The 72,089-nt window shown below is 34.3% G+C and overlaps 1 long non-coding RNA gene across 3 annotated transcripts; it reads right to left on the reverse strand.

Annotated features, from left to right (window-relative positions):
• Nucleotides 1-28,335: 28,335 nt before the first annotated feature.
• LOC120223960 lies at nucleotides 28,336-43,312 on the reverse strand. 3 transcript variants are annotated; one of them, XR_005526425.1, is made up of 3 exons: nucleotides 43,235-43,312; nucleotides 30,442-30,536; nucleotides 28,336-28,500 (listed from the first exon to the last, which is right to left on the reverse strand). It is a non-coding gene; the product is annotated as an uncharacterized LOC120223960 (long non-coding RNA). The 3 variants fall into 3 exon arrangements; XR_005526424.1 differs by lacking the exon at nucleotides 43,235-43,312 and adding an exon at nucleotides 41,896-41,927; XR_005526426.1 differs by lacking the exon at nucleotides 43,235-43,312 and adding an exon at nucleotides 41,673-41,796.
• Between the last annotated feature and the right edge of the window lie 28,777 nt (nucleotides 43,313-72,089).

Here is a 72,089-nt window from a genome sequence, read left to right on the forward strand (position 1 = left end):
ATAATCTCTGAAAGAGGCCGGAGCCAAGACCCCAGAAGTTCTTAAGAATTATGCTAGTACGAGACTCTTGACTAGCAATGAGGGGCACTAACATTCCTCTCTGGCGCCTGCTGAAACAAATTTCAAGAATGGTAACAGGCTTGTTTTAGGGTTTTAAAACTATCAGTCTGGGATCAGCAGCCTGCTCTGAGAGGCTGTGGATGCCAAATTCCAGCTGTCACAACTTGCTTCTGTGAGAACCTTGTGCTCCGTCTGTCAGAGACTTGGAAGATGAACTTCATCAAGACCGTGCACCACAACCTTTTTTATAGACAGACCAAACCCAAACCACAAATCTCCCTCTTGAAAACCCCAGCCCTTCCTTCCTGGTTTGGAATACAGGGTCAACACAAGGTTATCTGTAGGTTGGGTGTGAGCACCCAAACAAAATATTTAGCCAACTGTATGACTAGTTTGTGGTTTCAGGTTTTTATTTCAAAATCTTTGCAGCCCATTAATCACTACCATGAAAGAGTCTTCATCAAGAGTTCATGCTCAGTTCACTCATTGGGCTACAGAATAAGTGTTTGTATTTTCATAGCATGAAGAGAAAAGTAGTAATTGACCAAATTGAGTTGCAGACATGCCTAGAATTTGGGAACTCTAAGCAAAGATTTTTCTCTGTACAAGATTTCCATTATCTGTATGTGACTATACAGTAGCTACTTGGGTGATATTAGTTTTCTTAGGGAGGGAAAGGTAAGCATGTGTGTTTTCTCAGGACCAGAACCATGACTAATAAACTGTTCATCAACAGAAAGAAGAGCTGATCTTCAAAAAGTTGGGTGTTTAGCTTGATAGCTGCAGTGAACCTTTCACATAAAATGTTTATTGGACCTGAGTGGTCTCTGATTACTCTTAATCAGAACTTTCTAAATTATTTTCAAAAGCAACAAAGTAATAATTAACAATAGTTGAATTCTTGACAGGTTTGGGGCACTATTCTGAGTCCTTTTTTTCTTTAATGCACTAAATCCTCATAATACTATGAGGTGGTTAGTTTTATTGATAAGAGAGAATAGCCCTGGAAAAGTTAAATAACTTGCCCAAGATATCATGGTTAGAAGGTGGAAGAAATGGGATTCAAACTTCTATTTCATTATAGAAAGCAGTGGATGGAAGGCTCCACTTATTATTGTGGAACTTAGTCTTTTGGCTTCCCTCTCAAAATCTGTAGGAGCTATTTATATACTAAGCATTTCTATGAAATAATAGTATGGTTAGATTTTTAGTAACATTGTTCTTTTCATTTGGTTTTGTTTGTTTATGAATAGTAATTTTCAGTAAGCCAACTGCAGTATTGCTACCTTTGGATGGTACACTAAGTTAAGAGTCAAACATCCTGAGTTTTTGATATTTTACTGCCACAGTCAAATTCTGTGTCTATAACAAGTCATTTTGAGTCTTTTTTCTCTCTCCATCTGATGGTAATATGGTTTGCCTTTCTCTGGCCAAATAACAAAACTGCTTTACACAACAAAGACAAGAAATATTTTAAAGTATTGTATCCATAAAAATATTATATGTATGTAAACTGTTATTAATTAATGTGATAAAATAAACATGAATCTTAAAGCCATCTAAGTGACTTAAACAAATACTAATAGCTATACTTATGAAGTTGGCAATTTTGTCAGATGTTATAGTTCTTAATTTTGGTAATGGACATATTACCTAATTTTAGTGCTTTTGGTGTTGTATCTAAAAACTTATGATCAATCACAAAGTTACCTAGATTATATCATATGTTTTCTTCTAGAAGATTTAGTGTTGGATTTTACATTTAGGTCTACAATGCAGTTTGAATTAACTTTTGTCAAAGGTGTAAAATCTGTATCTAGATTATGGTTGCTTTTTTGCATGTGGGTATTTGTTAGTGTGGTTTGTTGAAAAGACTATCCTTTTGTTCCTTTGTCAAAGATCAATATATTTGTGTAGGTCTGTTTCTGGGGCCTCCATCCTGTTTTATTAATCTACATGTCTATTCGTTAATCAGCCAGCCAGTCAATCAGTACTACAATGTCTTGATTACTGTAACTTTATGGTAAGTTTTAAGATGGGTGGTGAGCCCTCCAACTTTGTTCTTCTCCAGTATTGTGTTGGCTATTCTAGGTCTTTTACCTTTCCACATAAATTTTAGAATAGGTTGTTACTATCTGCAAAATAGCTGACCTTCTCATTGGGAATATATTGAATTTATACATCAAATTGCAAAGAATTAATATTTTTAAATGTTTAGTTTTGAGAGGCAGAGATGGAGACAATGTGTGGGAGAGGGGCAGAGAGAGAGGGAGACAAAGGATCTGAAGCAGGCTCCAATCTGACAGCAGAGAGTCTGATGCAGGGTTCAAACTCATGAACTGTGAGATCATGACCAGAGCTGAAATCAAGAGTCAAATAATTAAAACTGAGCCACCCAGGCACAATGCAAAGAATTAATATTTTATTAATCAATCAATCAATTAATTTTTAATAGTTTATTGTCAAGTTGGTTTCCATATAACACCCAGTGCTCATCCCCACAAGTGCCCTCCTCCATGCCCATCACCCCCCTTCTCCTCGCCCCTACCCCATCAGTCCTCAGTTTGTTCTCAGCATTCAAGAGTCTCTCATGGTTTGTCTCCCTCCCTCTCCCCAACTATTTTCCCCCCTTCTAAAGAATTAATATTTTAATATCAAGTATTTCAACTGAACACAGAATATGTCTTCATTTATTCAGATATTTCTTTCATCAATTTTATAGTTTTATGTACATAGATCCAGTATATATCTTGTCATATAACCTTTTTGTTTATAAAATGCTTGCTTTATTTGTTGGCAGCATTGTGTCATTTTTTAAATTCCAAATTTCAATATTTCATTGCCTATAATAGGAAAGCAATCAACTCTTACATATTTATCTTATATCTTGCAACCTTGCTATAACTTGATTATTACTTTTAAGAGACTTGTTATTTGTTTTTTATCAGTTCTTTTATATTTTCTACATATAAATTTATGTCATTGTATGTAGCTCTTTGTATACACTGGATTTGATTTGCTAATATTTTATTGAATAATTTTATATCTATATTCATGAAGAGATATTAGTTTGTAGTTTTCCTTTCTTATAATATTTTTAGTATAGTATTTTAGTGTAACAAAGAACTAGTTCCAATATAGATCCAGATGCTAACTCCAGAGGGAAAATTAATTTATGTGTGCAGTCAAGAGCATATTACAAACAGGTTTGTTTTTTTTACTTGCTGGTCCATATTAATGTTAACATTTACATAGCATCCTCAGCTCACTAGCCTACAACCTAAAGATAAGTAAGAAGGTCTTTGATGACCTACAATGAATATCCATTGATGAATATATATATAGGAAATCAGCATCACAGGTTATTTACTATTCCTGTTTGATATAAAATATTAACAATTTTGATAATATAGCCTCTAAATCCACAGACTAGAGAAAACAAATAATTTGATTAGGGTTGAAGGAGCACCTACAGAAATCTTATTTACAGAAGTGAGAAATTATAGTTGCCAGTTTTGGTGGACCGGTCACATGAACACCAGGCACAAGAACACAAAATAACTGTGGTATAGGTATAAGTTTAAAGGCTTCTCACATCTCATTAGACAACAGAAGTACTACTGTGTTATAACTACATAGATTCATTGCTTTCACAGTGATGTCAGTGAGCCCTCATTAAAAGATTAAACTGCATCTATAATATTTCCATTCTACATACCTATCCATTTTAGAAAAGACAAGTACTTGATGTGGCTTGAAACAAACAAAGAAAACCTCCATAAAAACAGTTAAGCCAATAAATTATTATGTAATATGATTAAGTTTCAGTTTTCCTTAAAATCTAATATAGAGCACCACATTCTCTAAAAATGACAGAACAATAAATTATAGTGCTTTATAGTTTTGCAAACATATATTTGTATAGACCATTTCTTAGCTTTTTCTTTCTTGGGAAGCAAATTTGAATCAGGGATAGAATGGGCACTGAAATCCCAGATAACATTACTTCGCTGCCTTCATTTACACAGAATTAAGTCAGATAAATCAAGTGTCTTGAGATCATATTTGGCACTTGGTGCCTTCACTTCCTCACTTCTATTTTTTTTTTAATGCTTCATTTATTTCTGAGAGAGCAGGGGAGGGTCAGAGAGAGAGAGAGAGAGAGAGATACAGAATATGAAACAGGCTCCAGGCTCTGAGCTAGCTGTCAGCACAGAGCCCAACGCAGCCTCGAACCCACGAACTGTGAGATCATGACCTGAGCAGAAGTCATATGCTTAACCGACTGAGCCACCCGGGCACCCTTCCTCACTTCTATTTTGATTAATCGGTAGTGATCTGGATTTTATCTCCTACTGTGTCAGTGAAATTACCCTCCCTGTTGATTTCAAATCGCACTTTTCCATCATTCTATTACTTGAAATTTGTGGTATTTTACACTACTGGCCACCTTCTTTCTTTAACCCCCTTTCTTTAACCTCTATTTTCTGTGGTTTCTTGGACATTAGGCTGTCCTGGTCAAATCATCTTGGTCATCTTCAAAATTTCTGATTTATCCACTAATATATACCGTTGTGCATAATAATATGTACATATACATACATATACATTTATGTGTATATAGGTATATATACCAAATAGGTATATATAAATACACACGCACACACACACATTTACATGTATAAAATCACTCTTCCCTAGAATTTTATCCTTGTTCCTCGGATCTTTTCAGTACACTCCACCAATGAGTTATTTCGTCCAAATATATGGTTTCAGTGATTTCCTCAGATGTACAACACAGGCATCGCTTTGGCTTTTTGATTTTCATATCCCACAATCATCTGTACAGCCTCACCTAGAAGATTCAAAGATACCTTGAACTCAACCTGGCTAAAATTAATCTCATCATCTTCTCCCTAACTTGCCCTTTTACATATACCTTCCTCCTACTGTACTAATTTTCTGTTGTTGTTGTAACAACTTGTGGTTTAATACAACACACATTTATTGTCTTACAGTTCTGGAGGTCAGAAGTCTAAAATGGGCTTAAATCAAGCTGTTGGCCAGGCTGTTGTCCTTCTCGGTGTTCTAGGAGATAATTTATTTTCTTTCCTTTTCTGACTTCTAGAGACTGACATCCATGGCACATGGCCACTTATTCCAACATTAGCATCTTCAAATACCTCTTTGATTTGTAACCCCTTTTCTGCCTTCCTCTTTCATGTTAAAGTCCTCTTGTGATTACATTGGACCTACCGGTATAATCTAGAATAATCTCCTTGTTTTAAGGTCTGTTTATTAGTAACCTTAATTCCATGGACAACTTTAAGTCCCCCTTGCCATGTTACATAACAGGTTCCAGGAATGAGGACAAAGACATGTTTAGGGGAGGCCAATATTTTTCCTACCACACCATCTTTTGTGAATGGAAAACCCGCAAGCCAAAAGCTATTCTTTGTAAGCTCTGAATACAAGATTTATTAACGCTATGCTCTACGTCATCCTCTCCTCCACACAATCTCCGATTCCTTCTCAAAGACAGAAGTTCATGTTTTCATCATTTCTAGCTCAAAGTATTATCTTCCTACCTGTTCTCTCTGTGGCCATCTTGCACCATCCTTGCTCTGATAATACTAACACCTTTGCGTATTTCAACATCTACCCTCTACAGACATACAGATAGATATAAATAGGTAAATATTTTAAGACAGCTCTTTACAGCATTACACTGTGATGGTAAAACATCTGAGACTGCCACTGAAAGCCTTCAGACCTGGCTCCTGTACACCTATTTACTCTCACCCACAACACATACTCTGCCATATGCCCTACGTTCTAGCCACAGCATATTCTACTCAGTGCCTGATTACATGATGCTGTTTCTTGCTGTATTTGTCTTTACACTGTCTATCTTCTATGTCAAATGCTTGTCCTCCTCTATCATCCTTTTTTCTAGCTATCTATGCTTATTCTTTAAGACTCCTCACAGATAAATCTTCCTTCAGAAGAATTCTTGCCCTATCTGAGTGGAGACTTAGCCTTTCTCTGTGCTCAAAGAGAACTGCATTTGTATCAGAATATCTAATCTAATGTGTATAATTCTGGTTTACTTGTTTCTCCCCTTCATAGCCTCCTTGAAAACAATAACTTTGGCTTCCATTTGGTACCATCAGGGCTATAGCATGATTGTTAAAAAGCAGATACACAGAAACTGCTTCATGAATGACTACTGGGAATATTAATCTACTTTAGGAACTAAAGGGATATTGCTTCTTCATCTTGCTGGAATTAATCTAGTCTTCTGGGCTTTCCCCAGGTAGAAGCAAAAGAAACTCTAATCCTTAACATCCTAATGAATGGACCAGAATTTAGATGCTTTCTTTAAGAGGGGTCAGAAAAACATTTCCTCTGTCTCCACTTTAGACCCATAGACCATGAGGCAGGTTTATTAACGGCAGCAAGATTGCCTGCACCAGATAAATTTTACAGGGGATGGAATGACATTTCCCTCTTGTCTCAATTCTTAATTGGCTGCTCATGGTCACTGGGGTGTTTATACAGCCTCAAGGCTGGCTCCATTTTGCTGCCATCTGTCTTAGTTATAAGTACACTACAGGTTCCATATGGCTTCTTAATTCCAATGACCCTAAAGCATTCTAATGTTTCACAGGGCCAGTTGAGACAAATGACTCACCTTACTTGTTTTGGGTGTGGAATAATTAAGAAGTGGAATTAATAGTATAACAAATCTCTCAAAATGCTTTTCCTTTAATAGAAGAGGCTACTATAGACAACCGACATCTATGTCACAACTTCTCATGTTTATCTAGTCTCTAAATAGAGAAGACATTTTGCTCTTAAAATAATAGAAAGGTTACATTTTTACTTGTAATCAATAAAAATAACATAATATCAACCGGATTCATGCTCAGTTTATTATTTCTGTCATAGTATAGACCATTATCTTTTTTATTTGCTGATGATGGTACACTCTTTTGCCATACCTGGGCACTCTGTGATTGTAAATGACATATGCATTTATTCAGTCAAAAGTTCTTATTCAGTGCAAAACTTACTCAGTTAATCATCTAAGCTCTTTCATGAAGATTTTGAATCTTCATTTCCATTGCTATTTTTTGTTGTTGTTTTATAACTGCCCTTGCAGCTTAATTCTTAATCTATGTAACCATCTGTCTTACCAATTATAACTAAACAGTGCTGGAGAACTTATGAAACCATTCAGCTTGGCCCCAGTACCCATTCACTGTTTCCCAGGTCTGGTAAGACCTCACTCTTTTATAAGTTTCTTTCCTATTCTTCAGAAGCTTCTATTCTATTGCCCTCAATAAAAATTCTAAAGTCTTACCATTCTCTTCACAATCCAAACACTTTCCTTCCTCTCCCACACCCCACCCAACTTCCTACCTCTTTCAGCGACAGACTGCTCAATGAGGCCACCTTATCTTTATCCTCTTTTTTCTATTCCAAGAGAGTTAATTATTCCATTGAAGATTAATCCATTGAAGTCCTCTCCAGTACACTTCTTGTCTTCTCAGAGGGTCTTGCATTATCAGTTGCCTGCTCTGTCTTGAATCATAATCTACTCCTTCTTTACTGGATCCTACCTTTGTCAAGAAAACATGCAGGTCAACATATGTTCCCCATGTAAAACATAACAAAGACTTTGCTACTAATACTACCTTTAGATTATACCAGTCTCTTACACACTTTTGTCGTCAAAAGCTCTTGAATCCATTCTCTGTACTTACTGTCTTCACTTCCTCCCTATTTCTGTCCCCTTACCTCCACCCCTAGTAACTATCTTAAAGGGTCTACTTTTATCTTCCATGGAACTTCATGCTTTCCTTACACCTCTATCATTTGTGTGAGCTTCTTTTTCTCTGTTATTTATATTATAAGTATTTCTCAGATGTAACAAACTGACCTAATTGATGAGTGGTAATTCATGATCCTATGTTTCATTTTTTGGTAGGTAATGATAAGCATTCCAAGAGTGTGAGGTGATAAAAGTTAGTTACTTCTGCAGACTTGCTATTAGAATATAATAAAAGAAAGATACACACCAGATTCTGCACACACATGTCAGGTATTTATTAAAGAAATGTTAACTAGCAAAAACAGGCATTAAATGGTTCTCTATGAAATTGATTTGGTCTTTAATTTTTATACTGAAACCCATCTTCTTTCGTTAGTTGCATTAAATACCCATGATATGAATGATTTTATTTGTGTATGTAGTGGGTGAGTAAATAGGTGTGTGTTGGAGTCCTTGTATGTTCATGTTGTCATGCCATGAAACAGGTGGTAAAATTCATTGACAAAATTCTCACATTCCCATATTTTCTGTGCTAACTGGAGAAGGAAAGAAGTAAAGAAGGAGGGAGTGGTGTGAGAGAGAGAGGGAGGTAGAAAGAAGAGAAATATATATTATTTTAAGTTCTGTTCATTTGAAACTACACTAGCATTCAGACCTATTTTGGAATAAGCTCCAAGAACATCTGATGATATTTATTTGAGAAAAATATTCTTGGGGCTCTAGAAATTAATTATGATACCTTTTTATTTCCTTTTTTAAAAAACTCTTTTAAGACAGATTATAATTATTTTTATTTGAATAAAGCTAGGTCTTATTTAACGTATTATACTTTTATAATGATTTGAAATCATTGAATGGGGGTGTAATAGATTTCTAAATCAGAAATATTTAGAATACATATAACATTCTGGCATAATTAATGGAAATGATTATATAATCACCCATAATAAAACTTACCAAGTAAAATGGTTTTCATTTTTATTTCTTTTAATACTTAATCACAACATATCATTTTTTACAGTTGTAATCACAATGTAGATAAAACTTCTTTTCTGATATTAAAAAAATTATTTTTCCATGTTCCTTCAAAAGCATGATAACTATTTCTAGTTGTAAAAAAATATGTGATATAGTAGGTAAACATCCTCCTTCTTACTCATATCCCTACTTCTTGGCATGTGCTTCTTCCCTTATTTATAATTAGAAATATGTTATATTAACATCTCCATAGATTATATTTTCTTTCCTGTTGGACTATTACTTAACATAAATTCCCAGAAGTGATATTACTGGATCAAAAAATATGAATCACATTTGTGATTTTTGCTGCATACTATACATGATTTCCCAGAAGTTTCAAAAATAATAGTTAATAATCATTTATTGATTATACAATAAATTCCAGGAAATACATTGCTACTGGACACATAGAAGTAAAAAAATGAAAAAGAGACTCCTTGTCCCGGAGGAACTAATTCTATAATCTATCCTTGGTAATCCACCTGTTGCCATAGGCAAGAAAACCATTTATGAAACTTTAGTGGCTTAAGAATTATATGGGGTATTCAATTAAAATAGAGGTTTTAGGGCCACTTGTTTATCTTTACTTTCAGGGTCAGATCCCAAAAATTGACACTGAACTGATGTCATGGCACTTACCATCTTTGTTTTTCTTCAAGATATTTTATGGTTTCAGGTCTTACATTTAAGTCTTTAATCCATTTTGACTTAATTCTATATATGATATAAGAAAGTGATACTTTCTTTCTTCTGCGTATGACTGTCCAATTTTCCCAACACTATTTATTCAAGAGACTTGTCCTTTCTCTATTATATATTCTTGGTTCTTTGTCATAAATTAATTGAGCATATAAACACAGGTTTATTTCTGGGCTCTCTGTCCTGTATTAATCTACATGTTTGTTTTTATGTCAAACTATACTGTTTTGTAATATAGTTTGAAATCAGAAAGTGTGATGCTTTGTGTGTGTGTGTGTGTGTGTGTGTGTGAGCGCGAGCGCATTCTTCTATAAAAGTTTTAGGATTGTTTGTTCTATCTATGTGAAAAATACCATTGGAATTTTGAATGGGGATTGCATTGAACAGATTGCTTTGGGTGGTTTGGAAATTTTAACAATATTAATTCTTCTAATCCATGAGCACAGAAAATCTTCACATTACTTGTGTTCAGTTTCTTTCAGCAATGTCTTAGTTTTCAGAGTATACATCTTTCAATTTCTTGATTAATTTATTCCTAGGTATTTTATTCTTTTTCATATAATTATAAATGGGATTTTTTTCTTTTAGTTTCTCTTTCTGATGGTTTATTAATGCCTAATTTTTTGTGGGCATGATTTACAAATAACAATTCTATGTGGACAAATGTATTAAGTTCTTAAAGTTTTCTCTAAAAAGCATAGGCAACCCCCAAAATATTTAGTTTTATATTCATGACTCTTCAGGTAACTTTTCAGTTTTAACTCTGTAAATTATCCATGAATAGGTTTCCATGTGACCCTATAGTACATTTTTTTGGGAAAACTGTGTGTATGTATTTAGTAAATATATGTGTGCATCTTTATGCATATATGCATTCACACATATGTAACAGAGAAAATTATTAAAATAAACATGACTAATCTGAAGATATTAGAATAAAAAGCTGTGCTTCTTTCCATATTTAATTTATAAATTAGAGCTGGAGGGACCAATTAAAATTTATTAGAAAGGTCCTATATGTGAATCCTCTGTACATGCCTGCATACTATTCTATCTTGCCACATTCATTTTGACCAGTAACCTTGTTGTTGTCAGAAAAGTTCTTATCTCTTTTTTTAAATGTTTATTTATGTTTGAGAGAGAGAGAGAGAGACAGAGAGACAGAATGTGAATAGGGGCGGGGCAGAGAGAGAGGGAGACACAGAATCCGAAGCAAGCTCCAAGCTCTGAGCTATCAGTACAGAGCCAGATGCAAGGCTTGAACCCACAAATCGTGAGATCACGACCTGAACTGAAGTTGGATGTTCAACCAACTGAGCCCCCCAGGTGTTCCAGAAAAGTTCTTATTTCTTACTTTACTTGACTTGTGTGTGTAATGGAAAATTTAATCCACTTGACATAGATTTACTCGAGTTTAGCCATCTTATCAAAAATTACATCTAGTCATCATCTTTTTAATGAACTCTTTCATTAAATTCTCTTTTCTCTTGGTTTCTAGAATATTAATCTCTTCTGTTTTTTTTATCTTTTATTTCCACTTTTTCTCAGCTAGAAGGGCATCTGTTCCTCCATTCATATCATAACAACTGGTGTTTTTGGGGGTGCCATCCTCAACCTCCATTTCACCCTGATCTTTCTGGGTTGATTTCACATACTTATATGGTAACAAATACTGGTTATAAATGTCATCATTCTACATCTCCTGTTACCCTATCCTGATTTATATATGTTTGTATGTATTTATTAAAAGTACACTATCATATATTTGCAAAGGTACACATAAAATGTTCCAATCATCCAATCATCGTCAGGCCCAAATAAAAGAAAACAAAACAGCAATATTTTCTTTTCCTACCTATCCACATATGCAATCAGACCATTAACTTGTTAAGTTAACACAAAGGATATATTTATAAAGAGTATAGTGAAAGTGTAAAGGATATATTAATGAAGAGTATAGTGAATGTACGTACCTTGAAGTTTCTTGGCTAGTACAAACCACAAAGTGAGAAAGCTACCAAGTAGAGAGGAAGAAGACTTGCTCCTTTTTTATTGCAGTCCTCTTTCTTTTTATGTCATTAGGTCAGTGGAGAAGTTCTTTCCTCACTCAAGGGTATACCTCTTCCTGCATAAGTGCTTCTCTATACCATTCTGATGGCGTCATCAGGTCTTTAGCAGCCTGGCTATAGCTTTTCAAACATGTGTTGCTATAAATGTCCTGATTCCAACTTACTTTTGCAGTAATCAGAGATATCTCATCCATCTCCCATTGCCACTTGCCCATCTTAGTTTCCTGAGCAACCAGTGCTCCAGGTCTCATTCTTACCTTTGCAGCTGATGCTGTAAAAAAAAAAAAAAAAAAAAAAAATCTAGACTACTTTATCTAGACTACATTCCTTTCATCTTTTCCTATATGGACTAATTCGTATGTGTTATATGTGCTCCTCAATCCTCACTTCTAGGCAGACTTTCTTCTCCTCTTGACTCTTGCTAGGTCCTGATTGAGTATTCTTTCTATGTGCTCACTTCATCATACCTTTTATTGTATTACAATCTAATTTTCCTCTGGCTGACTACACTATAAACTCTTTGAAGGCAAGGATAATGACTTTTTTAAAATCTGAATCTTCAATGCTAAACATAGTAATCTCTGAGGAAGTTATTTTAATATGGAATATTTTATGTATATCTTAAAATTGCTATGCAATGTAAGCTAAAAGGAGTTTATGACTCTTAAAATTTACTACCCCATTCAGGATATATTCCTTTCAAGCGCTCATTTCTGAGCTAAAGACTAAAGTGATTCTGTTTCAATGTTTATCACCAAAATTGAATTTGGTGAGAACCAACTCTAAGACCACTATTGACAATTACCACTTGCTGATCACAGATAGAATTTCCATGTTGAAAATTATCATAATAAAATTGGTCAAGACCTTCACAAAACACTCTTTATTTTAAAGTTTTCAGAAGACTTTTAATTTTGGTGGTGCAAATAGATAACAGAATTTACATTTGGAACTGTGGTCTTTTAGGAATATGGGCAGGGCAACAGCATTTGGGTTTCCATGAGCTGATTGCAGCTCCCTGGGGTATCAAATGTCAGGTCAACTGTAATTTCTGCATTTGATATCCACTTCTGCTTTCACATCCACTTAAATAATTATAAACAGAAATGTGAAAAAGAAGCTAAAGAGGAACTCATGACACTGAAGTTTTGGGGAAATGTTATGCTGCTGAGATATTAGCAGCCTGGCCTCATTTGGGATTTTAACTACTTGCTGCTGTGATTTCTCTGGTTATGCTGGTTTTACTCATGTTTTTTATATTCAGAAGTGTTTATACCTATCATTGATAGGTTTCCTTTGGTCTCGTAATACTCAAAATCAACAGTAAAGATGTCATCTTTATCTTGAGAAACACAACCAATTTAAATTTATTAATAGCCATGATGCTTTTTAGGCTGGCATTTTTTAACTTTATGGTTTTCTGCAATGATGGTCACATTCTTGCCTTCTTTCCAGGTAAAACAATGCCTCCTTTCCAGAGATATTTGATAAATTATTTATAAAACTCTCCATAGGCAAGAAAGCAACAAGAATAATGGGCTCCATTTTTCAGAGAAGCAAATAGTCAGGGTGATGTTTTATGACTTACTCATGGCACATGCCCCACAAATCAGTAATAACCAAGGAAGCAAACTGGCAGCCACAGACTATTTGCAGATTCCTGAACATGGCAAACCCAATGGCAAGTATGGTAATACATCACAGAGAGGTCAAAACATTTTTTTCTTTAAATGTTCCCAAATGGAATTATTCTAACATACAGAATATTTTTGAGAAGAAGAAATAGGTACGAAGAATAAAGTTTTATCTTAGACACTAGTTTTATTTATTTCTGTATATTTTTCATTGTATTCATATATTGATTCATTTAAGGAGATCACACAATTATATTATCACATAAATCATAAAGTATGAGATATGTGCAACGAAAATGCATCTTTATCCAATTCCTTGCCTTTCTCCCATTTCTCTCCAGAGTCCACCAGTTACTGATTTCTCAACTGGTGGTTAACACCTGTGTTTGTACTTTATACAGGTATTTTGCCGTAAAAGACTTAAATATTTTTTAGTTCAATTCAAATTTTTTGGAACTAAAAGAAGGCTACTATTAGAATGATATCTATCTTCTTTACAAAGAAGACCACAAGTTCAAAGCCATTATCAGTCCTAACAAGTTATCTTGCTTTAAAGAGAAATACATTTGTTTCAGTCAAACCTGGCTGTACTTGTGAGGAATGCATAAATATTTAAAGAAACAGCAAAAGCTGCAAAGTAAAAATAATGATATTGGCTGAACTTTTACAGTACATCTTATGTACAATATTAGATGCTTCTTTTAGAGTTACTCTGGAAAGGTTCTTATAAAGGTATATTTAAGAAGTAAATTTTGATACTTATTTTCGGAAATACTGAAAGTTTTTAAATGCATATTAAGGAGGAAGTTGTAAGAGTGATATAACATTATTGTCAAGATATAGTAGAATTTAAAGATCACTTTATTTTTTTAACTTCAGGAAGTCCTTAGTGATTTTCTTTTGTTTTCATATCTACTGTGAATCCACAAGTAAAAATACAGTATCTGGAGAAATCAAGAAGAGGGTGTCATGCTTGCTTTTATCATCTTCTAATTACTAATGTTTAGGACAAAAAAAATTTCTTAGGGGGCACATGGATGGCTCAGTTACTTAAGCATCCAACACTTCATTTCTGTTCAGGTCATGATCTCAAAATTCATGAGATGGAGCTGCACATTGGGTTCTACGCTGACAGCACAGAACCTGCTTAGGATTTTCTCTCTCTCTCTCTCTCTCACTCTCTCTCTTTCTCTCACTCTGCCCCTCTCTGGCGCTCTCTCTCTCTCTCTCTCTCAAAATAAATAAATAAACATTTAAAAAATTTACTTGGTGAATGACTTGCCTGGAAGTATAACTGCATTTTGGAAAATTTAGGGTTTAGAAAACTCTTGGAAAAGAACATCAAATTTCATTTAAAAATCTGCATTTCATCACAAGAATAAATGGATCTTAGTAAAATTTTAGTTCTGTGGTCAAGGTATTAGTCATGATGGTTCGTTAACACAGTATTCAGTGTATTAATTTGACATATGATATATCCACTTCATGAATGATCTCTGGGATTCACTGATATGTATGCATGATAAATTGACATATGATATACCTACTTCACGAATGTTCTCTGAGATTCCCTGATATGTATGAATGATAAAATGCAAAATTTTGATTAGTTGGCTTTATAACGAGTTATGGCAAAGAGATATCATAAGTTCTTTCTTGATAATTTCTTTGAAATCCATTAATATGACATGTATGTGTGTTAACATTATAGCATTTAAATATTTTGTGGTGGAGTTATATCTCATTGTTGCTTTGTCTTGAAATATTCTGAAATTTTGATCTGATAGACTTTTATATTCATAGTTCCAGATAAATTCTCATGGAGCACCCAGGTGACTCGGTTAAGTGTCTGACTCTTAATTTCAGCTCAGGTCATGATCTCAGTTTGTGGGATCAAGCCCACATTGGTCTCTGTGTTGATGGTACAGAGCCTGTTTGGGATTCTCTCTCCCTCCTTTTCTACCCCTCCCCTGTTTGTGCATGTTCTATCTCACTTAAAATAATAAATAAACATTAAAAATTAAAGATAATAAATTAATTTTGTTAAAATGAAGTTTTTGTATTATATTAGCTATATACATTCAGTTTAGAGGAATAAATAGCATGTATAATTTATCCATTGGGGAAAATGGTGGAAGTCACTCAGACAATTTTTTAAAAGTTATTGTTCTCTTCTAAGAAATTTTAGTAACTAGGAAAATGTTTAATATAATACCAAGTAAAAAGAAAAAAGTTACTGTTCTTTGTAATCATGTTACCTTCTAGGATTACTTAATTTTAATTAAATTTTATATTTAAAAGTTGTAGACTCCCTTATAGCTGTAAGAAATAACAGGATTCTATGTATTCTTCAGACAGTTTCCTCCAAGGATAGTATCTTACAAAATTGTAGCACAATATCACAACCCGGATATTGACATTGATGTAGTCAAGATACAGAATATTTCTATCACCATGAAGATTCCTCATGTTGCCGTTTTATAGCCACACCACTTCCCTCCCCAAACCACAACCTCCTTTACCCTTCATAAACACATCACTGTTCTGTTCTCTATTTCTGCAATTGTTAGATATTGTATAAATTGAGTCATACAGTATAGAACCTTTCAGAATTGGCTCTTTTTTCTTCTCAGTGTAATTCTGTGGAAATTCATCCAGAGTTGCATTTATCAATTGTTTGTTCCTTTTTACTAATGAGTAGTGTTCCATGCTATGGATGTACCACTGCTTCTTTGACCATCTATCCATGATGGACATCTGAATTATTGCCAATGTCGGGCTATTATGAATAAAGCTGCTATAAGTTTTCATGTAGAAGTTTGTGTGTGAACCTGTTTTCATTTCTCTGGGATAAGTGCTCAGGAGTACAATTGTTGGGTTGTATGGTAGTCTCATATTTAGTTGTTTATTTGTTTGGTTTTTTGCTTTTGTAAAGTAGGTTCTACGCACATCATGGGGCTTCAACTCACAACCCTGAGATCAAGAGTTGCATGCCAGCCAGGCACCCCACATATGTAGTTTCAAAGAAATCACTAAACTGTTTTTCCAGAGTGGGTGTCTATTTTATATTCTCACCAACGATGTATGAGTAATCCAGTTTTACCACATCCTTACCAACATTTAGTGTTCTCCCTATCTTTGCCTTTGTCTTTTTTTTTTTTTAAATGTAATGATATCCTCATTGTGGCTTTAATTTGTATTTCCCTAGTGGCTAAAAAAGTTGAAAATCTTTTCACGTACTTATTTGCTATCTGTAAATCTACATCAATGAAACGACCTTCGTGTATTTTTTTCTCATTTTCTAAGTGAATATCTTACTGTTGAGTTTTAAATATGCTTTATATATTCTAGATTCTAATTTTCTGTCAGATATATGCTTTGAAAATGTTCTCTTTCAGTCTGTAGCTTGTCTTTTCTTCCCCTTAACAGAAATATTACAGAGTAAAAGTTCTTAATTTTCATGAAGTTCAAATTATCAAATTTTTCTTTTATGGATTTTGATTTTGTTGTCAAGGCTAACTCTGTCTGCTCTTAGGATCTGAAGACTTTCTCCTATATTTAAAAAAATATGAATCGTTAAAATTATAGTTAAATCTGTGAACCACTTTGGGTTAATTTGTGTACTAGATGTGCAACTTAAGTTCCCTTTTTGCCAATGGTATACAATTTCTTTGGCATCATTTACTGAAAAGACTCCTCCATTAAATTGCTTTCACCTTTTTTTCAAAAGTTAGTTAGGAATATTTGTGTGGGGTAATTTGTGAATCTTTATATTCCATTGACCCACTTGTCTGTTCCCCACCTAATACCACACAGTTTTGATTACTATAGCTATATCATAAGTATCATAATCAGGTAAACTGATTTCTCCTATTCTTCTTTTTCAAAATTGTGCAGCTATTTTAGTTTCTTTGCGTTCCCACTTACATTTTAGCATAATTTTTGTCTATATCTTAAAAAATTCTTCTGATATTCTTCTGATATATCTGCCTATTAATTTATGGAATGTTTCTATCTTTGCTACATTGAGTCTTTCATTTATTATTATTTTTGTATTTCTTTCACCAACATTTGGTAGTTTTCACCTTGCAAATTCTGGACTTGTTTTGTTAGCTTTAGGCCCAACGATTACATTTCTGAGCCAACGTAAATAGTATTGTACACTTTTTATTTTTGTTTCATTGTGATCGTGGCTAGAAGATTAAAATATGTTTGGTTACTGCATGGTGATCATATTGTCTCTGACTTTATTGAACTCACTTACTAGTTCTAGGGGTTTTTATGTCCATTAATCAGGTTGTTCACGTGGACAATTGTTTTGGACTGGATATCTGTGTACTCTCAAAATGCATATGTTGAATTTTGTCCCCAGTGTAATGATTTGGAGGTGGGAGTTTGAAGAGGTAATTAGGTCATGAAGAGGGAGTCCTCATAAACGGTATTAGGGTTCTTATAAGAAGAAACCAAAGAGTTAGCTTACTCTGTTTCTGGTATGAGAGAATACAACAAGAAGTAGTCAGTCTGCAACCCAGAAGAGGGCACTCACCAGAACTCAACCATACTGGCACCCTGCTTCCAGTCTGCACTTCAGACTTCCAGCTTCCAGAGCTATGAGAAATAAACTCGTGTTGTTTGTAAGCCACCAAGTCTATGGGACTTTGTTATAGTAGACCAATCGACTCACACAACAGTCATGTTACCTGCACATATGTACCATTTTATTTCTTTCTGATCTGTACACCTTTGTTTTCTTTTCTTGCTTTATTGCACTAGCAAGAACTTCCAACACTGTTATGAATGAAAAGTGGTAAAAAATGGACATCTTTCCCTTGTTTTAAATCTTAGGGGAAAAACTCGCTCTTTTACCTAGAAGCATGATACTAACTTGTAGGTATTTCATACATGTTCTTTACCAAAGTGAGGAAATTTCTCTCTGCTCCTAACTTGATGAGGATTTTTATTCTGAATGAGTTTTAATTAATTTTAAGTTATTTACTTAAATAGATATGATTACATGATTTTTCTTCTTTAGCCTATTATTATGACAGTGTATGTTGGTGGATTTTTGAATATCGATCCAGCCTTACATCTCTGGAAAAGTTATTCATGGTGTATTCTTTATAAATATAGCTAATTCTATTGAGTAATATTTTATTAAGGATTTTGGTCTGTATGAGAAATACTGGTCTGTAGTTTTCTTTGTTTTTACTGTTTTTGTCAGTTTTGATATTAAGAAAATACTAGTTTCATAAAATGACTTGAAAGCTGTTCCTTCTTTTATTTTCTGGAAGACATTGAGTGGAATTGGTGTTAATTGTTCTTCTAATGTTTGGTAGTAATCTTCAGTGAAACTGTCTGGGCTTAGAGATATCTTTTGGGGAAGTTTTCATTACAAATTAAATTTAGGGTGAGATATGGTAGTTTGTACTTTTTTGGACGTTTTCATTTCATCTCAGTTGTCAAAAGTTTGTGTGTAGAATTATAATATTCCCTTATCATTTTGATGTGTAGGGGGTCTGTAGCGGTAACTTCCTGTTTTACTCCTGATATTGGTAATTTGTGTCTTCTCCTTTTCCTTTGTTAGCTTTGTGAAAGATTTCTCAATTCTCTTGGATTATCCAAATAGTAAGTTCTTTGTTTCTGTGTCTACTATGTTTCTGTTTCCAGTTTCCGTGATTTGTGCTCTCATGTTTGCTTTTTTCTGCTTATTTGGGTTTATTTTGTTAATCTTTTTTAGGTACTTGAGGTAGGCACTTAGATTACTGAATTGAGATTTTTACTCTAGTCTCATGTATTCATTCAGTGTTATAAGTTTGCCTCTCAGGTCTATCTTAGTTAGATATTTGACTCAAGGTGTATTTAGAAGTATGTTGTTGAGTTTCCAGGATTGGAGATATTCTCGTTAACTTCTTTTCACTGATTTCTAATTTGATTCCATTGTGCTCAGGAATCTCACTCTATGATTTTTAGTTCTTTTAAGTTTCTTGCCTTATGGCCCAGGAAATAAATTATCATGGTGTACATGCCATGGTCACTTAGAAAAAAAATACACATTATACTGTTATTAGATTGTTGATGGTGTTTTTGAGTTCTTGTATATCCTTGTTGACTCTACAATTGTTGAGAAGAGAATGTTGAAGTCATCAGCTATAATTGTGATTTGCTATTGCTCCTCTCATTTCTATTAGTTTTGCTTCACATGCTTTGCAGTTTTGGTTTTCTGATACATACAAATTTGGAATTGTATGTCTGGTTGGTGGATTTCTCTCCTTCCCCCCCCACCTTCGATCACCCTTCCTTCCTTCCTTCCTTCCTTTGTTCTTTCGTTCATTCCTTCCTTCCCTTTTCTTTTCTTTTTTCTTTTATCTTCTTTCTTTCCTTCTTTCCTGCTTTCTTGCTTTTCTTCATAATGTATAAACTCCTGGCTTCTGTTAATTTTCTGCACTCTCAAGTATGCTTTATGCAATATTAATTTAGCTATTCCTGCTTTCTTTTAATTAATCCTTTCATAATAGATCTTTCCCCATTATTTTTACTTCAATTGCCCTATATTTTTATATTTTAAGTCAGCTCCTTATAGACAATACATATTTAAGTAATGATTTTTTAATCTACTTGACCAATACTCTGTTTTGTTATTTCTACATTTAGATAATTTACATTTAATGCAATTATTCATTTGTGATGGCTTTAATATATCTTTAAAAAATTAATTCAAGTATAGTTAGCATTCAGTGTTATATTAGTTTTGGGTGACTAATATAATGATTCAACAATTCTGTACATTACTCAGTGCTCATCACAATAAGTGTACTCTCAATCCTCTTCACCTCTTCCACCCATCTTCTGCACCCACCTCCCTTCTGGTAATTTTTTCTCAATAGTTAAAAAGTCCGCTTTTTGGTTTGTTTCCTTTTTATCTTGTTTTTTTTATTTTTAAAATTCCAGATATGAGTGAAATCATATATATTTGTCTTTCTCTGACTGACTTCTTTTACTTAGCAGTCTGCCCTCTAGATCATACATGTTGTTGCAAATGGTAAGATTCCATTTTTTTTTGTCTATGTCTCAGTAATTTGTGTATATATACCACATCTTCTTTGTCCATTCATTAACAATGGTTGCACTGCTACCATAATTTAGCTATTATAAATAATGCTGCAATAAACATAAGGGTGCATATATCCTTTTTATTAGTGTTTTCATCATCTTTGGATATATACCCAGTAGTGGAATTCCTGGGTAATATGGTAATTCTATTTTTAATTTTTTGAGGAACCTCTGTACTATTTTCCACAGTGGATGAGCCAGTCTGCATACCCATCAAAAGTGCATGAGGGTTTCTTCTTCTCCACATCCTTGCCAATACTTGTTGTTTCTTGTGTTTTTTATTTTAAGCATTCAGACAGGTGTGAAGTGATATCTCATTGTGGTTTTGACTTGCATTTGCCTGATCATGAGAGATGTTGAACACCTTTTTATGTAATTGTTGGCCACTTGGATGTCTTCTTTGAAAAAATGTCTGTTCAGAAGAAAAATGTCTTCTGCCCATTTTCAACTGGATTATTAGGGTTGGGTTGAGTTGCATAAGTTCTTTTATATTTCTGGTGCTAACTCATTTGGGGTTTGTCATTTGCAAATATCTTCTCCCATTCAATAGGTTGTCTTTTAGTTTTGTGGTTTGTTTCCTTAGCTGTACAAGTGTTTTCTATTTTGATGTAGTCCCAATAGTTTATGTTTGCTTTTGTTTCCCTTGCTTCAGGAGGCATATTTAGAAAAATGTTGCTATGATTAATGTTGGACAAATTTCTGCTTCTCCTCCCTGCTGGGATTTTTATGATTTCAGGTCTTACATTTAAGTCTTTAAACCACTTTGAGTTTATTTTTGCATAAGAAATTGGTCCAATTTCATTATTTTTGCATGTTGCTGTCTAGTTTTCCAAATATCATTTGTTAAAGACATTGTCTTTTTCCATTGTGTATTCTTGCCTCCTCTGTTGAAGATTAATTGATCATATAATCATGGGTTTATTTCTGGGCTTTCTATGCTGGGTCATTGACATGTGTGTCTATTTTGGTGCCAGTGCTGTAATGTTTCAATTACTATAGATTTGTGGTATATCTTTATATCTTCTATTGTGATACCTCCAGTTTTGTTCTCTTTTTTCAAGATTGCTTTGGCACTTTGAGGTATTTTGTGGTTCCATACACATTTTAGGATTATTTGTTCTAGTTCTGTGAAAAATACTGTTGGGAATTTGATAGAGATTGCATTAAATCTGTAGATTGCTTGGAGTAAGGACATTTTAAGAATATTTGTTCTTCCAATCAATGAGCATGGTATATCTTTCTGTTCTTTTGTGTGTTTCTTTTTTTTTTTTTTTGAAATATTTTTTTATTTATTTCTAGGAGAGAGAGAGACAGCGTGAGCAGGGGAGGGTCAGAGAGAGAGGGAGACACAGACTGAAACAGGCTTCAGGCTCTGAGCTGACAGTCAGCACAAAGCCCGACGCGGGGCTCGAACCCACGAACCACGAGATCATGACCTAAGCGAGACGCTTAACCGACTAAGCCACCCAGGCGCCCCTCTTTTGTGTGTTTCTTTCAATTTCTTTCATCAATGTGTTTTAGTTTACAGATTATAGGGCTTTCACCTTCTTGGTTAAGTTTGTTCCTAGGTATTTTACTGTTCTTTGTGCAATTGTAAATGGGATTATTTTCTTAATTTCTCTTTCTGCTACTTAATTATTAGTGTATAGAAATGCAGTGGATTTCTGATATTAATTTGACTTATTTATTTAATCTCTTTATTTATTATTTATAGTTTTGAGAAAGCATGAGTTTAGGAGAGGGGCAGAGGGAGAGAGAGAATCTTAAATCGGCTTTACAGTTAGCATGGAGCTTCACATTGAGCTCAATCTCATGACCTGGGACATCCTGAGCCTAAATCAAGAGTCAGATGCTTAACTAACTGAGCCATCCAGGTGTCCCTGTGATATTAATGTTATATTCTGCAACCTTACTGAATTTATTTATCGGTGCTACTAGGTTTCACGCCCGAGCGTGTGTGCATGGATTCTTTATGGTTTTCTACATATAGTATCATGTTATCTGCAAATAATGAAAGTTTTACATCTTTCTTACCGATTTAGATGTATTTTCTTTTTCTTTCTTTTTTTGTTTTTTTTTTGTCTGATTCTTATGGCTAGCATTTCAGTAATATGTTGATAAAATAGGTGAGTGTGCACATCTTTGTCTTGTTCTTGATCTTAGGGAAAAAGCTCTCAGTATTTTTAGCATTAAGAAGAATGTTAGCTGTGGGTTTTTCATAAATGGCCTTTATTAGGTTGAAGTATATTCCCTCTAAACCTACTTTGTTAAGGTTTTTTTTTTTTTTATCATAAATGCGTAAGGTATTTAGTCAAATGTTTTTTCTGCATCTATTGAAATGATCATAAGGTTTTTACTATCTCTCTTCTTGATATGATGTATCACGTTGATTGATTTGTGAATATTGAACCACCTTTGCATCACAGGGATAAACACCACTTGATTGTGTGGTAAATGATTTTTTTTAACATATTGTGGGTTTCAGTTAGGTAATATTTTTTCAAGGGTTTTTGCATCTATGTTTATCAGAGATGTTGGCCTGTAGCCACTTCTTCTGCAGTGTCTATCTGGTTTTCTGGGTAATTCTGGCATCATAGAATGAAATTCAAAGCTTTCCTTCCCCCCCACCTTTTTTTTTAATAGCTTGAGAAGAATGGATATTAACTTTTCTTTAAATGTTTGTTAGAATTCACCTAGAAGCCATCTGGTCTTTCACATTTGTTTGTTGGGAATTTTTGATTACTCATTCAATTTCATTGCTGCTAATTGGTCTGTTTAAATTTTCTATACCATGCTGATTTAGTTTTAGAAGGTTATATGTTTCCAGGAATTTATCCATTTCTTTTAGGTTATCCAGTTTGTTGGCATATCATTTTTCATAGTATTCCTTTACCATCTGTTGTGTATCTGTGTTGTCAGTTACTATTTCTCCTCTTTCACTTTTCATTTTGTTTATTTGAGTTCTCTCTCCCTCTCTCTTTTTTTTGATCCAGTTAAAGTCCTATAAATTTTGTTAATCTTCTCAGAGAACCAGTTCCTGGGTTCATTGATCTGTTTTATTATATTTTAGTGTCTATTTCATTTATTTCTGCTATAATATTTATTTCCTTTCTTCTACTAAGATTTGTGTTTTGTTTATTCTTCTTTTTTTAATTGTTAGGTTTAAGGCTAGGTTGTTTGAGATTTTTCTTGCTTTATGAGATAGGCTTGTATTGTTTTAAACTTCCCTCTTAAAACAGTTTTTTATGCATCCTAGAGATTTTGAACCACTATGTTTGCATTTTCATTTATCTCCATGTATATTTTTATTTACTCTTTGATTTCTTGGTTGACCCATTCATTGTTTATTAGCGTTATTCAACATCCATATATTTTGTTCTTTCCAGATTTTTTCTTCTGGTTAATTTCTAGCTTCTTGGTTTTATGGTTGGAATAGATTGATTATATGATTGCAGTCTTTTTGAATTTGTTAAGACCTGTTTGGTGGCCTAACATATGATCTATTTTGGAGAATCTTCCATGTGCACTTGAAAAAAATAATGTATTTTGCTGTTTTAGAATGGAATGTTCTTAACATATCTGTTATATCCATTGGGTCAAATAAGTCATTCAAAGCCACTGTTTCCTTGTTGATATTTTTCTTAGGGTAATCTATCCACTGATGTAAATGAAGAATTAAAGTCCCATACCACTATTGCATTACTATTGATTACTTCCTTTATGTTTGTATTAGCTACTTTATGTATTTGGGTGCTTCCATATTGGACACACACACACACACACATACAATTGTTATATCTTCTTGTTGGATTGTTCTCTTTATGATTATACACTGTCCCTCTTTGTCTCTTGTTAAAGTTTCTATTTTAAATCTATTTTCGCCAATATAAGCATACTCTGTCTTTATCTCACTTCCATTTGCATGATAAATGCTTTTCCATTCCTCTACTTTTAATGTGTCTTTAGGTCTGAAATGAGTCTTTTGCATATAGATGGGTCTTACTTTCTTGTCCATTCCGTAACCCAATATCTTTTGATTGGAGTGTTTAGTCTATTTACATTCAAAGTAATTATTGATAGGCGTGTCCTTAATGCCTTTTTGTTACTTGTTTTATGGTTGTTTTTGCAGTTCTTTTCTACTCCTTTCTTCTCTTGCTTTCTCACAGTTTGTTGACTTTCTTTAGTGATATACTGGGATTCTTCTCTTTATTTATTTATTTTTTTGTGTATCTATTATTAGTTTATTATTTCTGACTATCATTAGGTTTATATTTAATACATTATGCATATAACAGTCTCTATTAGCTGGATAGTCCCTTAAATTTGGACTCTTCCCTTTTTTCTCTCCGATCCACATGTTTTAGGTATACGGTGTTATACTGTGAATCTTTTGGCTAATTTTTATAGATATACTTAATTTTACTGCTTTTTTGTTTCCTACTTTCCTTATTCTTTTTTATGGTCTTTCACTACATTCAAAAAGTCCCCTTTAACATTTTTTTAAAGACTGGTCTAATAGTCATGAGTTCTTTTAACTTTTTTTTCTGGGAAGCTATTTATTTCTTTTATTCTGAATGGTAGCATTTCTAGATAGAGTATTCTTGGTTATAGGGGTTTTTTTTTCTTTCAGCACTTTGATATATCATGCCACTCACTTTTGGCCTGCCAAGTTTCTGCTGAAAAATTCACCAATAACCTTATGGAGTTTCCCTTATATTTAACTGATTTCTTTTCTGTTCCTGCTTTTAAATTTCTTTTTTTGTCATTTCATTTACTATGTGTCTTGGTGTGACCCTCCTTGGGTTGAAGTTGTTGGGAGCTTTCTATGCCTCCTGGATCTAAATTTCTATTTCCTTCCCTGGATTTGGGAAGTTTTTATCAATTATTTCTTCCACCAATTTTTCTGCTCCCTTCTTTCTCTTATTCTTCTGGAATCCCAGATAATGATGTTGCTGGGATTGGTACATCCCTTGGTACATTTTTGTTTTTTATTTTTATTTTACTCTCATTCCTCTTGATTGCTTTCCATTATATGTCCTCCAGGTTGCTTATCTGTTCTTCTGCTTCCTCTAGTCTACTATTTATTCCAATGGTGTATTTTTTTATTTTAGGTACTGAGTTCTTCATCTCTGATTGGTTCTTTTTTTATGTTTTCTGTATCTTTGTTGAGGGTTTTGCTGAGGTCTTCCTTCTTCTCAACTCCATTGAATAACTTTATGACCATTATTTTAAATTTCCTATCAGGCATCTTACTTATGTGTCTCATTTAACTCTCTTTCTATGATTTTGTACTATTCTTTTATTTGGGACATATTCCTCTGTCTCCTCATTTTGACTAGACTTCTGTGTCTGTTTCCATGTTAGGAAAGTCAGCTATGTCTCCTGCTTTTGAAAGAGTGGTCTTATGAAGAAGAGGTCTTGTAGTTGCCCTACTGTGCAGTGACCCCCGTTCACTCAAATCTGATGCTTCAGGGGTGTCTCCTATGTGTGTTGCATGCCATACTTGTGGCTGAACTGCATTTCATTCCAGTCATCTTCAATGGCTCTCTTTGCCTGCTATGGGCAGGGTTTGATCCCTGTGTTGTTAGTAGGGTGGTCTGAGACCACCTTGGGCTTGAATTGAGTCAGATAGTGCATTCACCAGGGTTATAGTAACACTGAACTGCAGAAAGCTTTCCCTGTGCTGTCCCTGAGAAGCTTTTATTTGTGAGTGGGTCTTACAGTTAGACTAGATGTCTACCCTCAGCCCACTGCTGAGGCCAAGTCAAACTGATGTGTGTGGTTATCTTCCTCTCTCTCTGGGACAGGAGTCACTTCGGAGTGGTGCTGACCTCTTTTGGTGCTATTTGCACACTGCCAGGCTTATAGTACCAGTTTGGATGGGCTCTGTGAAGGGCTTATTGGAGAGGGTAGATCCACAGGAGAATATAGGGGATGGGTGTGTGATGCCAGCAAAGTCCATAAAGGTCTGCTGTGGGAAGGGAGCTGCCGCTTACCAGAAAATCTCCTGCTGAGGCCAACCATGTTATGAGGGTAAAGCCACAGGAGCTACCGTGAAGAGGAGGAGAGGGCATGTTGCACTGTTAGGAAGCTAGGTGGAGAGTGTTTGTGTTGTGCTGGTTCCCATAGCTACTGGTATTTCTAGGTGAGGGTGAGGGTGGTGGAGGGAAATAGCACCGACTAGCTCTTTTTTTCTTGAGGAAGCCTCCAAAAGATCCCTACCCTTCTAGCATATGCTCTGAAATTAGTAAATAAGTCTCTTTCCTGTATATCCCAGGTATTTTCCAAACTGTTACTTCTATGCTGTGTCTCAGGGAGACTGTTTATTATGCTATCTTTTTAAGGGCAAGGACTCAGTTTCTTTTTTTTTTTTTTTTTAAATATTTTTATTTATTTCTAGGAGAGAGAGAGACAGCGTGAGCAGGGGAGGGTCAGAGAGAGAGGGAGTTACAGATTGAAACAGGCTCCAGGCTCTGAGCTGGCAGTCAGCACAGAGCCCGACGCGGGGCTCGAACCCACGAACCGCGAGATCATGACCTAAGCGAAAGTCGGACGCTTAACCGACTAAGCCACCCAGGCGCCCCTAGGACTCAGTTTCTTATTGCCCTCCAGGTTCTCTCTGAGCGAAGCCACTGACTTTTAAGTTCCAGGTGTTAACTCTCACTGATTGTAAGAACTCACAAAGTTAGGTCCTTCTAGTTTTCAAAGCCAAATATTACAGGGATTTGTATTCCCAGTGCTGTTCTCCCATGTCTGAGGTGCCTTCTGTGGGGGTCTACTTCTCTCCCCTCTTCACGGCCATGATACCTCTCCCTCCTACATATAGTCCCACTGGTCTGTTTGACTTCTGACTGTATCCAGGCCCTTTCTACCCTCTTTGACACAATCTCTTCTCTGAATTTAGCTGTGGAGAGTCTTTTCTGCCAGTCTTCAGTACATTTTGTTGGTTATTTGCACTGATGCGGGTGTTGTCTCATTGTATCTGTGAGACAAGATAAACCTGCATCCTCCTACTCTGCCATTTTCCTCAGAAGTCTCTTATGGGTTTTTATTTTTGTTTTCTGTTCATTCTCTTAGATTTTTGTTTCTCTTTTTTGTTTGTTTGCCTGCTTTCCTGCAGGTTATTTAAATACATTTTATAATTATTTTGATATATCTATATTGTTTTCTTAGTGAATTGCTTCATGTAGTTTTATTTAAGTGGTTACTCTGTGTATAACATTATATATAAATAACACAGTCTACAGTTGCTATTTTACCGGTTTAAGTGAGGTATAGGAACTATTCCTGACATTGTATTCCTTTACCCTGTCCATTTATAATTGTCTTAATCATTTCCTCTATGTTAATTTAGAGCTACATCAGATGGTATTATAATTTTCACTTCAATTATTGAACAATTTAGAAAATTCATGAAGAAAAAGTCTTCTTCATTTACTCATAATTTTGCTTACTGTGTTTTCTTCTTTCCTGATGTTCTAAGGCCTCTTATCATTTCCTCTTTTGTTTGGATAACTTACTATATTCATTCTTTTTGTTTAGATTTGTTGAAACAAATTCTTAGTTTTTCCTTATCTGAGAATTTCTTGATTTCCCCTTCATTTCTGAAGGATATTTTCTTTTTTAAAAAAAATATTTTATTTATTTCTGAGAGAGAAGGAGAGACAGCATGAGCAGGGGAGGGTCAGAGAGAGAGGGAGACACAGAATCTGAAACAGGCTCCAGGGCTGAAACGGGCTCCTTTGTTATGTTGCTTCTTACCTTGCCCTTTGGCTGAGAGAGTAGTTTTCATTGATTTTTGTTTATTTATTTTGCCTGTACCCATTGGTGTTTCTGGGTTATCAGCTTCTTCAGCTGCAAATCTGGTATATATGAGACAAAAAAGAAACACAAGGAACTCACCATACCCCCACTCCTGAATATTCTGCTTTCTCTTCTTCAACTTTCAGAGTCATGTGTTTTATATATAATATCCAATGTTCTTAGTTGTACTTTGCAGAAGAAATAGGAAAGTATATCTACTTCATCTTCCCAGAAGCAGAAGTCTGAAAGTCTTTAAGACTTCTAATATCTATAAAGTATAAAATTTTAATATAAATTTTATTAAGTCCTTAGGAGAAAGTTGAATGAATATATCATTAGTGTATTAATCAATAGTACTTCAGATAACAAATTTGTCACAGCATTACCTAATCACCAATGAAACAATCACAGATCTTACTCAGGCATGCCTTGGTGACTTCAGTTTGGAAATGAACTAATGAAAAATTGACGTCAGGTCTACCATAGAAAGTGTTCAAAGGCTGGAAAATATTCTGAATAAAGAATCTGCTGGGGTTAAAATTTCTCTTTTTGCATTTCTCTGTTTTCTTAAAAATGACACTAACATTCTTAACTTGATTCATTATGATTTCATTTGGGAGGAGTACAACTGCAAAGATAAAAATCCCAGAGCTTTAAATGTAACATTTTACATTATCTTTCCTTTAAATTTTTTTCCATTCCCTAATTGGGCTGGAGGAAGAGCAAAGACTTGCTCAGTGTGTTAGAGTAAGCCTCCAGGTTGATGACAGAGTAAATGGTAAAAAAAAGTAGCAGCTCATTTGAGAAATAAACAGCAAGCACAGTGCCTATAGAGGGTTTTCTTATTTTGGGCACATGGACATGGGCTTGTGGCTATGTAGGGGTTTGTGCACTGAGACACTGGAAGACACTGCCTTTAAATGTTTGTGTCTAGAAGATCTTTGCTTTTGCTTAAAGCCAGTCTTTAACTATGAGCCTGTGGAAACAGCCACTTTCAAAACCACACCTAACCTTGTTCAGATGGTTCTATTTCATCAGCAATGGAATATTATTCTCATTCCCTACCCATATTCCACCTATTTTCATTCACTTAAGAAAACACCTTTTATTTCAGTAATAAACTATTTTATCTATAACCAAAGGAAGCAAGGCATTTCAATAATTCCTTTAGAAAAAAATAATAGTTTGAGATAAATTCAGTCTTGATACCTTAGTTGGATTGGAAAATAAAATAGTTTGAGATTGAGTCTCTCTTTCTCTCTCTGTCTCTCTCTCTCTCTCTCTCTCTCTCTCACACACACACACACACACACACACACTCACACACACTTCCATCTGGCCAATTATCTATACTTAATAACATCTTATAAGCAACCTTCCAAAAAATTTTACAGGCATCCTCCTAGAAATTGCTATGCTATACCATTGCCTATGCTAATTTTCGTTCTTGCTCAAACTTCAAATGTTTATTTAAATCAAGCCACTTCAGTATGCAAAGCAGATTTTCAAAACAATGAACTCTTATATTTCTTTCCATATGCTCAGTATACTTTTGGGAATCATCAATATTTAAATTTTCCCCATTGAGAAGTCAGTTTCCATGGGAAACATGAGGAAATCATTTCTGGCCCTTTATCTTTTATCTGTGTTGCTCTGCTGAGAACTACAATAGAAAACAAAATAAAACACAATATTTATATATTTCATGAAATGTATTACTTTAAGCTATATTGGCACCTAACTAATATGTCCTACTTTCCAGCCACAGAAGATCACTAGATATTGCTTTTGAGTGATTTTTTTTCAGATGTATCACAAGAGAGGGAGAATGTATAATTTGGATTCTGTTTTGGATATTTTAAAGTAATTCCACACATATTTCAGAAAAGCCATACGTGAAAGATATACCTATTAAGATAGTAATTGTAAATAAGGGTAATAGTTTTTTTAAACTATGCATATAAAGAAAGAGAGAAGGAGGAAAATACTAATTATGAACAGCCTTTTTTTCTTTTCCCCAAACAATATTTCTGAGAAAAGAACATTATGCTAGATTAATGGGTCCTTGAATGAAACAATTCAATGACACTCTTTTTTTTAAAAAAGTGATGCTCTGAGCAGTAGGGACTCAACATAAGCATAGATTCTTCCTTCTACTGTTTTCATTCAGGTTATATTTCATGCACTGTTTCAACCTTGCAGCAATTACCTTTAGTCAGGCATTACCGTCTTTGTTATGTGAGTACTTCTATTGCTGGATTATTACTTGTAGAGTAATAAGTATCTGTCTTTTCAGTCAACATTCTGGAAAAGAAAGCTCATGTTCTATGATGGACATTATTATTACAGCATATAACTAACTAGGTTCTTCCTGGTTTGTTTTGTTTTCCCTTCATACAAGTTGTAAGATGTTAACATTCAATTTACCAAACATTTCTTCACTCCTGGAAAGAAAAATGAAAATGTGCTCCCTTTATAGATAAAATGGGACTACATTTCCATCAGAGGTTCAATTTTAGGTCTAGTGTCAGTGTCTTGTCAGGGAAAACACAGGCAGAAATGAAAGGCTTGAAGTAACCAAGAAAATTCAGTCTAGTTATGAGGCATATTACAGCAAGTTTCTGTTTGACTTAAAATAATTTATAGAATGCAGTAATGTATTAATAACTAGATGTCAGACAATTTGCAACTTTTTGAAGATAATAAAAATAGCTAAGGAATATAATCATATTGTATAGAACTTTCCATATCCAAAAGTGTTTTCATGTACACAATCTGATTTGCTCCTCAAAATATCATATTGTATAGACTGGGAAATAATTTTCTCATTATTCAAAGGAAAGCAATGTTCACAGAATTGATTGACACAGATAAGAGAACACAGCATCAGTCTGATAGCTGACCTAATGCTAATGCTGTAAAAGGTCTAATGCTCTAATTAACAGATTAATTCCCATCAACTTTATTTATTTTTTTTTTAAATTTTTTTTTTTTTAATGTTTTATTTATTTCTAGGAGAGAGATAGAGACAGCATGAGCAGGGGAGGGTCAGAGAGAGAGGGAGTCACAGACAGAAACAGGCTCCAGGCTCAGAGCTGGCAGACAGCACAAAGCCCGAAACGGGGCACGAACCCACGAACCGCGAGATCATGACCCAAGCGAAAGTCGGAAGCTTAACCGACTAAGCCACCCAGGCGCCCCACATCAACTTTAAAATAAAATTGTTTAAGGCAGAGTTCCCCAGACGAATCTAAGACAAAAATTATTTGGCAAATGATATACCATGCAGGTATTCTCAGGAGAAACTTTGAGAATTATGAGGAATATAGTATAGAACAGAGGAAGAGGCCAGACAGAGATGGGGCCACTGGAGAAGTCTAGCCTCAGACTGATTCCATGGGCAGCCCTGAAATGTGAGTTGCACCCAAGGTTTTCTCGCCCAGAGATAAGAGAGTTATTATTGCTACTTTCTTCCTGCCAATCAGTCATTAGCTATGAACACCGCTGAGGGTGGAATGGGAAAAGCCTCTCAGGGATAGCCAGGTAAGATGGCTCCCAAAGTAGTAAACTAAAGAAAGGCAATACTCTGAAGAAGGGTGCACAGGAGAGCAGCGACGAGGCTTGGAATACCAGACCCACAAAGCTACCTTGACAGAATCTGCTACAGATAACTAATTATCATTCTTTATGAGATTGTTTAATTTTTCATTTTTTGTGAATAATTTGAAACATATACCAAGATAGAAGAGTATAATGAACTCCCATGTACACATAGCCATCATCAGTTATTATCAACATGTGACCAACCTTGTTTCATTTGTGAGAGTTGAGTTTTGAAATAAAATGCTTGTTATTCTCTGTATTCAGAAACACCACCACACACAACATAGTTTAAACAATTATTTTAACTGAAATAGTTTTGTTAGGGAAAAATTTAGTGTACTGAAAAGAGGTTAGGATTTATGATATATGTATCTCAGTCTTGTTTCTGCTAAGTCCTAGGTAGATATTTCTTTTGTAGGAATCATCGTGCCCTATGATCCTTTGTAGTTTAAACACTTGGTACTCTTCTCTTTTTTTAAATTTTTATTTATTTTTAAGAGAGAGACAGAGAGTGACTGGGGAAAGGGCAGAGAGAGAAGGAGACACAGAATCCAAAGCAGGATCCAGGCTCTGAGCCCAATGCGGGGCTAGGACTCATGGACCATGAGATCATGACCTGAGCCGAAGTTGGATGCTCAACCAACTGAACCACCCAGGCACCCTTAAACACTTGGTAGTCTTGTAACCAAAAGTAGCATATAATAAAGACCTCATATCCTCAAATGCATTCAGAAGTTTTGCACTAGTTCTCTAGAGACCATTGAACCTAAGACACACTACCAAGGGCAGCTTGTACAAAAGTGACTTTCTTCAGACTATGAAGGATAGAAGGGCATGTCAATTGGAATCCTAAGGTAGGTAGATTGTTATTGTTCATAGGATGCAGTCCACACTCTTAAGTAGTATGCAAGGGTCTACATGATCCTGCCCCAATATACCTTTCCTGTTACCCTCCTCAGGTCTCCCACATTAATGCTATGTTCTCAGCATACTGACCTGCTGCCCTTATATCACCATGCCATTTGGTGTGACTCTGGGCCTTTCAACTTTCTGCCCTTTTTCTGAGATTCTGAGTCACCATGTTTCTTTATGAAAAAATTAGTCATGGCACAAAGTACACTTCCAAAGTTGTCTGCACTCAGTAACATTTTTCAGCCTCCATTATTTCCTCTTTTCCATACTTACTTTCTCCTTATCCCCTCTTCTTTCCACTCATTCCATTCTATCTCTTCCTAAGCAAAAAGTGATTTCTCTGTCACCAGTTAGTAATTTACATTACTATAAATATCTTGGAAAGTGCCTTAGTGCCTTATTTATATATATACCATTTGGGAGCCCACAAAACGGTGCCGAGTAAATTAGAGGTAATTGAACCAGTAAATGTAGTATCTACTTTTGATTCCCATCATGGTGCTAGATATATTTACTATGGGTCATACCACATTTTTTAATGATTATTTGCTTCTATACCTGCCTTACCTATTGTGTTGGTTAATTTTATGTTTCAACTTCTCTGGACTAAAAGATGCCCAGATACTTGGTAAAACATTATTTTCAGGTGTATCTGTGTGATGTTATAATTTTAGCCATGTGCCAGAAAAGGACAAAGACCAAATATATGTATTTATATTGGTGTTTGCCTCTGTTTTTGGTACAGAGCTCCTAAAACTATTGGAACTTCCTAATTGATGCAAGTAACAAAGATGTCTCTTGTGATGTTAATGAGGTGACTACTTTGGATTCACTTAAGAATGCAGAAAGGAATCAACCATGTTATTAGAGGGTTGGAACCTTTAGTCATATCCTCTCTTACCTCTCAGAAGGGGATAGGGGCTGTAGATTAAGTTCAATTGTGAAGGCCAATGATTTCATTAACTTGTTTATGTAATAAAGCTTTCATACAAACTTAGAAGCATAGGGTTCAGAGAACTTTTGGGTTGGGCAGCATGATGCCCTTAGAGGACATGGAATTTTCTGTCCTTTTCCACACCTTGTCATATGCATCTCTTCCATCTGGCTGTTCCTGAGTTATATGCTTTTAAAATAAAGTGGTAATCTTAGTTAGTAAAATGTTTTTATGAGTTTTGTAAGCTGCTCTAGCAAATTAATCAAACCCAAAGAGGAGGTCATTGGAACCTCTGCTATACCTGTTGGTTAGAAGTACATGTGACAACATGGACTTGCAACTGAGTTCTGAAGTGTGTGTGTGTGTGTGTGTGTGTGTGTGTGTGTGTGTATGTCTATGTGTTATAAGAGTAGTCTTGTAGGACTGAGTCCTTAACCTGTGGAATTTGATATCTCCAAGTAGATAATGTCAGAATTGAGTTGAATTGTAGAACACCCAGTTGGTATCTGAGAATTACTTGGTAGTGTGGGAAAACTCCCCTGCCCCATGTTGGAATTGGGTGTGCGAATGTTTACAAAAGAGATTAGCATTTGAATCATTAGATTGAGTAAAGAAGATCCTTTCACCAATGTAGGTGGGTATCATCCAATCCAATGAAAGCCCAACTAGAACAAAAAGGCAAAGGAAAGACAAATTATCTCTCTCTTTCTTGAGTTGAGATATCCACCTTTTGTTCTCAGACACTGGAGCTTCTGATTCTCAGGTGTTCAGATTCAGACTGAAATGATACCACCAGCATTCCTTGTTTTTCAGCTTTTAGATGGCATATTGTGGCATATGGATAGTATATGGAGGCATATCTCAGGCTCCAAAATCACGTGAGCCAATTTCCATAATAAATCCCCTAATATATTTGTATATGTATCCTATTGGCTTTGTTCCTCTGGAGAACCTTGACTACTATACCTATTGTCTTATTTTTTGGGCTTTCCAAGAAGTAGATACTAAGATAAGGATTCTAGGACAAGTCACTTATTTGTAGCATAATGTCAGGAAACATGAATAGGGGAGTGGAAGAACAAAATAGGGAGGAAAAAATCAGCACTGTGGGCAACTGGAGCTTAAACCTGATAGGGAACTTTAGAATCTGTGAACGTGGATTTCAGTGTTATCTCATCTGCAGGAGATTGGTTTCGGACCGTTTTTAGGTGGAATTCATTTCCAGGTCTTTAGCCTACTGCATATGGGCAGACAGGAGTTTGGTGGCCAGAAAAAGATTCAGGTACTGGGTGTTGGAAATTAGTCTGACAGGTGTGAGAATAAAAGTGCCAAGATAATATGGGTGTGGCACCAAGAGCATCTATTTTAGTTATGAATTTCTGGAATCATTGGATTTTAATCAAGATCTATTATTTTGCCTTATTCCTTTAAGCTAATAATAACATAGAGGACTAATTAATTAGAACTCTAATTAATTAAGGGTTATAAAAGGAATAAATCGATAAATGAAAGGTATAGTGGATGGCTTTACTAAATTACATACTTACTAAATTCACCTAGGCTTCTGGGTCCACTATGGATACTTTAGACCAGCATAATCCTTTCCTGAAATGTAATATACTCTCCTAGACTAACAGATTTTAAGAGTCTCAAACTGAGTCCTTTCTAACGCATGCATACCACTGAAATGCCACCCCTGCTATATATGGTAATTCTATTCTCCAACTGTGGCTTGTTACCTGAAACCATAAACCATAGTCATAAAAGGCCTTGATATTGGTACCTAACACATTCCAAAGTGTTTCCAAGCCCATTTTCCATTAAGTTGCCAATATGTGATTATTTCAAGTGGAATGCAATCCATATGGCACATTTACATTTACCTCTTTAAATATTGCTTTATAAAAACAGGTTAATGTCCTGAGGAACATTTTCGAAGGCAAAATAATTTGAATATATTTTTCTTTGCTTGAAAGATAACTTGACTCAGAAAAATTAACTTGATTTTTGTGGATCTAAGTATCAAAAGTTTTTCGAGTTGAGTATGCACTTAACACAACACAGATTCTACCATCAATACTATGTAAAGCAGTGGGAAGTTTTGGTCACAATTGCCATATTTGGAAAATTATTATAAGGACCTGGTGTCAAAGATTTTAACTAGTACAAAAGAGATGTGTGTGTTATGGCAGATCTTTTATAATAAAAGAAGAATATCTGACTTTGGATTCCCTGAGATAGTTGATATAAACTTATTTATTAGCATATACTGAAGATATTAAGAAAACACAACTAAATTGTCCGAAGACCTCGAAATAGGTAGTAAAACACTAGTATAGATTTGTGACAGACCCTATACTTTAATTTTGTTTGTATTACATTGAGTTTTATTACCATATATGTCTGCTCATTAGCATATACAATGTGTATATGCACGTATGTGAACATATGCATATACATAGGGGAGAATCTTGTGTTTAATTTCACTTGTGAATATAATATTGTTGTTGTAGCCTAAAATATATAGTGTCATGTATCATGCAATCATCTGCTTAGTAACACCATAGGTAATTTTTTTTATTTGCTTGAAATCTATAAGAATTTAAGATTTTATATTAAAGTTTGTCCCAAAAACTTTCTTATGACAAGTTTTAAAAATACATAAAAGTTAAAATAAGTTTATAGTGAATACTCATATATCCATCACCTAGATCTTACCATTAACATTTTACTATACTTGATTTATCATATAACTACCTATATTTCTATCCTTTATAGAAATCCCCTTAGATTTTTTATTTATTTCAATATAAATTGCAAATCTCAGTACTTCTTAAATACTTCAACACAATAATTTCCATGATAGATTATCTTTGAACAAAAGCATGCTTTAAAGATAAATAATGATAATAATTTATATCATTGAATTTTACATTTTTTTCATAGTTTACAAAGTCTTCTCTCAAAACAACTTTATAAAAAAAGAAAAATGAAGATAATGTAGCATTTGTCTCAGTTTAGAAGATAATAAGTAATAGAATCCATAGATCATACAGATGGGTGCTGTGTCTTTCAAGACAATTCACTGTCAAACTATCAGGTTGAGGCATTTAAACTAAAGATATATGGGTAGTTTTGTAATATTGTGTATATCTACACACATATATGCACACAATAAGAAGAGGAAGTCTATAACATTTACCTATATTTTTCAATGTTTCTTTCAGATGTCTTATGATTCTTTATTGTTTACCTTTTTTTTGAAGAACTTTTCTTAGCCATTCTTTTAGTGCAGGTCTGCTAGTGACATATTCTCTTCATTTTCCTTTACCTGAGAATTTCTTGATTACCTCTACATTCCTAAAGGATACTTTTGCTGGATATAAAATTCTAGGTTTACAGTGTTTTCAGCACTTGAAAATATACTGCCACTTTCTGGCCTCTGTGGTTTCTGATGAGAAATCTGTTGTCAGTCTAATTATTTTTACACTTCTAAACGGCATTCAAGATTTTCCCTTCATCTTAGTTTTCAGAAGTTTGATTATGATATTATTTGGTATGGATTTTCTTTAGTTTATGCTTTTAAGGGTTTCTTCAGTTTCTTGAGTTTGCAGGTTTAGGTCTCTTGTCAAATTTGATAAATTTGAAGTCATTTTTTTAAAAATATTTTTCTTGTCTCCTCCTGGGGCTCTGGTGACATGGATAATAGGTCTTTTGTTCAGTCCTATGAATCCATGAGGCTCTGTTTACTCTTTACATTTGTTTGTTAAGATTGGATATTTTATATTATTTACCACTGATTGTTTTCTCTGTCCATTCCATTCTAGTGTTGACCCCTTTCATTACATTTAATTTTTTTAATTTAATGGTTTTATTTTTAATTTTTAGAATTTCGTTTAGAAACATTTATCACTAAAGCCAGTAAGATCTGAAATTTTCATTTTTCGAACAGTTTGATAAGCAATTTAGTATTTAATATGTATAGATTCATTCATATTATTTTTATTTTCTTGTAGTTCTATAGCTACAGCTTTTTGCTGAGACTCTTATTTTTCATCTGTTTCAAGTGTTTTCATAATTGCTCAAGGAAGGATCATGTTATGCCCAGAAATATATACCTATATATTTTTTATTCAATGTTTTAGGAACCAAAACATAAATACATTAATTTCTTTAGTAACAATATGGATTCTATTATAGAGCTACACCTTTAATTTGTCCAATTCTCTATATTACTAAAGCTTTTTTCTGTCATAAATAATGTTAGCTATACAAATAACTTAGTTTTATTATATCTATAATATAGTTTAGTAGAACTGGATTTTATTTGTCAAAGGATACTTACAAATTTAATTTTGATAAATATTTCTTTAAAAGTTGTGCCAATTTATACTTCCAATGATAAATGAAAGGATCTGTCTCACAAACTCACTCAATGTTATTATTACTAAGCATAAACTATGTATTTTTAATGCTAATGTGTATATTTAATGGCTAAAAGTAATATATTAGCATTAATTCAATTTGCACTTAATTATGAGTAAGATTGCATTTAAAAAAAATTTTTTTTAACGTTTATTTATTTTTGAAAGACAGAGACAGAGCATGAGCAGGGGAGGGGAAGAGAGAGGGGGAGACACAGAATCTGAAGCAGGCTCCAGGCTCTGAGCTGTCAGCACAGAGCCTGACGTGGGGCTCGAACTGGCAAACCGCAAGATCATGACCTGAGCTGAAGTCGGACGCCTAACTGAGCCACCCAGGTGCCCCTAAGATTGCATTTTTTACTATATGCTCACTTGGATTCTTCAACTATAAACTAATTATTTGATAATTTTAAAATTGAACTCTTCATTTTGTTTTTTAGCTTATTTTCAGAAACGCTTTTTCACTAAAAACATTAATCTTTTCTTTTGATATGTTTCTAATACTTTGCTGAATAGACTTTTTTTCCCTAGTCAATTTGAGAACCTATTGTATGACCTCTGTGATTTTCTTCAGAGGTCTATTGAGATTTTGACTGAAATTATATTGAATCTTTAGATCAATTTTGAGACACTTGACATCCAATAAATATTTTTCTCAAATAATTTTCTTAATAAAACATTGCGGTTTTTAGTGTAGAGAGCTCACACACCTTCCTTTAGATGGATTCTTGGGAACAAAATTTTTGTGATATTGTAAATGTTATCATTCTTATAATCAATTTTTGATAATTTTTTGCTGACACATATATATATAGAATAGAATTCTAGTTGTTGACATTGTCTTCAGTATCTTACTGAATTTACCCTATTTGTATGTTTTCTTTTTAGATTCTTTTGCATTTCTATGTGCTAAAGATACAAACTGGGAGGAATAACTGCTTATTTATTCTTCAATCTTCACATCTCTTACTTTTACTTACTGTACTGACAAAATCTTCCCGACAATGTTGAATTAAAGTATTGATATATAGTATCCTTATCTCTTCCTGATTTCAGTAATGCTTTCAGTAACTATCATTAAGTATATACTGTAGTGTTTTTTCCTTGTAGATATTCTTTATCACATAAAGAGTAATCCTTTTTAATCTTAATTGGCTATGGGTTTTCATCATGAGTAGTATTGACTTTTGTCAAACACTACATCTGTATTTCTGAAAAATATTATATTTTCCCTTTTAATGTTAATATAGTATATTAATTCCTTTCATATATATTAAACCATCTTCACATTCATGGAATAATAATAATATCTTACTGATAATGTTTGTTTTTCATGTTTGGATGTCAAGGTCATAATAACTATACAATGTGTTGAAAAGTGTTCTTCATTGTTTTTTTTCTTTTTTTATGTCTATTTTTGCCTTCATTTTTTTTTAGAGAGAGAGAAAGAGTGCATACACATGTGAAGCACACACACAGGGGAGGGGTAGAGGGAGAGAGAAAGAGAGAGAGGGAGATCGCAAACAGGCTCCATTCTCAATGTAGGACCCAATGCAGGGCTCCATCCCACTACTGTGAGATCATGACCTGAGCTAAAACCAAGAGTCTGATGCTCAACCAACTGAGCCACCCAGGTCCCCCTCTTCATTTTTCATATGGAATGTATGAAAACATTTATCACTAAAGCCAGTAAGATCTGAAATTTTCATTTTTCGAACAGAGTTTGATAAGGAATTTAGTATTTAATATGTATAGATTCATTCATATTAATTTTCTTGTCTCAGCTATGGTAAAATTTGTTTTCAAGTTATGTATCCACTTGACTTAAATTTTCATATGGATTGCTGTAAAGTTTATAATATTCCTCTGTGTATGTGTGTGCGTGTGTGTGTGTCTGGGTGAGTGTGTGTGTGTGTGTGTGTGCACATTTGGCAATGAGTAGGATCTGTAGTGATGTCTTTTTTCTTATGGAAAAGTATCTTACTTATTAATGCAATGACACATGACACAGATAAGGCTATCACTGATTATAAAGTAGGCTTTCCTTTATTATTCTTGTCTTTAGCTGGGTGAACTTGAACAAGCTTCCTAAAAATATCCAAATGTTAAAATTGTCAGTGATTCCATAATGAGAGTCTCCTTTATAGACTATCTTTGGATTTTGATAAAATCTGTTACTTATTGCATAACAGGATATGATAAAATAAATATGACCATTTGAAGTAAACATCTATTTGATCAATTTTCTTTATGATTTAATAATTGTTTTGCTTCTATAAAAACACCATAGAAAGTTCAATGTTCACATATTGGGTAACTTCATAGAAAAATTAAACTTTTCTGTGGTGTTCGGTGAAGTTTTATTAAAACTTTGATAAAGCTTCAAAAAAGATTTAGTTGTAGCAAATATTAACCTTGTATCATTGTAACTCTCCACTCACTTTTTAAAAGTAGTTTCCTTTATTTTTCTAGCCATTGACCCATAACAAATGTATCTATCTATAAATTACTTATTTTATTACTTATATTACTTATTGTAAAACTCTATTATTGTATTACTTACTATATTACTAGTTATATATTACTTATTATAAAACTATATTATTTATCATAAAGATGCCTCATAAGAAACCACTTAGAAAGGCCAAAGGAGGGAAATCTGATGGGCTCAGTTGGTAAAGTGTGTGATTTGTGATCTCAAGGTTATAAGTTTGAGCCCCATGTTAAGTGTAGAGGTTACTTAAAAATAAAATCTTTTAAAAAAAAGAAAGATGAAAAGAGACTTCTGCAATTCAATTCCTAATCACTCAAATCTTATTTTTTTTTTTATTTTTTTTAGGAGAGAAAAAAAGAGAGACAGCGTGAGCAGGGGAGGGTCAGAGAGAGAGGGAGTCACAGACTGAAACAGGCTCCAGGCTCTGAACTGGCAGTCAGCACAGAGCCCGACGCGGGGCTCGAACCCACGAACCGCGAGATCATGACCTAAGCGAAAGTCGGACGCTTAACCGACTAAGCCACCCAGGCGCCCCGATTCAAATCTTATTTTAAAATTGCTATATTTTTGCACATTGCTGGATTCCAAGTGAGGAAAAAAATCTGTTATACTTGTCTCCAGTGGCCTATTTTACTGATAAAAATCTGATATCTAAAATAGTTGGAAGATAAAAGAGAATATAATGGAATGTATTTTCTCTTGGAAGTTATGTTAGAATGTAGGAATGGTTGGAGTATTGGAAAAGACTTCAGACTGCTTCAATAAGTCATTTAAGAAATGCCATCACTTCATCTGTGACTACATGATACCAGAATAATTCACTAAAATACAAAGAAACCATTCATACTTGCTAGGTACAAACTAGTGACCTATTGGCAAAAATGGTATTTCATTTCAACATTTTCTTTAAAATGTCAATCAAATAAGATATATTGCTAACAGTTGGTTAAAAACTGAAAAAAAAAAAGTCTAGGTAAATAATAAGTAAATATTTTTGTGTACATTAGTTTAGATAATAAATTTGGGGGATATGTATATATTTTTTTACTAATTTAGGTGATTTTTTTCTGTACCTGAATAAGGATGGTATCAGTAGCTCTTTCCTGAACTCTTGCAATTAATTTCTCACCCTGGAGAAGACTTCAGGATGACTAGAATACTCAATGATCAAAGTTAATCTCATATCATCAAAACAAAATGTCTATGTACAGAGCACCCCCAAAAATAGATACAGACACTTCCCTCAGATTTAGAACATGTAACCTTTTACATAAAAACGCAGAGTTTATGGGGTACCTGGGTGGTGCAGTTGGTTAAGCGTCAAACTCTTGAGCTCGGCTCAGGGTCATAATCTCAGTTTGTGAGTTTGAGCGCCTCATTGGGCTCTGCCCTGATGGAGCAGGGTCTGCTTGGGATTCTGTCTCTTCTCTGTGCCCCTCTCCAGCTTGTGCACTCTCTATAAGTAAATAAATGAATAAATAAATAAATAAATAAATACACTTTAAAAATGCAGAGTTTATGAGAACTGTATCTTGAACTTGTAAAATCATTGTTCATTTAACTTTTTCTTGGTGTGTAGATAGAACATAAATATGAGATACTTGAGAGCATTTAGTAGAATTGAAAAAAAACATGATTTCTTTGTCATGTCACATGATAAAAAATTATTACTGCATATAATGTGGATACATAATCTTCAGAGCAATATTACATAACAATTTTTTTAAAATTCTATTTTTAAAAGAAAATAGTTTGATTCTATTAAATTAAGAAGGTAAACAAAATTTATGAAAAATAATAGTTTTATCTGCCATAGTTTTCAATTAAATTTTGGGTGTTAAAATCTGAGGGTTGTAAACTGTTCTACATCTTAAGGTTAGATTTAAAATAAATAGTGGGGCGCCTGGGTAGCTAAGTTCATTAAACGTCCAGCTCTTGATCTCGGCCCAGATCATGATCTCACAGGTTTGCGTGTTTGAGCCCTGAGTTGGGCTATGTACTGTCAGTGAGGAACCTGCTTAGGATTCTCCCTCTCCTTCTCTCTCTGTCCCTCCCCTGCTCACCCTCTTTTTCTCTCTTTCTCTTTCATAATGAATAAACTTAAAAAAATAAATAAATATCATGGAACACAAATTTACTGTTAGCAAGAATGCAGACATTTCAAACTCACAGATTTTTGATGCAAATACAATTACTTTGAAAGTTTTCTGGCTGTGTCTAATAAAATTTGACACACGTACCTTTATCACCCACTCCTAAATATATACTCAAGTGGAATGTATACATAATGAATACACATACAATGAGCACAAAAGAATCTTAAATAAGTTTTTCATAAAAACCCCAAATAAGAAACAACTCAAATGTTAGTCAATAAGAGAATGGATAAATAAGTTTTGACATATTCACACAATGGAATATTACACACCCATAAAGAACATGCTGCTGATACACACAGTGACACATGTTAAGGTGAAACATACTATGCTAATTTAACTAGTCTGAAAGAAAAGAACACAGGTTGTATGATTTCATTCATACAAAGTTTAGAATCAGGCAAAATTAATCAATGGTGGTAGAAATACAAAAAGTGCTTAGCAAGGGATTAATTTGAAAGAGGCATGAAATTATGTACATGCAGTGTATTTTTTCAGCTGGTTGATGGTTATAAGCAGTGGTGTCCTGGCTTTCTGGGAGGCTGAGGTTGGAGAAGTCCTACTTTAAAGCACAGGAAAATGTCCATGTTGTAAATTCTGTCACCATGGTAGATTTCAAACTACCAATGTGACATCACTGAAGTGAGACCAGGAAGAGATGTGCACAGAAGCTCTTGTGAGCCAGTGTGAGTAGGCCTTGGTATAATGCTAGTTGCGAGGGTGTATATATTTGTCAAGATGCATCAAGTTGTACACTGAAGATTTCTGCATTTTAATACAGTTAAATTATATTTTAAACACTAAAATAACTTATAAAAAAGAAAAACATGGAAAATGTCTCTAACCTCTTTTAGTAACTTGAAATGTAACATTTAAAGGTCACTCACTAACAGTGATATATTTCTTAACTAAGACATGTTTATGAAGAATTTAAGTTTGCTACATTATTTTAGATGGATTATACAGATGAATAAACCTTTGTCCTTATCCCCCAGTACAATTATAGAAATAAAAGGTGCAATTAAGGAGATTTGAAAAATACATCAGTAGTTGGTAACATATGGTAAGAAATGTAAAATCCAAGTACACACACACACACACACACACACCAAGTACGTGGTGTTACAGCATATAACCAGTAAAAAAAAGAGAAGTCTTCACAGTATTTCCCCCTTGATTTCTTGCTTTAATTGGAAACTCATGCCCAAATTTACCTGGGTGAAAGTGACTTGACATTTTCCTAGTTCTCCAGTGATGCTATGTGATCAATACTCTTGTGCCTCCATGCACAATTTTTTATTATTTTATACTTCTTAAAGTATAGGACATTCACTGAGGACTTTCTCCCTGCTTACATGGCCTACTATACCCTAAATCCTATCATCGTTGAAAGTGCTTTCAGCATCTATGAGAATGGAAGTCGAGCCCAAGAATAACCTAATCTCTGGGATTTGCTAACGTGGGTTAGCCATGCCCTTAAGTGTCTCCTGCAACATCATTAGCTAAAACTTCTGCAACTTTGAACTCTAGTGGCCAACTTCTTGATCTTAAACTTCTGGTTTTCCAACTTTCTCCTCATCTCATTCCTTATATCCCTTAAATGTATCTTAGATTTCAAAAACATTTCCAGTCCTTGCCTTTGTCCTTTCTACTTTCTTTGAGGCTTATTGTTCTATTTTAGGCCTTCCTCCTCTCCTCTTCCTTCCTGTCTGACTCTGAAGGTTGATTATTCTCTCATTACCTGGCACTGGAATATACTAAACTTTTAATAAATATTAGTTGAATGAATAAATGAAGAACCTCAATGCTCATTGCCAGAGATAAGCACACAGTTACAAAATGGTTTTAGAAAGACGCCATGACATATGTAATAAATTGTGAGTTAAAGTTACAATTAATTTAACACATTGTGCTAAAGTGAATAAATAAACCTTCACAGAGAAATTACAACATACTCTATACATTATTCATTTAATTGATGACGATTTATTCAACCCTATATAATGTTCTTTGAAACTGGTAGTCCTTTTTATGTTCTAAATATTTTCAAATTATGATTAGAAATCTCTTTAAAATCTTCAAAATGAACTTCATTGCATTGTTTGATACCATATGCTATATAGCTTTAAGCTGTCTGTGCTTGGTCAGGCTTCACAAATCTTCTGTTCACCATTCAGGAAAGGTGGCTATTTAAATATTAATGAAAAACAACAGTGTGACTTACTGAAGTGGCGCCTTGCCAACAATTTTGTGTTTCCTTTTTTGTTTTTTTTCTTAAATACCTAGTGCTGTAACATATTAGTAATTTTAATTCTAACATCTGAATTACCTATTCTGAAATGATACATATGTTTAAAATGCATTTCTGAGGTTACCCTGAATAATTTGTATGTAATTATTAGAGCAACTTCCCATTCTGTGAGTTGGGAAATCATTTAGTTTCAAACTAAGTTACTGTACTATTTATAAAAGATATGGATAATTCTAAAACTCACACTTATGTGATCAGACCCTAAAGACAGGAAATGCATTTATTTATGAAGGAAAATGAACATTTGTTAATCTAGGAAATATTAGAAGAGAAAATCCATCATTTGTATTTTATACTTTCTCAGACCATCAAGTAGAATAATTCAAATGTATAAAAAAAGTTTTTTTTTCCCTAATAAATGTATATTCGAATAAGGACGCCTGGTGACTCAATCTGTTAAGCATTTAACTTTTAATTTTGGCTCAGGTCATGATCTCATGGTTTGTGGGATGGAGCCCAGCATCGGGCTCTGTACTGACAGCGTGGATCCTGCTTGGTATTCTTTCTCTCTCCTTCTCTCTCGGCCCCTCCTCTGCTTGTGCTTGCTCTTTTTCTCTCAAAATAAATAAATAAATATTAAAAAATAGTATGTTAGGGTATAATGACAAAACTTTATAAGAAACAAAACTCTTCTACTTCAACAGCTAATGAAACTTTACTTAGTGTATAGGAATTGGTTTTTTTTCACTGTGAAGTGACGCATCTGACATGATCTAAATGATTTGGTAAGAAATAGCAAAAAAAAAAAAAAAAAATCCATGGTTTGCTTCCATGGAGAGTGTCCAGGAGAATCCATTACATATATTTTTGACCAACTTGTCTGCTTTTGTTTTGTGTAAAATAGGACCTTTGCACTGACTGATAAAATGATTAGAGGTCACTTTTTGTGTATGTTGCCTAGTCATATTGAATAACACCTGCTCAGTCATTTCAATATCTTTGTATCTAGCTTTTGAATAAGAAGGTATATATAAGCAAAGAAGATACTAACAACATGAATGTTCTTAAGAACATTAGATTAAAAAATTTAATGTTTATTTTTGAGAGAATAAGAGAGGGAGGAGCAGAGAGAGAGGAGGACAGAGGATCTGAAGTGGGCTCTGTGCTGACAGCAGAGAGCCTGATGCAGGGCTTGAACTCATGAACATGACACCTTGAGTTGAAGTCGGACACTTAACTGACAGAGCCCCCCAGGTGCCCTTGGATTTTTAAAGTATAAATTTAAACTGAGATTTATTTTAATGTTAGAATTGACAGCACTCAGTGATATTTTAGGATTAATCAGGAAATTTCACCTTGTTCAAATTCTGGTTTTAGAGAGAATCACATATACTTTTCATATTCTACCAAGTTTTGGAGCAATTCAGTCTATTTCACATGTCATGTGCTTTATATTTGAAAATAAATATCAAAATAATGTTATATATACATGTGATGGGATTGAGCAAGATCAAATGATTGGATTATGTGGTCTAGCTTGATAACTTATCTGTTTTGGCACCAGAAATTGCTTCTGTTTCTAACAGGCCCAATATAGTCAGCTGTTGGCATAAGTAAATGTGTCCATGCCCAATAATGCCAGGGTAAAATGACATGAATATATTCAGCAAAATGTTGAAATGACACATTGGGTTAATGGCCAAGGAATTTATTTATGAACATTAACTAGTTGCATCTCTATAAAAATGTATTTGTTTGTGGCATGTGGTTAGATATTTATAGACAGAAATCATTTTTGTCACCAAATGGATTTTCAAATATAACAATTTTCAATTAAAACCACAATTTTTTTCAAACAAAATTTCAATTTTCAATTAAAAACACAACTACAAAGTTTACCATATATATATTCAAGGAAAGTTTGTTTGGCCATCCTCAAACTATCCTAGTACAATTTTATTCTACTTTTAAAAATTTCAATCTGTAACTCATGGGTTAAATGACAAAAAGGTTTTTGTTTTGTTTTGTTTTAAATTTCAGTCTGTGTGAATTGCTTAGGTCTGCAAAATTCAGAAGGAAATCTCTGCAATACAGATTTTGTTAAAAGAGTTCCAGTATTTCCTGCATCTGTTAGGTGGAAATGGTACCCAATGCAGTTTTTACAACTATTTCAATAAAAAACAGAAGTGGACAGAATCTAAGTTTAAAACAATGGGGAAAATTGTTGGTTATTTTTAAAGTTAAAAAAATGTGTTTTAAAACTAGTTCCTGAAAGATTAAATTATTATTTCTTAGCCTATTTGAATTCCTTTAGTCCTTTAGTCCTTGAATTGAAAGTAACTTCAAGGGTGTAAGGTTTAATTTATTATTACATGTGCATTCACATGTAAATCTCTTAGTTTCGAGCAGTTTCATTTTCTAGGTATTATTAGTTTTCCTATTAATCTATAAACCATAGTTAATTAAGGAGAATTTCTGCTTTATTATATTAAGTAATGTTACAGCTCTACTTACATTCCAAATCACAATGTTTAAAGTACCACTTGGTATTAGGAATTACTCTGCATAGGTTCATATATATTTTTAAAATCCTTTAAAAACCATAACAGTAATAGAAAGAACACTCTTAATAGAGAGTCTGACTTTATTTTTTATATTTGATCACTAACAGCTTTCAAGCCCATCTTCCCCTTCTCCTTTTGTACCACCTAGGCACACTGACCAGAAAGATCAGACACACTCCCTCGCTGGGTACCAGCAAGAACTTTAAACCTTGCAAATCTCCAGCTCTGGTTAGAGGAAATTTTCCCCACCTCCAACCCCTAGACTCTATAAAGGGTCAAACTGTACTCTGTCTCGCTTAACCAAGCCCAATCCTGCGTTATGCTTGCCTTGTTCTGTCCAGGAATCCCTCTTATGTTGACCCATTGAAGGAACACCATACACTTCTTCCTGGTTATCCAGAGGAGTACTTGTAAAGCCCTGCCATGGCACAAAATATTTGCAGACAAGATCTTAATCACATCCAACTTTCTCTAGGAACACAGGCATGATATTACATTGATGACCTCAGCCCCACAGCTGAATTCACCCCCTCTCTTCCCAGGATGACTTCAGCCCTGCAGGTGTATTCACTTCTCATCATATCATCAACTCCACAGATGGATTTACCTCAATAGGACCTCAGCCCCAAAGTGAGAGCAGTTGGACTTATTCTGGGTAGAATCATCCACAACCTTACGACCCATTATAAAACCTATGAAATGTATTTATGGCCCCCTATATTCGCGTCTATTCCTCTATCCCTTCTTTCCTGATTCAGCCCCAACCACTGTGAGCTACCCTTCCTCCTTTTGCCTCCCTAGCCTTTGCTTTCTTAGCCCCATCTCCTGATATAAAATTATCAACCATGAAGGCATTAAGTAATCTTCATGTTAGCCTCACTGAAGCAACAAACTCATGTCTTAAAGCATACTAATTGTTGTGTATTTTCCCCTCTCAATTACCTGGCCATCTAGAGTCTCTAGATGATCTTAAAAAGATAGCACAATCCACCCATCCCTGCCCTCTCAGTCTGTTTAGATGGCCACACCTTTGACCTAACCCTTAATTCTTCTCCTGGTCTTCCTTTTAAAATACTAATTGCAACTATTCACGATAGCGCTTTATAATATCTTGATCCAAATATCTACTGGTAATACATTAATTCTTGGTTTCCCATGCAAAATACTGAGCCTAAGATTTTAGTCGGCAAAGGTTAAATGGTTATTGGCCTCATTGACCTAAACATTCCTCAGTTTGATACTTTCTGATTCATCTGCCTCAGACATCTCTTTATTGACTTGTATGCTTTGAACTGCAGGCTGAATATAACCTATTATGCAGAACATATTCATACCAATATGGCCTGCCATAACTGAGGAGTATGAGCACATGTAATTGTGCTAACAACTCACTAGACAGGCCTGCTAGCAGCAGAATCAATTCCTGGTGCTGAAGCAGTTAAATCAGTGGTCAAAACACAAAGGTTTAACTCAATCTTTTGACTGCATCCTATTCTACAACATGTATGTAAGTGTATTTCGTTTAGTCACAGTTTGTCAGTCCCTTCAATTTGAATTCTTGCAACTGCAAAATCATGTCCTTTTCTGATTCTTATACAATATCTGAAAAGCATTAGTTGTAGTATCCCCTTCTTCAGTTTGTTGCTTTAGCTTCCAGCTCATCTCCTGTACTGTTTGCCTTTAGCTTCACCTGCCCATTCACACTTCTATGGGTATTTGCTCCCCTATCTGCATGGATTTCCTGTATCATGTTCTCCTTTTTGCCTCTGCACCTGTTACTTACACAAGGTATTTTTAACATACTGCTTTTTAGTCTTGGTCCTTCTTGTTTTTCTAAACATTATATTCCCTCAACAGTCATCAAAATTGGGATGCCTCGGTGGCTCAGTCAGTTGAACATCTGACTCTTGATTTTGGCTCATGTCATGATCTCACAGTTTGTGAAATCAAGCCCCACATTGGGCTCTGCACTGACAGCATGCAGCCTATTTAGGATTTTCTCTCTCCCTCTCCCTGCCCTTCCTCTGTTTGTGTGTGCATGCACTTTCTCTCTCTCTCACACACACAATAAATAGATAAATAAACTTAAAAAACCATTAAAAATAATCACTGAAATTTGCCACCTGCTATTTAACTTCTCTCTCTCTATCAAATCTTGGCTATCCAGAATTAGAAAGTATGGCTATCTCTGGTGCTATCACAGTGTGCAGGGGGTACTTGTTATTTATGCCTGTGCAGCAGTCATTAACTGTTGTTTTCAAAAGCTCCTACTTTCCTGTAACAAAACACCTCCTCCAATTCTTAGTCCATGCAGATCAGGAGAAGTTGGTCATACCTGCACATCTTGGAGGGGACGTATGACTCCAGAGATGTCCCTTGGGGCGAATGATGTTTAAAGGAAGGACTTTTGTAGAAATATAGGAAAATGATTTATTTTCTGTAGGGCTTGCTGTAAGATTAGATATAAGCTTGGAGATTCCTTGCAATCACCCGTTGGATGGGAGTTCTTTTCCTATGCTTTCATATGGTGAGAAGGGAGATCTGGACTGGATCCATAGATTTGTAAATCATTATCAGGTGTGCTACAGTATAAGCCAAGGGTGTAAGTGAGCTCATTGAAAGACTATTTGTAGAGTAAGAAAATTTGCCAAATGGAACTTTGGGGAAAAGCCCAATATTTCATGTTAGGTGGGAGAAGAAAAATCCATAGATGAAAAGCGAATGGCCAAAATAAGTAGGAAGAAACTGGGAGTCGTCATTGAAATAAGGCAGAAGAATATTTTGAGAAATAAGATATCATCTGCAGAGTTAAAATCTGCTGAGAGGCCAAGTATACTGGAACTGAAAACTGAGTGGTCTTTGGCAGAAGATATTGAAATACATCAAAGAGGGGACAGGAAATGAGGAACTGGAGACAGCAAATACATCTACTCTTTCAGAGGGCTTTGACTCTGAAGAGAGAAAAAAAGGTTAAGGGGCAGCTACAGAGCAACAAAAGATCAAAGAGAGATATTTTGAGAGGTGTCTGGGTGGCTCAGTTGGTTAAGTATCTGACTGTTTCTGTTCAGGTCATGACCTTGGGGTTTCATGAGTTGGAGCCCCACATCGGGCTCTGCCCTGACAGTGCGAAGCCTGCTTGAGATTCTCTCTCTCCCTCTTTCTCTACTCTTCCTCCACTTGCGCTATGCCTGTCTCTCTCAAAATAAATAAATAAACTTAAAAAAAAGAGAGAGAGAAGTATTTTTGAAGATGAAAGAGATTAACAAATGTTCAAAAGTAATAAAAAAGAGGAAGAGGTTGAGAAGAGGGAGAGGAAGAGTGAGAGGGGAAGAGAGAAAGTTAAGGAAGAAAGGAAAAAAGTGGGGAAAAAAGTTACTTTGTGGAATGAAGTCTCTGAAGATGTTGGCTGGAATAGATGTCAAAACACAGTTGAAAGGAAGATTGCCCATCGTCTCTGCCCTACATGACCTGGCCCCACCCTCCTCCCAGATTGAGATTTATCCCTAGTAAAATAGTAAAATGTATTTTGTAATTACTTAATGTCATCTAAAATCCGCATACACTAAATAATTTACTTTTTCTCTGAAAACCCATTTTCCCTCTCAATATTGCTTAGTTTGATAACGGTACCACCCTATACATTGCATATACTTTCCCTAGTGAATGATCTCACATTCTTTCTTGAAATTTTGAACTGTCTTGCCCTCTAGCTCATTAATCAAAATTTTTAGTCCAAGCTCTTATTATTATTTACTAAAAGTTATCCTTTAAGAAGCATCAAGAGCCTCTCCACTCTCCTTGACATCCCTTCACAGCAATCCTTTCCCTACATTGCTGCTGAAATAAAATGTAAATAAAACAAAACAGAAAGCACTTACCCAGCTTACAAAATCCTTCAGAATTTACTGTTACATTCAGGATAAAATTCAACATACCTAATCTGAATACTAGATAAATCTTGATTTGATTGTTTTAATCTAGCCAGTATATCCTCCATATAGAATTATGTGCTTTTCCTAAGTTATACCTTCCTCTGAGATTTTGCACAGAATTCCTTCTCTGTTTGGTTTCTCTTTTCTGTCTTTCTCATATATCCTTTAGAAAAAAACATTTTTATTGAGATATGATTGACATCTTTAAAAAACTATAAATATTTAATGTTTACAACTAGATGAGTTTCAGGATAAGCGTGCATTCAGGAAACCATCACCACCATCAGGGCCATCCACATATCCATCACCTTCCAAAGTTTCCTCCCACTTCCTTTATTATTGTGTTTATTTTTTATAGTAAGAACACATAAGATCTATTGTTTTAGCATATTTTACTACAGAATACAGCTTTGTCAGCTAAAGATGCTATACAGCATAGTAGATATTCAGAACCTATTTATCTTGCATAACTTAAACATTGTACCTTTTAACCATCATCTCCGCATTGCTCCCCTTTGATAGCCCCTGGTGATCACATTCCTATTTCTGTGAGTTTGACTATTTTATATTCCACATATGAGAGAAACCGTACAGTATTTGTCTTTCTCTGTCTTATTTCACCAAGCACAGTGCATTCCAAGTATATCCACGCTGTCACAAATAAAGGATTTTCTTTGTTTTAAGGTTGATTAATGTTCTATTATGTATATATTACATTTTCTTTATCCATTCATCTGTTGACAGATGCTTAGGTTGTTTGCATATTTTTGGCTATGGTAAAGAATGTTACAATGAACATGGGGATGTAGATCTCTCTTTGAGATCCTGGTTTTAATTCCTTTAGATATATATTTATAGAAGATGGATGGATGGATGGATGGATGGATGGATGGATGGATAGATAGATAGATAGATAGATAGATAGACAGACACACAGATAGACGGGGACCCTGAGTTGAACGGTTTCAAACTCTCTCTTTTTCCTCTCTCACTCCCCGCAGAGGGGGATCACCTCTGTCCCTGGAATCTCCGATCCGAATTTAACTTCCCCAGTTCGCACTCACTTTAGAAGGCTTTCTCATTGGATTCTGCGTCCTTTTTCTCCCAATCTCTTGGCATCAGGTCTTTTCCGTTCAAGATATGGGGGCGAGTGCAGTGTGCGGAGCTCCCTACTTCCTATTAATTTTATCTTATTACAAAACTAGCTCTTAAGTTTCATTGACCTTTTCCTTCTCTTTTTAGTCTTTATTTTATTTATTTTCACTCTGATCTTTATTAATTCTTTCCCTCTGCTAACTCTGGGCTTAGTTTGCTCTTCTCTTTCCAGTTTCTTGAAATATAATCTTAGATTGTTTGTCTGACAATGTGTATTCTGCTGCTGTTGGATAGAATGTTCTGTATACATCTGTTAAGTTCATCTGGCCTAACATGGAGTTTAAGTCCAATGCTTCCTTATTGATTTTCTAACTGAATGATCTATTAATGAAAGTTGGATATTGAATTCTCTGCTATCACTATATTGCTCTCTCATTCTCTTTTCAGATCTGTGAATATTTGCTTTATATATTTAGGTGCTCTGATGTTGGGTGGGTAAATATTTAATGATTGCTATATATTCTCGATGAATTTACTCCTTTATTATTATATAATGACTCTTGTCTCTTGTTACAGTTTTTGGTTTAAAGTCTGTTTTGTATGATATAAGTACAGCTAGCTCTACTTTCCTTTGGTTCTCATTTTCATGGAATACATTTTTTATTCCTTCACTTTCAATCTATGAGTATTCTTAAAGCTGAAATGAGTCTTTTGCAAGCAGCCATATAATCGGGTATGGGTATTTTTTTTTTTAACCCATGCAGTCAGTCTATGTTTTGATTGGAGAATTTAATCTATTTACATTTAGAGTAATTGTTGAAAGATAGGAACTTATTATTTCTGTTTTTAAATTTATTTATTTATTTTTGAGAGTAAGATGGAGAGCATGAATGGGGGAGAGGCAGAGAGAGAGGGAGAGAGAAAGAATCCCAGGCAGGTTCCCTCACAGTCAGTGCTGAACCCAACTCAGAACTCACCCTCACAAACCATGAGCTGAAATCAAGAGTCAGAAATTCAACCGACTGACCCACTCAGGTGTCCTGACTGTTGCAATTTTTAAATTGCCGTTATTTTGTAATTTCTTTTTTTCTTTTTTCTTCTCTTGCTATTTTCTTTGTGATTTGATTATTTGCTTTAGTGTATGTTTTGATTCTTTTCTTGTTTTTACGTTTTATTTATTTCTGAGAGAGAGAGAGAGACAGACAGACAGACAGACAGCATGAGCGGGGGAGGGTCTGAAAGAGAGGGAGACACAGAATTTGAAACAGGCTCCAGGCTCTGAGCTAGCTTCAGCACAGAGCCTGATGTGGGGCCTAAACCCACAAATGGTGAGATCATGACCTGACCCAAAGTCAGATGCTTAACCAACTGAGCCACCCAGGCTCCCCTGATTCTTTTCTTTTTATCTTTCGTGTATACGATATGGTTTTTGTTTCATAGTTATATGAAGCTAACATAAAACATCTTAGAACAGGGTGCATAGGTGACTCAACTGGTTAAGTGTCCAACTCTTGATTTTGGTTCAGGTTATGATCTCATGGTTTATGGGTTCAAGCCCTGACTTGGGCTCTGTGCTGACAGTGTGGAGCCTGCTTAGGGTTCTCTCTCTCCCTCTCTCTGTCTCCACCCCTCTCCTGCTCATGCACATGTGTGTCCTCTCTCTGTCTCAAAAATAATAAACATTTTTTAAAAACCTTATAACATTCTATTTTAAGCTGGAAACTTAACTTTGAACACATACTAAAGTTCTGCATTTTTACCTCTTCTTCCTCCCATTTTATAACATCACAATTTACATGTCTTTATATTCTGTTTCCATAAAAATTATTGCAGTTAACAGATATTTTAAATACTTCTGTCATTCAAACTGTATATTGGAGTCTTAAGTGATTTATATACCACCGTTTCAATATTAGAGTATTCTGAATTTAAATATATATTTAACTTTACCAGTGATTTTATTACTTTTAGATATTTTTCTGTTGCTAATTAACATTGTTTTGTTTCAGCTTGAAGAGTTCCCTTTAACATTTCTTATAAGGCTGATCTAATTTTGTTGAACTCCTTCAGTTTTTGTTTGTCTGGAAAACTTTATCTCTTTAAATTATGAAGGACAACTTTGTCAGGTAAAGAATTCTTGGGTAACTGTTTTGTTGTTGTTGTTGTTGTTTGGTTTTTCTTTTTCTTTTTTCTTTCAGCACTATAATGAATATATCATCCCACTGCCCACTGCCTCTGGCCTGAAGATTTTTGTTGAAAAATCCACTGATAGTCATATGAGGCTCCCTTGTATGTAACAAGCTGCATTTCTTTTGTTGCTTTAAATTTTTTCTCTTTAACTCCTTTATTATTTATTTATTTATTTATTTATTCATTTATTTATATGAGAGAGAGAGAGTATGAGTGTGAGTAGGGGAAGGTCAGAGAGAGGAGAAAGAGAATCTTAAACAGGCTCCATGCTCAGCTCAGAGTCCAATATGGAGCTTGATCCCACAACCCTGAGATCATGACCTGAGCTGAAATCAAGTCGGACACTTAACTGGATACTTAAGCAACTGAGCCACAGAGGCACCCCCCCTTTGTATTTAATTTTTGACATTTTAATTCTAATGTGTCTTGGTGTGGATCTCTTTAGATTCCTCTTACTTGGTACTATTTGGGCATCCTGGGTCTGGATGTCTATTCCTTTCCCAAGGTTAGGGAAGTTTTCAGCCATTTCAGTTATTCTTTAAAAAAGCATCCCACCTCTTTCTGTCTCTCTTCTCTTTCTACAACCTGTATTTTGTGTATATATTTGTTCTCTTGATGGTGTCCCAGAGCTATTTTTGCTTCTTCCTTTTTTCTCCCTGCTCTGATTGGATGAATTCCACTACACTGAGTTTGGGTCTGCTGATCTTTTCTTCGACTTCATCTAACATGTTGTTCAAACTCTCTATTAAAATTTTCAGTCATTGTTGTCTTTAGCTCTGTGGTTTCTGTTGGTGCTTTTGAATATTTTATCTTTGCTGAAATTCTCACTTCATTCATACATTCCTCTCCTGACCTTGGTGAGCATCTTTATGATGGTTATTTTGTACTCTTTATTGAGAAAGCACTTATCTCTGTTTTATGAAGATCTGTTTCTGGAAGTTTATCTTGTTATTTTGTTTGGAACATATTCTCCTCTTTCTTCGTTTCACTTGACTCATTATTTTGGTTTCTGTGCATTAAAGAAAACAGACATTTCTTCTGATCACAAAAGACTGGTCTCATGTAGGACATCTCATCAATTAGCCCAGTCTTAGCTCCTGGTTGGCTCTTAAAACTTTGGGATTATTCACACTGTAGTCTTTGTTTTTATGACTCACAATATTTGCAAGAGTGCCAACACCCATCACTCAGAGGAGAGAATCACAGTCACCTAGATGGAGACTAATTAGAAGCCAGATCCCTGAAGCAACTGGGAAAGTTTCCAGTTATATCATTTCCACAGAGTATCTGGGTGATAGGCATTTCATCTGCTCTCTGTGCACTGAGTCCAGGTTTAGTTCATAGGTTGTCATTTTATTTATTCCTTAGGTGGTTTTCTCTTCCCTTTATTTTTTTGTGTTCATTGCATTACTATATTCCGATGTGAACATTGGTCACCTCCTCCCATCTTTACTGACTGGCTTTGAGAGAGAAAGGTCTATACCAATCAGCTTGGTTAGGAATTCTCAGGGTCTCAGAAATTTTCTGTGGTTGTGTCTACTCCACTTCTCATTCTTTCTTAGCGTAGGGGGTGGGGTGGGGAAGAGGGAGTCTTAGGATTATGTGCCTTCTCTCAGTTCCACAAAATCAGGTTGGTTCCTAAGAGCTTCTCATTTATTTTCCCCGAGGCAGTCTCCTGAAGCTGTTAAGGTTTGTACTCTTTCTGCCAATCCAGCAGAGTTGAGCCAGCTGCTCAGATTTGCATCTGCTACTGAGATCCATATCTCTCTGCAGGAGCTTGCATTAGCCATCTTCAGTGCCAGGATGGGTGTCACTGACTGAGGGTTCTGTAGTTGGGTTATCCTGTGGAGTTTAAGGGTGAGCTTCTTGGTGCAGTTCATGATCCAGTTAGCAGGATCCATGGCCAATTGTTGAGATCCATATGCCTGTTGCTGTGATTCCCTTCCCCTTTTCTATGCTTAACTAGCTGGTGATAGTTGGCTCCTGACAATTCATCAGTGCCAATCTGCTCACCATTCTGGATGGGATGGGATAGAAGTAGGCATTCTGGACAGTGTTCTGCAAAGCTGGGGTGGCCAGGTGCTCACTTCACTCTCACTTTTCCTTATTGAAGAATCACAGACCATGGTGGTCTATTTCAGCACCAGTTTGTGCCACCTTGGAGAACAGATGATGCAGATAACATGAAACTGCTTTTCTAATCCTCTTCAATGCATCCACCAGAGTGCTGGAACCTCTCAGCTATACTCTAGAGCTCATCCAGGATGGTTGTTCACATTGGTGTTTCTGTGGAAGAATTAAGACAGAGCTTCCTATTCTGTTATCTTGCTGATGTCTGTCCTCCCTGTATTTCTAAGCCTTTTTTATCTTCCAGGCTACCATTCCTTCTGGAAAGCTTTTGGGTAACATTTGGGATCTGTTATTGAACACTTGTAGCAACCTAAGATTTCTATTATAATTTTTAATATTGTATTGTTTTTCTATACTGCATACTAGATGAGATTTTGAGTTCTTTGTCTTATATGTTTATATTCTCAACATATGTCACAATAATTGACACATTCCTTCATTCATATATGCTTGAATAAATGAAATAATGCTGCAGGTTGCTATATATAAAATTTTTAAACAAATTTAAAACATTTAATTTAAACTTCTTGGCATCCTCATCTCTCCTTTATATTTTTTCTTGCTTTCATCTTTTCACACATGTAGGATCTTCATGTGTGTAAGGTATTTTTTTATACTCACCATCTAAGTATCTGCCCAGCATGTTTTTATACAATGTTGATGACTAGAAATAGTTGATTGACTCTAGAGTGACCCAAGATGTAATGTGACACAGTTAGGATTCTTTCCTGGAACGATTTGAACTAAAACTGAGGAGCTGAAAGAAACAGTCTTTTCCCCCTTGGGGGCATTTTTAGGAGAAATAGAACTTCATATTCTGTAGAAAACTTTGGTATATAGTAAAAGACCACACACATACACACACACACACACACACACACACATATACTCAAAGAAAGAGAGGAGTTGACATACACAAAATGATAGAGACTAGATTTTGAGAATGATTTAAGGTGATGTTTAGGGTCTTGGCATTAGTTGTTTTTAACACTCAGCTTTTACTGTATGCCTATTCTTACTGCAGTCATGCCTTTTTTTTACCAAATTATTTCAGGTGGTCACCCATCATTTCAGACTAAAGGATTCTGAATAACAATATCTGTTTAGAGAATTTAGGTAAAGAATATGAAAAGATAAATCTATTATATCCTTTAGATTTTGTGAGATTATTTTGTGGTAAAAGAGAGATTTAAGTTTCACTAGCTTATAAAAACAAAGTTTCCTTCACTCATGTGTTATATGTGAATTGAGTATCAGTGAGGTCTTATTCATTATTTGAACCAAACCACAGGAACAATCCTTATTTAAGATATACCATTCTCATAGCAGATAGAAGGAACAATTGCAGAACTATGAAATAACTTTATAGTGTTTGTCATACATAACACACAACAAAGTATTTTTGTCCTACAGGGAAGCCCTGTAAGTCATACAGTAATGGATGTGTTGTATGAGTTTTATAACAAACATGATGGATAGTTGATAATAATGGTATAATATAACCTACTTCAAACCTACTTTTTTTTTAACTAAAGTATTCTGTGCTCTAAAGCTATAGTCTTTTCCTCATCAAGCCAATTCAATCTCCTTAAAATTTCACTTCTTCTTTTACCTGGTCTCAGATACATGTTAGTAGAAAAAAGAATGGACCTACATTAAAACCTTCCTAGACTTATTTCCTTTGCCAAAATAGGGGTTGGTTAAAAAAGAAAAGAGAAAATAATTTAGAATTGTTTAAATAATAGGAGGAAATATAAGTGAAATATCTCAGGCAGTGTGAGGGAAATACGTTTTGAATTATACGTGCTTATTTCATATAACTTATAACTAGTTACTATCTTTCCTATGTGAAAGAAGATACAAGAGCCAGAAAGCATAGTATGGTAGTTAAACATCCTTTACTTTGGAACTAGACCACCTGGGTTGAAATTACATCTCTAATTTTTCATACTTATGTGATATGGGGTAAGTTATTCTTCCTCTTTGTATCTGAATTTCAACTAAATGATACTTTTTCTTTTTTAAATTTTTTATGTCTTTATTTTATTTTGAGAGAGAGAGAGAGACAGAGAGTGGGCAGGGGAGGGGCCAAGAGAGGGAGGGAGACATAGAATCTGAAGCAGGCTCCAGGCTCTGAGCTGTCAGCACAGAGCCTGATGCGGGGCTCGAACCCACAGACTCTGAGATCACGACCTGAGCCAAAGCCAGACGCCCAACTGACTGAGCCACCCAGGTGCCCCAGATACTTTCTTTTTTTAAAGGTAATTTATTTATTTGGAGAGGGATAGTGTGTGTGTGAGTAGGGGAGGGGCAGAAAAAGAGGAAGAGAGAGAAAGAATCCCAATCAGGCTTCACACTCAATGTAGAGCCATGGCCATAAGATCATGACCTGAGCTGCTATTAAGAGTCAGAGGCTTAACTGACTGTACCACCCAGGCTCCCCAATAATACTTTCTCTTATAGAATGACAATGATTAAGCAACTCTAGAAAAGGCAAAGAATTCCCACCAGTATCAAGTATGGATATAAAAGCTTTTGTTATTATTACAGAGATGTAGATTATGTCAAAATCACATTCCCAGTGCTTCGCATAAAGCCTGTATAAAGTTGAAAATATTTATATATTGAATGGATAAAAAACTATAAAAATAAATAATTATTTCATTCATATAGTTTTATGCATATGGATATGCATCAATATTGTATATGTATGTATGTATATACATATATACACATAATTGTTTTTATCTTTATAGGATTAACTCATTGAAGCAAATACATTTAAAATGTAGAGTTAGTGAAAGTCTTAAATTTTTAAAGCTACACAGTCATTAATTTTTCAAGATGTCAGAATTTGAAAAGAAATTATCAGTGAAAAGCAATGGAGGTGTTTCTGTGTAATGGGGAGCAAAAGAAAGAGGGATGGCATTTATTCTTCTGCCCTGTCACTTTGGTTTTATGTCAGCTGCTTAAAAGGCGGCACTGAAGCATATGATTGGTTTCATAAGAGCCTTAGAAATGTAAGAGAAAAGCGATTCTTGCATATTAAAACAAAAATGCAGCAAATTCTCCAGATTGAAAGAAAAAGAGGACCAAGAAGTCATATTTTATTATAAATACCAGTGTTTTTCTTGTTTTTGCTTTTTTTTTTTTTTTTACCATCCTGAAACTGACAGCCACAATGAGCAGAGGCATTAAAACATTGCTTTGTGTATTGATGATTCCCTGTATTTAGTAAATTTTTCTGAGCAAGGAACCCCAGCAGTGATAATCAGCTGGGAACTTCTACCAAATAGAATCAGAAAGTACAGAAGCTAGAAGGGAACTCAGGTAGTCTGACTTCAGGCCCAGTGTTCTTTCTCTGGTCTATGACTGCTCCATCTGGCCTAGTCTGTTTTTTGGAGCTTGTTCAGAAAAGGACATAAAACATTTACCAAATGTGGCATATCACATTCAATAATTTGAATAGATATATAAATTATTCATTTGAATTCAGAGAATCTTTTTTTTCATATTTAAGACAGGGTAATTATAAAAATGAAATTTAGTGCCTTCCCAAACCATTATTAGTTAAATAGTGAGTAGAAGTTTATTTAATATTCAGTAAAGAGTTTATGATTGATTATTTCCTAAAGAAATTATTTTATTTTTTCACTTCTTAGAAGATTATTTTAGTTACATACAATAAAATGTTCAAATTGAAAGTATTCAGTTCAGTGACCTCAAGCAAACACCCATGTAACCAACTGTCATCAACATGATATAGAATGTTTCCTTTATCCTAGAGAGTTTCCCCATGCCCCTTTCTAGTTAGTTTCTTTCTTCACCCCAAAGTCCACTGTTATTCTCATGTTACTTTTGCTAGTTTTTGAACTTTATGGAATTTAAGTCGTGAAGTCTGAGCTCTTTCATTCTTGGATTTCTTTACTCAACATGTTTTTGAGGTTTTTCTGAGTTATTGTATGTATCAGTGATTCTTTCCTTTTAATTATGGAGTAGGATTCTGATACATCATATGAATATATTACAGTTCTTTTCTTCATTTTCCTATTGCTAGATATTTGATTGTTTTGTGTATATTAGTTATTATGGCTAAACTTTCTATGTGCTGTTAGTTCTTTTTAGTTCTATTAGTATTTTTATGGATGTACGTTTTCCATTTATTTAGAAGTGGAATTGATGGATCAAAGGGTAGGTAAGTTTTTAACTTTATAATAAATTGCCATTTTATTTTCTGTAAAGCGAGACACTCATACAAACCATATATGCAAATTCTGGTGGCTCCATATCTTCCCTTTATTGATATTACCAACCTATGAAATTTTAACCATCATAATAGATGTGAAATAGTATCTCATTATGTTTTTAATTAGCATTTCTCTAGTGATATTGAGCACCATTAAATATGCTTACGTTCAGGTCTTTTCATTTTCATTTATAAGCCTAAAATCCATCTCAAGCTAATTTTGATATACAAGATAGAGATCAAGACAATGGTTTGTTAGTTGACTGGCTTTGTTGTATGAAAATCCAGTTGTTCCAGAAACATTTTTTTTAAATATGTCCTTTCCTCATTGAATTATATTGGCATATCTGTCAAAAAAATGTAGTTGACCTCATATATGTGAGTCCATTTCTGAAAACACTCTTCATTCCATTGATCTATTTTATTTGCACCCAAATACTACATCATTTTAATTATTGTTTTATGGCGAGTTTTAAAGCAGGTAATATAGTTTCTCTAAACTTGTTACATTTTTCAAGATTGTTTTGACTATTTTAGGTCCTTTGTTTTTCTTTAATTTTTAGAATAAGCTTGTCAATGCCTACAAAAAACCCTGCTGGGATTTTTCAATGGGACGACATTAAATCTGTAGACAAATGTGTATGCTATTATCTTAATGATGAATCTTCTGATCAATGAACACGGTATATGTCTCCTTTTTTTTTAGATCTTTAATGTTTCTCTATAGCTTTGAGTATTTTTATTATAGAAAGAGATTTTGAATATAGATGTTAAGTATATTGCTGAATATATCATGTTTTTTAAAAAATTTTTTTATGTTTTATTTATTTCTGAGAGAGAGAGAGAGAGAGAGAGAGAGGGGCAGCGTGAGCAGGGGAGGATCAGAGAGAAAGGGAGACACAGAATCCTGAAGCAGGCTCCAGGCTCTGAACTAGCTGTCAGCACAGAGCCCTACGTGGGGCTCCAGCCCACGAACTGTGAGATCATGACCTGAGCTAAAGTTGGACCCTCTACCGACTGAGCCACCAGGCGCCCTATATCATGTTTTTTAATGTTACTGTAAATAGTATTGTTTCTTAACATTATTCCCACCTGTTTATTGTTGGTATATAGAAACTAAATTAATTTTTCATGTTGACTTTCTATTCTTAAATCTAGCTGAAATCACATTTTATTTCCAGCAGGTTCTATATGATTTTATCAGATGTGAAACGTGGTATAATCACCACTGCAATCAGGTACCTCATGCTACTTCTTTATTTTCATAACTATCCCTGACCCTTAGCCATTTCTAGTCCTTAGCAACCACTAGTCTAACTTCTATGTCTATAATTTAATTTGGAAAATGTTATATACATGAAATCATACAGTATGTGACATTTTGACATTTGTTTTGACTCAACGTAATGACTTTAAGGTCTTTCGAAGTTATTGTATATTTAAATAGCTCATTAGTTTTCATTGTTTAGTAGTATTCCATGCTATACATATATAACATTTTCTTTAACCATTTACCTATTGAGGAACATTTTAGTTGTTTAGTCTTTTCATTGCAAATAAAGATATTATGAACCTTCATGTACACATTTTTGTTAGAATAAAAATTTTCATTTATCTGGGGAAAATGCCCAGTAGTATGATATTGAGACATATGGCAGGTGTCTAGCTTTTCAAAGAAAATGTGAAACTATCTTTAAGAGTGATTCTACCATGTTACACTTCCACAAGAAAAGTATGAGATTGCTTTATTGAATATTTGCCAGCATTTTATATAGTCACTATTTTGCTATTTTAGTGGTCTGAAATGTTTTGTGACATCTCAGTATGATCTTAATTTGCAATTCCCTAGTGTCTAGTGATGTTTAAGACACCTTTATGTTCCCCCACCCCATCTATATATCCTCTTTGATATATGTCTCTTCATGTTCTTCACCTATTTACCAATTGCATTGTTTGCTTTTACAGTTGAACTTTGAAGGTGTTTTAAAATTCTGGATACAAATCCTATGTTATATATGTTGTTTTCAGATACTTGCTCATGTACCATCATCAGTATTTTCATCTTCTTTATAGGGTTTTTTGTAGAATAAAAGTTTTACTTTTAAAAAAGTTTAATTCATCAAACTTTTTTACTTGTATGTATCATTCTTTTGTTCATGTCTGAAAAGTCATCACCAAGCCCTAGTTAAAGACTTTTGCTTTTGTTTTCTTGTATAAAGTTTAAAGTTTTACATTTTACATTTAAATTGATGATATATTTTTAGTTAAACTTGTATATGGTGAGAGGTTTATTTTTTAATATATATTTTAAAAGTTTACTTACTTATTTTGAGACACAAAAACACACACACAGAAAGAGAGAGAGAGGGTGTGTGCGTGAGTGAGGGAGGGGCAGAGAGAGAGGGAAAGAGAGAGAATCCCAAACAGGCTTTACACTGTCAGTGCACAGCCCAGTGCGGGACTCAAGCTCATGAACTGTGAGATCATGACCTGAGCCGCAATCAAGAGCCAGACACTTAACTCACTGGGCCAGCAAGGTGCTCTTGTGGTGTGAGATTTAGAGATGATGATGATGATGATTGTCAATGGTAGATGAGGCAAAGACTATTTTTTTATTGAATTGCGCTTGCAGTTTTGTAAAAAATCGGCTGTATTAATATATACTTGTGTATTTTTATTTATAGAGTTCTATTTTACTCCATTGATGTATATGTTTATTGCTCTGCCAACACCACAGTTTAAGACTGTACAAAGTCTTAAAATTGGGTAAGGAGATCCATCCTACTCTATTATTCTTTTACATAAAAAATCTATTCTAGTTTCTTTGCCTTGCTGTAAATTTTATAATCTTATCCACATCTATAAAATACCTTGCTGAAGCTTTGATAGATACTGCTTATAACTTACAGCAGTTTAAGAGGCTTCACATGTTTTTAGGATGTTGTGTTTCAATCCATGAAAATGGTATGTGTCTTCATACCATTTGATCTTCTGTGATTTTTTTAATCAATGTTTTGTAGTTTTCAACATGTAATCCCTATACATGTTTAGGTTTTGTTTTTTTGTTTTTTTGTTTTTGTTTTTACCTAAGCACTTAATCATTCAGTGAGTTTACTTATTATTATTTATTCAGGAATACCTAAATCTTTCATTTTTGAATGATTGCAAATGGTATTATATTTAAAATTTTTAATTTCCATTTGTTCACTGGTTATTTACAGAAATCTTAAAATTACTTTTAATGTTGATATTGTATTCTATGGCTTTAATTAAATCAAGTATTAGATTTAGGAGTGTTTCTGTAGATTCCTTGGGATTTTCTATAAACAATCATGCCATTTGCAATAGAGATGGTTAATTTCTTCATCTATGAACTTTATGTATTTTATTCCTTTTTTTGCCTCCTCACATGATTTGTAATTTCTAGTACTAAGTTGAATAATAGAAAACATTATTTTATTGTTCCAGATATTGAAGGAAAATAATTTAGTCTTTTATTAATACATATGTTATTAGATATGTTTTTTAATAGTTGAGGAAGTATCCCTCCAATTTCTAATTTTCTGAGAGGATCTATCATAAATAGATGTTGAATTTTATCAAATCCTTCCTCACATCAATTCATATAATCATGTGATTTTCTTTTTCTTTAGCCTGTTAATACGGTAAATTACATTGACTGTTTTTCAAATATTCAATGAGCTTTTCTTTCTTAGACTAAATCCTCTTTGGTAATAATGCATAATTTTTTTAATACCCTGCAAATTTTATTTGCCATCATTTGGCTAGGGATTTTTCAACCTATACCCATGACAGATATAGGTCTGTAGTTGTTTTCTCCTTCTCCTTCTTCTCCTCCTCCTCATCCCCCTTCTTCTTCTCCTTCTCCTTCTCCTGCTTCTGCTTCTGCTTCTTCTGCTTCTTCATCTTTCTTTCTGACTTTTTGCTCATATTATGGTAATAACAGCTTTATAAAATGAATCAGGAAGTATACTTTTTTCCATTTTTGCAAGAGATTGTGTAGATTGGTATTTTTCTTTTTTTCTTTACATATTTGAATAGAGTTCTCCAATGAAATCATACAGTGCCTAGGTGGCTCAGTCGGTTAAGCATCTGACTTCAGCTCAGGTCATGATCTCATAGATCGTGGGTTCGAGCCCTGTGTTGGGCTCTGTGCTGACAGCTAGCTCAGAACCTGGAGGCTGTTTCGGATTCTGTGTCTCCCTCTCTCTCTGACCCTCCCCTGATCACGCTGTCTCTCCTCTCTCAGAAATAAATAACATTAAAATTTTTTTTAAAAAAAAGTAAAACAAAAAGAAGAATTTTAAAATTTTGAATTCAGTTTTCCTAAATTTTTTAGAGCAACATATTCTGAGACCACCAGACACTGCAGTTTTTAAAAAACTTCATAATTCTGGGAGCTATACTTTTCTTCAAGAAAGGGCGTGATAATGAGCAAGAAACCTTGATTCTGCATTGCATTACTTTTTCCACTTCATATCTATTATTTTGTTATTCTTCTATAGCAATAATGTCTAAATTTTTTTCATAAGATGGACATTTGTAAGATAAGTGTCGAAAACACATACAAAGTGTTAAGATTGAGAAAGCTCTGTTTTGTGTTTGTTACTGAGGTGTCTCTGAAATGAGCAGGGCTCTGTGAGACACACTAGTCAGTAACCCTGATCTAGGGAAATAGAACACTGGTGTGTGAGTCAGCATTCATACACTGTAGAATCATCTTTGCCACAAAATTTCTGTATTGCCTCAGTTAAGTATCTTCACTTCTCTAGGTCTCATTATCCACTCTGTAGAATAAAACATTTCAGTTGATCAGTTATTCATACATAGGACCCATGATACACATGAAATTACATGCAATAGTTTGTACCTGAAAACATTAGGCAACATGGCCTAGAAAATGCTCTCTGTTTCATTGTAGTTCTAAAAATTTGTGACTTTTCATCATTACATTATAAATATGATAAAGCCATTGAATATAATGGCTTGTGTTTTTTAAAACTTTATGATTTTAACTTGCTTTTATTCATGTTCTTATTTGATTCTGGTTGTCGTCTCATAACATGGTAGGATAATTCTTTTTGTATCCGTTCTAGGGAAGAAAGAGTATAAGTTGTTTGTCCATGGGAAAGAGATGCCTGTAGAAAAGCTGACAATGAACACAGGACTTCTGGTTTCAGATCCAGAATTTTTTTTTTTTTTACTTCATGCTACTGTCCTCATGTACTCCATCTAAGAAAAACTTGAGAGTCCTCCTGAGGTTAATTGTATGCTGAAGTAATCTTCAGCAGTTCAGCTTATTTAGTGTCATATAAGGTCAACTTAAATTCTAAGGCTACTATTCTATCTAGGAAGGTAGAAGATATTCTATTAAATTCACCTCCAAGTTAAAGATAAAACCACTCTATCATCTAAAATGTAGGTAAAACCAAATGCAGGGGGGAAAATATCTAAAAACTAGATTAACAACTTCTGGATTATTATGAAGAGTATGTTTTTTTTTTTTTTAAGTTTATATGGTATAGGAAATAAGATTTTTTTTTTACCATTTTTATGCTACAAATACAAATCTTATACTTTCTAAATTTCTAGCTACTTGTCTTCTAAACTTCAAAGAGCATTACTTCTTAAATAATGACCACTTAAAGTGTAAGTATTAATAACAGTCTTGGAAGTAAACTGAAGGTCCAAGGGATATGATGGAGAAAATGTATTTCAATGTTTTGATGTCACTGTTTCTGAAAAGAGTTAAATCTACTCTTAAGAGTTTCCAAGGAGAAAAACTATACAGTCTGAGAATACTAACATTTTGTACCAGATTCCTGGAAGTTGTTTATGGAAAGCATTTTGCTGACAAGAATATTTTTTTCTCTCTCCTTAAAATTTTAACTTAAAACTATATCCTGCTGGGTGGACTTTAATAGGAACTCAAAAATACAAATTCAGATTTATAAAGGACACTATTCAATTATCAGAAGAGATAATCTGTGAGGTGACTCAAAGGAGTAAAGTTACTGAATATACTTAGTGGTTTTAATGGCCTCTTCCTTTTCATCTCCAGAAGACATCTACACTCCTAATTAGAAGTTAACAGAGAAGGCTAAATAACTGCATTCACAATGACAGCTTGAAAAAAATCACTTACATATTAAGGACAACTATTTTGATATTACACACAACATTTCTGAAATAATATTATGTATCTATTTCTGATGAAGCTATTTATATTTATCCTGCTTTAAAATAGAGTCTACTTTTGTTTGTTTTCATATTTTTCTGGAGTATTGTGAACCAAGGTAACTGCCTTTTAAAGATAAGCTTCAAAATAAGCAAATTTGAGTGTATACTCAATTGTCTCATTTAGCATATACTATAATCGAGTATATACTCGATTGTCCCACATAAGGAAACTTTCATAGTTCACAGAGTCAATTTCTTGGAGCTTCACTACTGATAAAGAAAATGGAGAGAGAGTTGCCTTTAAAAAAAAAAAAAAGCCCGGCTTCAACTGACATCTGGTAAGTAGGAAATTCATCTGCCCTTTGAGCAATGGCATCTGAACTTCAGAGAGTAGAGGTTATAGTGAGTCTAAATCTTTTAAAATTCTCTAGACCTTATTCAGTATTCAGAACTCCATCACAGTGGAGTTATTGTTCTTGATGTTGCTCAAACGTTTCACTAAATATGCATGCCAATATTTGTGGGAAAAGTTAGTAATCTTCTATTTCAGAAGAAACAGGAAGACAATTTCTTCAAATTGATATAAAGAAAAACTACCCAAAGCTTCTATTTGTTTTTATTGTGGTAAAAGCACATAACATAGACTTTACAATCTTAACTGTTTTTAACTGTGCAGTTTAGTATCATTAAATATATTCACATTGTTGTGAAACAGATCTCTAGGACTTTTTCATTTTACAAATAAGAAATACTGCTACCATTAAACAACACCTCTCCTTTTCCCCTTACTTTTTGTTTATTAAAGTTTGATTACTTTAAATACCTGATATAAGAGAAGTCATACAGTATTTGTCTTTTTTGTGACTGGCTTATTTCATTTAGCATAATGTCTTCAAGATTCATCCATATTGTAGCATGCAGCAGGATTTCTTTTTTTTTAATATTTTTTTTGTTTTTAACATTTTTATTTGTTTTTGAGAGACAGAAAGAGACAGAAAGCAAGTCAGGGAAGGGCAGAGAGAGAGAGGGAGACAGAGAATCTGAAAAAGGCTCCAGAGTCTGAGCTGTCAGCACAGAACCAGTCATGAGGCTCGAACCCAGGAACAATCAGATCATTCCCTGAATGGAAGTTGAATGCTTAACCAACTGACTCACTTAGATGCCCCAGGATTTCCTTTCTTTTAAGGCTAGACATTTTATTTATTCATCTGTCAATACATATTTGGGCTGTTTCCCCATCTTGACTATTGTGAATAGTGGGAATAGTGGTGCTCCAAAGCTTTTATTTACTTTTCTTTTTATTTTTAAGTTCATTTATTTATTCTGAGAGTGTGTGTGTGTGTGTGTGTGTGTGTGTGTGTGTGTGTGGAGGGAGGGCAGAGAGAGAGAGAGAGAAAGACAATTCCAAGAAGGTTCTGTGCTGTCAGCACAGAGCCTGACTTGGGGCTCAATCCCATGAACCATGAGATCATGACCTGAGAAGAAATCAAGAGTTGGTTGCTTAACTGACTAAGCTACCCAAGTGCCCCATTACTTTGTTAATTTAATATGATTGCTTGGCTAACACCAAAGCAAATATGAAAAACATATTTAGTTAATTGTGTAGGAGCTTTGATTTGCTCTAGAATAACCAAACTAGTAAACATGTATAAATGGATTTTTAAAAAATATTTATTTATTTATTGAGAGAGGGGGAGATAGAGAGAGAGACAGAGAGACAGAGATAATCCAAAGCGGATTTCATGCTGTCAGCATAGAGCCTGACACAGAATTTGATCGCCCAAATCATGAGATAATAACCTGAGCTAAGATCAAGAATTGGACACTTAACTGACTGAGCCACCCAGATGCCCCCATATAAATGGGCTTTAATAAATAAGTCAGTTTCAGTTTCTTCAAGAGCAAAATCAAAGAGGCCAATATATTCTGGGAAACACTATGGGAATTGGGAGTGGAAACAGAAATTGGGAATCAGTTGGGTAGGGTGATGAGAAATGAAATTGATTTGCCTGTCTCTATAACCTAGTAAACCATGTAGGCATAAGAGACAGTCTGTGAAAGTTAGGGATTTAGAAAAGATGCCTTTACCTAAAGTGGAGGCCTTTGAGTTGCTATACTATTAATTAAATGGTGGACAAAAATAAGTCTACATAAATGTATAGGAAGATAATAAGGAAAGATTTGCTCTGGTTAAGCAAAGAAAAGTATCCTCTGGTGATTTCTAACTTTTTACTTCTTACATAAATTTGGTGTTTGAATTTACATAACTAAGCTGAGAAAATAACATGATAGTAGTTTCAGCTATGCCAAATATTGGCAAAGATATGGAAGAAACAGAGTTATCGAACGCTGTTAGTAGGAATATAAAATTGTACAATTGCTATGGAAAATAGTTTGGAAGTTTTGTAAAAAGTTAAGCAAGCACCTACATCTGAGCCAAGCATTCCACTCCTAAGTATTTATCCAAACAATTAAACATATGTTCACATAAAAGTTTGTACATAAATGTTCACAGCAGATTTCTGTATAGTAGCCTCAACTAAGGATAATCCAAATATCCATCAACAAGTGAATGCATAAGTAAATTGTGGTATGTCTATATAATGGAATACTACTCAAATAAAAAGCAATAAACTATTGATACACACAATAACTTGGATGAATATCAAATTTTGAAAGTTTTGATACCAAAGTATCAAAATCATTATACTGAATGAGATGATACGAAAAATAGTGCACACTATTTGATTCCATGTATATAAAATTCTAGAAAATGCAAACTAATATAGTGATAGAAGCAGATCAGTGATTGCCTAGAAAAGAAATAGAAGGAGGGATGGAATACAAAGTGGTACAATGAAACTAAACTGATAAAAATGTTTATCTATATTGTGGTAAAAAGTTCACAGGTATATATGTATGTTAAACTAGACACAATTTATACTTCATCACTTGACATTTGAAATTGATTACATTCATTTTAAAAATTGCTAATGGAAGAACTACTACAAAAGCTGGCTAATTACTTGTTGCATAAAACTTAAAAGGTCATTTTACTTGTTACAGGGAAAAACCAATATCATGAATAGACAAATTGCTTTGAAAAAGGAAAATAAAGGATGTATTGAGAGATATTACTCCTGCAAAATATCAACATTTATTTTTAACCTCTCTTAGAGCACTAAATAAAAATATTACAGAGCTTGACAGATAAAGTAATGTAACAGAGTCCTGAAATAGACCTATGTATATATGGAAAAGATGTGTCTCAGAAGTGAGATTATATATTAATGGAATGGAAGATACTTTTTTGGAAAATCTGTTTTAAAAATATATGAAAAAATAAGTTTCAGATGGATCAAAGAACAAAATACAAATCTTCACAACTTTAACAAATACAAAGATATATAATGATGACCCCAAGTGAGGAAATTTTCTTAAACATATATTAAAAGCATATATCACAAAACAAATAGAAGTACATTACATTTTAAATAACCTGGGTACCATAAACACATTGGGAGGAGATATTGAAGATATAGGTATCAAATATATGAACATATCCCATACACACATACACACACACACACACACACACACAGTCTCTCTCTCTCTCTCACACACACACACACAGCACTTATATTCCACATATATATGGTATATATGCCACACATATATATCATATGTATAATATATATTAATTATATATATCCCACAAAGAATTAGGACCCATAAAATAAAGAACATTTACAAATGAATAGGAAAAACAAAGAACTGAGTGAAATGCAAATAAAGGTATGATCATTTTATAAAAGAAGCAACCTAATGACTAATAAGCATGTAGAAAGTTAATTTTATTAGCAATTATTGAAATGGAAGTCTAAACAAAAGTTGTATGCATCAAACTAACTGAAATATTTAAACAAGACAAACTGAATGTAGGCAAAGAATTCTCGTTCTCTCCTGGTGAGAGTATAACTTGGTGCAGCCATTTTTGAGACATGACAACATCCAGTAAATTTTAAGATTTGTATAACTTAAAATCCAGAAATTCCATTTCTTGGCTATATCAACACTCAAACATATATACCTCATAAACCACACACATATTTTCTTTTCAGCATTGTTTGTAATGGCAAAATCAGAAATATCCTAAGTATCTAGCTACAGAATAAATAGATGTAGTGTAGCATTATCATTGTCATTGACAAAAAGAACTAGAACATTTTTCAGTAAGCTTAAAAGCTAAAAAAAAATATAAGCCACTTAAAAATAGCAATTCAAAATTCTATTTAAACATTATGATACTAATATATTTTTATCTTTAATAGGTTTGTGGTAAAAAATATAAGATAAAAATACTTTGGGGGATGATTAACTCTAAATTCACTATGATAGCTGTATCCAGAGAAGGGACACTGGGGAATTTCCTTGAAGAGGAATACATAAGGGTTTTCAATTCTACATATACTGTTTGACTTCTGAAGAATACATTTAAAATATCTCAGTCCAACACAGCATAAGATTCAGATTGATCAGAGTTGTGTGCAAACTCTTGAAAGAGTTCATAAAACAACAACAAGGGAATGGGTTAGAAAATATCTGTCTAGGGCGCCTGGGTGGCTCAGTCAGTTGGGCATCCACTTTGGCTCAGTTCATGGTCTCACAGTCTGTGGGTTCAAGCCCCACGTCAGGCTCTGTGTCGACAGCTCAGAGCCTGGAACC

Source organism: Hyaena hyaena, unplaced genomic scaffold, assembly GCF_003009895.1.
Source record: "Hyaena hyaena isolate Hyena2069 unplaced genomic scaffold, ASM300989v1 scaffold_1082, whole genome shotgun sequence".
Classification (NCBI taxonomy): Eukaryota; Metazoa; Chordata; class Mammalia; order Carnivora; family Hyaenidae; genus Hyaena; species Hyaena hyaena.